This window comes from Wolffia australiana, chromosome 2, assembly GCF_029677425.1.
Source record: "Wolffia australiana isolate 7733 chromosome 2, ASM2967742v1".
NCBI lineage: Eukaryota > Viridiplantae > Streptophyta > Magnoliopsida > Alismatales > Araceae > Wolffia > Wolffia australiana.
In genome coordinates this window covers 24,933,476-25,004,576 of record NC_135836.1, presented here as the reverse complement: position 1 = coordinate 25,004,576, position 71,101 = coordinate 24,933,476, and the positions used below count along the sequence as shown (strand labels likewise).

Sequence of the window (71,101 nt, the reverse complement as noted above, 5' to 3'; positions counted from 1 at the left end):
GGATCGGATCGTTCTAATCTTGATCAACAGATTCGAACGAACAAAAGCCGATTCGAACGATTTGTTCGAATCTTTTGATCGAACAGACCCTTTGTTCGTGTTCGATCGAAAGTTTCAAACGAACAATTTGGCTCGTTTGTGTTCGATTGCCATTTGTTCGACCTTGTTCGAACAAGTTCGAACAAATGGCCAGTGGCGCCAGCGACTCTCTCTGGCGGCCTCTGGCCGGCGCTGGCGGCTGCTGGCTGGTGTAGGCGGTCACTGGCCGGCGTTGGCGGCCAGCGCTGGCGGCTGCTGGTTGGCGCTGGCGGCCTCTGGCCAGCGCTGGCGGCTGCTGGCTGGTGTAGGTGGCCACTGGCCGGCGCTGGCGGTCGCTTGCTGGCTCTGGTGGCCGCCGGCCGGCGCTAGCCGCCGCTGGTCGGCGCTGGCGGCCGCTGGCAGGCGCTGGCGGCCGCTGGCCGGTGCTAGCGGCCGCTGGCCAGCGCTGGCGGCCGCTGGATGGTCGTTGGCTGGTGCTGGGCGCCGCTGGGCGCCGCCGGATTCGAACATTTGATTCGATCCGATTCGAAGAATGTGTTCGAATCGGATCTTATTCGAACATTCAATCCGAACAGTCACCTTGTGCGAACAATCCGATCCGAACAGATGCTCAGTTCGGGTTTGGATCGGATTTTAACGGGGCAGATCGGGGTTCGGATTCAATTGTTCGAATGCCCGATCCGATCGAACATTCGAACGATCTGTCCGAATTCCCGAAGCCTAGGGACAGATAGATAGAGAGAGAGAGGGACAGATAGATAGATAGATAGATAGAGAGAGAGAGAGAGAGAGAGAGAGAGAGAGAGACACGGGAGAGGAAGAGAGAGAGAGATGCTAATGGATGATACTTCACTGCACTATCCAGTTAAGTTTTGCTTTCCCCTATTTATATTGGTAGATGCGCTAGCAGGGCCAGCGTTTGGCAAATACGGACACCAATATCATAGTAAAATCAAATCAAACGAACAAGATTCTTTAATCTTTTCATTGGATAATCAATGTGTAGTTTTACCCACTTACCCATCTCAGGACGAAAATGTCACTGGCAACATCAACAGTGTATGAATAAGAATCTCAAATTGAGAGTTGTTAATAAGACTATCACTGGGCAGAGACATTGGTGGCGCCGCCGCCGTAGCGCTGCATGACTCTCCGGGTGGCAAGCGCCGCCGCCTCACTGGCGCGGAGCGTGCCGCTGGCCATGATCGCCGCAAACTCTCTGGTGATCTCCTCCTGCACCTTGCTCCGCGCATCTCCCAGCGGATCCGCCATCCCTTCAGTCTCCTTCTTCTTCTCCTTCTCCAATTCTGCCGCCTTCTCCGTCTTCTCAGACGGGCCCTCTGTTGGGCCTGCCCTCGAGGCCGCGCTGGACCGGAATTGCGGTGCTTGGGGGACCGCCCCCACCCTCAGTGTCGTCTCCAGCTGCTGTATCATGGGCACTGAAGAGCACACCATGATTAATTAAGTATACCCACTGATAGAGAGATAGATGGCTAATATTAGATGTGGTCGTTCTGTTTGTTTTGTGCAAATTTGTGTGAATTGTTCGTTCTGTTCGGTTTTCCGAACAGAACAAGAAACAATTCAAACAGAACATCGCACAGACCCGTGCGCGGTTCTTTTGTTCGCTTTGTGCTAATTTTGTTCTAGTTTTGTGCGAATGTGTGAATTTTGTTTGTTTTTGAAAAAAAGAAAAGGACAGAACAAAAACAAGGCCCTGTGCGGTTCTTTTGTGCAAAATTTTTAGTTCATTTATAACGAACAGAACAGAACAACCATGTCTAATGGTTATCGACGGAGAGAAAGGTAGTGATGGAATGGACATAGACCACAGAAATAAAGATAGATAAATGGATGGAGTTCGCGAAATAATGATCGAAATAGAGATATGGATGGATGGTGAGATAGAGATCTGAATAGAAATAGACAAGTGGTAGAAATAGAGACATGGATGGAGATGGAGATAGTGTAATAGAGGAAGTCAGATAATAATCATGGTACGTTGGAGATGATTATAGAGATGGTAACAGAAAGGTAGTGATGAATATGGACGGAGATGAAGATAATTACAGTCACAGATAAAGAAACGGATAAAAACGGAGACAGAGAGACAGAAATGAAATTAAGACGGAAAAATGTAAATAGAAGAAAGTCCAAGAGACGTATAGAAATAAGAGGGAAATTCAAGGAGTTCGATCAAAATACCGAAACAGAGAGTGACAGATATTTTTTCAAAAAAAAAGATAGCTAAAAAGGTGGTAATAGAGAAAGATATTGACATAGAGACAAATAGAGATAGAGATATATGTAGGTAGTGTCAGAGGAAGAGGGAGAAAAATTGGACATGTCGATAGGTAAGTAGGTAGAGATAGATATATATGTAGGTAGAGGCGGAGTAAGAGATGAAGCTAATGATGAACAGAGTGATGGAGAAAAAAATGAAGATAAAGACAGAAAAAGACATAGTGATAGAGACATAGATAAAGAACGAAATAAACAAAAAATAGAGATAATCATAGAGATGGGGTCATAGAAAAGGATGTATGATAGAGGGCAAAAGCTTACATATCAGGGCGCCCATGGGGCTGGACTTGACCTCATGGGGAAGGCGGAGGATGTAGTCAGGGATGCCGACGCCGACGAGGAACTGGGCGACCTCGTTGCTGAAGTTGTTGCAATTGTGCTCAAGAAGACTGTAAGTCTCCATCGTGTAGCGGGGGCCGATCTCAGCCAGATATTCCTCGAAGAGCTCCTTCGGTACGTGTGTCACACCCAGGTCAAATACCTTCACTGGGGTCCCATATGGCGTCCGTCCCATCGGTGTGTGTTGAATTCCGCCCCCGAAGAAGTACTCATTGCCATATACCACAACACCCGTATGCCTACACAATGAATCGTAATCAAGGATTAGAAAATCTCATCTGTGAGAAGAGATCGTCATCATCATCATTATCAACAACGATTCCATGATCATCATCATCTTCATCATTCACTACCATACTCGTAAAGATCCAGGATCATCAACTATCCCGATTGACAATGCTGATCTTTTACTGGAATTGTCGTCAATTTCAAACGTAGCCTCATCAATCACTCTAAAGTTGGTCAACTATGACGAGTTTCAACGACATTGACAGGTGATGAACCTAATCTTTAGTTTGTGTAACATCAATTCCGTCTAATCCTTACTAAGATCGGTAAGGATTACTGTGTTATCGAAGGATTCGATGCGTTAAAGGTGGAACAGCAATTACACTACGAGTTGATAAAGAAGCTTAAACAAACATAGATTTGGGAATTGAAAGCATGTGAAAGGCAATTCTTAGGCTACAGAGACGACAGGAGTTGGGGTATTCTTATTGAGACGAATCTTTAAAAATAAATCTAGCCCTTGAACGAAATGAGATGAATTAGCTTTTCGCAATGTGCCCTTCTTGTAGTTCACCGAACGTTATATTACTAAAACCATAAAACAACGCTGAGAAAATGCCTCATTCTCAGATTCATTGCACGGAAGTCCAGAAGCAGTCAATTATTGGCTTAAACAAATGTTTTTTTCACGTCATCGACTCTAATGATCCTCCCCAATGTCAATCTTCCAATGAAGTATAAAGACAACAGAAAGATTAACAAGACTATAGAGCGGATTACCAGATGCCGTCAATAGCTTTGCCAAGAAATGATGTCGAAAGTTGACGCGCAAGCCCCTGGCTAAGATCATATACGTTCAGAGAGACCTTGTATCCGTCCTGAAAAGGATCGTTAAAACGAAATATGAGAAGACCGAAGCAGATTACAACATCGCTGGTAAGAGAACAATTCCTCACCTCGGCCATCTTCCAAGATTCCGCCGCTCCTAAACGACAGGCTTAATCTCCGATCAGATTTCTGTGAAATGATGGAATTAGCGCCAGTCGAAAAACTACAAAAAAAAAAATTACTGCAGCGCCCTGAAATAACTGCACATCAGACATCTACGAACTATTTCTGATGCAAATAATTCAAAAAACCACCGGCTTAAACCAATTTCTTCAATCAAGAGAGCAATCGATGGACCAAAAGAACAAAGAAACAAATCGACGGAAATGAAGCAAGATACAGACTTTACCGGCCAACAAGCGAGGAAGGAAATCGGAAGACGACGATTTCGCGAACGCAGATTCAGCCAGAAATTTTTTTTGCGACGAGCAAAATCCGTTCAATTCGGCCCCTTTAAATTGATACTACTTTGCTTCCCCAATTCAAGGAAGTTTCGTCAAGTTTCTAGAAACTTCCACCAAAACAACGCGTTTATACCGTATCTTCCAAACATGGCCATCATCCGTCCACGTGGGATAATATCACACCGGAGATTTCAAAAAGTAAAAAACGAACGGCTCAGATCTCTTTGCCAAAGATCACTAGTGGTCCCTGGAATCTCTTGACACCAATTGGTAATGGTTACTATGCATGCCTATTCTGTCATGAGAATTAACCCACAAAAATTAGAAGAAAGTCTTTTGGAGACACTAGTGGGGCCCGCTCGCAATGCTCGGCTTTGGGTATTGAGCGAAGAGAGAGGAAGCAGGTCTGTCCTCATCCTGGGAGAGAAGAAAATCAGTATCTTGAATTATTTAAATCATAAACGTTATCAATAAATCATCGCTAGATGTTGAGAAACTTCAAAAATCAACAAAAAGTATAAACCTGTATAGAGAGAGAAGAGAGAGAAAGCAGGGCCGTCCTCATTACGGGAGATGAGAAAAAATCCCATCTTTACCCACTCAAACGAACCACAAAGAACTGAAGCTCGTAGACGGTCAACAGAGAAGAAAACAAATGAAGGCTCTTTCGATTGGTTTTCATGCTGGGGGTAGCATAGGCGACAGGTTGATAGAGCAGACCTCACTTGTCTTTGCAACAATGTCGCACATTCCTTCGTTGCATTCTAGCTTCTCGCAAGGGCCCTGGCTGCGAAACTTAGTAATTCAGATACCCCAAGAGAATTATCTGGCTTCCATGGTAAAAAAATTAATTCGAAATAAATTAGACTATAAAATTAAGATCTATATCGGGTGTAGTTTGTGTCTTGATCTCGCGAATGTTTCTCATTCATGGTCGAGGGTTTTCCTTATCGCTGGCGAAGGAAGGCAGGGCGAGAGAGGATCTTGATAATTAAATATCAAGATGCATGCAACGTCTTGGCGGCGACGCGGTTGCACCGCGGCTCATCTCCGGCGGTCCTGCCGGACGACAGATGGCAGCGGATGAAGCAGAATCACTTTTTCTGAAGGAAGAAGCTAACGGAGATGGCGCCCTCATAGGGAAAGATGAGATTTTATGTAGAGAGAGGGAAAGGAGGAGGGGGAAAACATAAGGGAGGAGTTGCTTGCCTTGTTGCCCATGAAGCCGATGGTGCCGCATCGGGACGGTGGAGAAGCTTAGATGGCGGAGATCCTTCTGCAGGCTTACTCTCAGCCACACAAACAGAAGGATTCCACCATAAGTTGGCTCACGACGATGAAGAGCTCCTCAGCCTGGCCCTCTTTCACGGGGTGGATAGCTGGCCCCGACGACGACGATGATGACGATGCCGACGATGTCGATGATGATGACGATGCCGACGACGTCGACGATGATGACGATGCCGACGACGTCGACGATGATGACGATGCCGACGATGTCAACGATGATGACAATGATGATGATGTTGACGATGATCGGTTAAGTGTAGGGGGTATGAGAGAACGGCTTCCTAGTAGCTGAAATTAAAGGGATGTTAGTTTTGGAGGATTTTGGTGATGAGAAGAGAGTTAGAGGGATTAAGGGTATACCAGAGACTGTTGACGTAAATATCGAGATGCATGTAGCGTCTTGGAGTAGAAGCGGTTGCACTGTCGCTCATCTCCTGTGGCCCCGTCGGATGACAAATGACAACGGAAGAAGTAGAAGCTATCTTTCTGAAGGAAGAAGGTAACATAGATGACGCCTTGGTAGGGAAAGATGAGATTTTAAATATATATAGAGAGAGGAGGGGGAAAACATAAGGGAGGAGTTGCTTGCTTGTTGATCATGAAGCCCATGGTGCTGCATTAGGACGGCAGAGAAGTTCAGATGGCGAAAATCCTTTCGCAGGCTTCCTCTCAGCCACACGATCAGATGGATTCCAACCATATGCTGGCTTGCCTAGTGAAGAAATCCTTAGCATTACCCTCTTTCACGGGGTGGATCTTTTGCCATGAGGACAAAGATGATGACGATATTGACGACGGTGATGATGATGATGATGATGATGATCGGTTTAGTGTAGCACAGATGAGAGAACGGCTTCCTGGAAGCTCAAATTAAAGGGATGTTATTTTTGTAGGATTTTGGTGATGAGAAGCGAGTTAGAGAGATTGAGGGTGTACCAACGACTGTAGATGTAAACATTGAGATGCATCTATTGTCTTGGCGGCGACTCGGTTGAGCTGAGCTCGTCTCTGGCGACCCTGCTGAATGACAGATGGTAGAGTATGGAGCAAAAGCTCTTATTCTGAAGGAAGCAGCTAACGGAGATGGTGCCATGGGAGGGAAAGATGAGATTTTATAGATAGATAGATAGATAGATAGATAGAGAGAGAGAGGAGGGACGGCAAACGTAAGGGAGTAGTGGCTTTCCGTGTTTCCCATGAAGACCATGGTGCCGTATTGCGACGGCGGAGAAGCTCAGATGGCGAAGATCCTTCCGCATGCTTCCTCTCAGCCACACGATCAGAAGGATTCCATCCATATGCTGGCTCGCCACGCTGAAGAACTCCTTGGCATGTATTACTTTCACAGGGTGGATCATCTGCCCCGAAGACAACGATGATGATGATGTCGACGATGATGACAAAGATGATGATGATGATGATCGGTTTAGTGCAGCGCTGATGAGCAAACAACTTACTGGAAGCTGAAATTAAATGAATCTTAGTTTTGGAGGTTTTTGGTGATGATAAGGGAGTGAGAGAGATTGAGGGTGTACCTAAGAATGTAGAAGCTCTTCTTCTACTGCCTTCTATGTGACATCTCCTAACGGAAAACCTCTGTGTAAACAACGTTAGTCACAGTCAGCCAGTTCGCGCCGCCATCGCAGAACACGATTCTTGCTGGACCGATTTGGCCGTGAGTGAAAAGTGAGGTGGGTAGATATAACCCACTGTGTTGAGAGTCTGACCTTGGGATTTGCTAATCGTCATCGCGAAGGCGAGTCGAATTGGGAACTGAAGCGCTTGAATTGAAATGGAAGCCTCGATTGAGACGGGAATTGCGCAATCTGTGGTAGGAGATGGACTTCACCGTAGAAATTTCCTTGGCTGACGATTGTGGCTTGGAGCATTTTCAGGAAAAAGCCATCCACTCGAAGCTGGGTCCCATTGCATAGACCTTGCAGTATGTTCAAGTTTCGTAGAAGGATCACGATGCACCCGATCTTGAGTCGGAGCTTGTGGAGTGACATTGTCGCATCATCAATCATGTTCAGGAACTCGGTTGGGTAGAGGGATTCGTTTTCGACTTCGCCAAGAGGGGTTGCGTCGAAGCGGAAGTACTCCATCACTTCATCTAGAAAGAGGTCGAGCACCATGTTGTTTACCTTTACCACATATCATTCAAAGGTGTCAAAATCGTCTTCGCTATCAACTCAGTTGCGCCATCTTCGAAGGTGCCATAAACCTGGGCAATCAGCTCATGCAGAGAGGAGACGCGCTGAATCTCAGTTGAAAGATGGACATCAGGGCCAACACGTCCTTCTCCAATGGCAAGTAAGACCTCGCTCCACGCTTGTTGGTTGGGCGAAATGCGAACATTAGTTTGGAGGCGAGAAACATAGCAATGGCGCCATACATCGCTTCGGTTGAGGGATGAACTGACGATCATTGAGCGTGAGCCTTTCAGTATGACTGAAAGCATTTGTCTGAAGTCGCCTCCCATCACGACGACTTTGTCGCCGAAAAGAACACTTTCCAAAGTTGCATCGACGGTCTTCATCACATCTCGAATAGATCGATCGAGCGTCTCGTAAACGTGGCAGTGCATCATTGGAGCTTCGTCCACAATTATCATACTTGCTGATTGGATTTGGCGACCGATCTTGGAGTCCGGTGAGATTCCACATGTTGAGATATGAGTGACGAGAATCAAAATCTTGAATATCGAGTGCAACGTTCGCCCACCTTCCAAAAGAAGCGCTGCGATACCACTTGTCTCAGTTGATATGGCGTTGAGGTGAGAGGCCTTGATCTGCTTGAGAATAACTGAGTAGAGAAACGTCTTACCAGATCCCCTAGGCCCATCAATGAAGAAGACCTTGGCTTCCTTAGCACGTTCTGTGGGTTCAATGGCTTCAAATAATGCGTCATACAATTGTCATTGTTCTACATTCAGTAGGCCTTGTAGGTGTTCTACCGTGAGGATAGCTTGTAGGATGTTGTTTCCTTGGCTTGGTTTGCATTCTTATCTGTTAGTTGGAGTTCGACACCTTGGGGCGACCCAAGGAATGATGCGAGCGAAGATCCATTGTGGTAGAGGATTAACTCGAGCATGCTCAATACTTCTTGTCGTATTGGGTTAGTCACTTGTGAAGCGCCGTTCATGAAACGGATGTCCTTGGACATGGCGTCAATGTATTTTTCGAGAATCACGTCTGGTTGGGAGATTTCACAGTAGAGTAGCATCATCGCGAAGAGCTCGCGAACTTGACGGGGAGAAGCAACGCATGTTGCCAATGCGAGATCGTCGTTGAACTCCACGTCGGAGTGGAGTAGGCCAAGTGCTTGAGCAGCTCTTTGATACATGTCATAGACAACAACATGAACGGTGCGCAAATCTTCGTAACATGAACTGTAGTTGCTGACATTGTGACCAACGTCGAGTGGAATCGTTCCACCTGTAATAAGATGGGAAGTCACAGTACAACGTCCGCTTGGCTACTTCATCTTTCGGATGCTCCCTGTTGTACCGCATCCACTCTGTGAGGGGCGTGCGTGCCAACTTGTCCATGATTTCACTGACTTGTTTGCCTTCAGCATACACCACGAATTGCATATTCTTGTCGTGACCTTGGAGGGCGTACACAATTGGATACATCTTCTGCATGTTGAATTCACAAATCCGCCAAAAAGACTCCGATGCAGATACGTATCAGGCATCGAGATATTGTTGGGCTTCATCGCGTGACGAAGGGTCTTGAGCGACACCAGGAATGGCACCATCTCTTGGAGCATCCTTCGAAGATACGCTGGGTTGAATGCGATCGTGGCCCTTGTAGACATTACAGGTACTTCACCGACTGGATGGAAGAGCAGATTTCTACGTTGATGTGGCAGTTGAACACCTTGCATAAATACTTGTTGTACGGAACAACCCAGCAGTTGTCAATGAGATGCGAACCCTTCTAGACAATGCAGCCATTATTGTGGCACTGGTATTGAGGGTAACCATTGTTGTTTACTTGTGTTGAGCTGATGAACTCCTTGGGGAACTTCTTTGAACACTTTCTGTCCTTCATACACGGGCATCTTGGGTTTGCAAAACCGCAAGGGCCATGAATCATATGGGTTGCCACACTGTCAAACAACTCCTTGTCGCTGGGATCTGGTAACTCGGCACACACAATCTTGTCGATGTCTTTAGGAGTCTTTGGCTTGTACGAATTGTTTAGTATCCAGACCATGTGTGCGTGTGCGAGACCACGCTTCTGAAACTCGACAACGTACACACGACCTTTTACTTTGCCGAATATTTCCTTGTCGATGATCAAATGGAGGAGATCCTTCAATTTCAACTGGAAAACGCGACAATAGAGGTCGAATCGATCTTGTGACTTCTGGCCAGGTAATAGAGCTTCCGTGATGTCGGGCCATTTTGCGTTGCAAGTCATCGTGATGAATATATCCTGGTACAACCCTTGCATGTAGCGCGGGCCATCGGTGAAGGAAGGGGGGAGAATAATCATCCTCCCTACGGGCGTGACAACATCATCGGCAACAACTTGATTAATCAACCCTTGGTAGAGGCTTGCACGCAACGTCACCTGGTTGCACCGAACCTAGTGCAAGCGAGATTCTTCAACCTTGGCGTAAGCATCCACAACATATTCTTGAAATAGCCAGGCAGAAAGATGAAGGACTCTTGATGAGTCTCGAACCATAAAGTGATAGGCATAAAACTGGTTCATTGTCACCTTGCTTATTTTCTTTAGTTGCAGGCTCCACCCCAGACTATCATACGGAAAGAGCAGCACAAAGTGGAGTGGATCATAATTACCGTCGAGTTGATTCACGAACTGCATGCCCCCACCACGCTTCTGAAGAACAATGTTGTGCCTTCCATCTCCTTCGTTTCTATCTCCAGGCATAAGAACAACAACTTTTGAGCCTGTGGGTTGATCATAATGGAGGTTGGGGACAGAAGGCTCGCCGACTCGTAGCTCGAATTCTTGGATGGATGCGGTGAGTAGCACTTCTTCGTGTATGGATTTGAGCTCAAATTCTCGAATTCTTGGATTCTTGGAGGGATTGGCCACACTCAGACAATGGTGGATCTTTTCAAGGGTGTTGCAATGCAGATTGGGGAAGATTGAGCTTCATCGTTCGATCTGCTAGTCTGTGTCGTAGATGTAGATTTGAGCGAAGCAGGGAGCTTGACCAACGGGGGGTAGTAGAGCATTTGAGATCTGATGATAGACACCGCCTTGGATATGGCATGTGTACACGCCAACATGGTTATCGACGAGGGAACGGTCAAAATTTGCATCACTGGAAGTGAAAGCGAAAGCTGAATTGTAGGCTCGAAGAAAAATGGATGCGGTGAGAAGCACTTCTTGGATTCTTGGAGGGAACAGTAGTGCTTTGCCTCCTGCGTCATCCCCTCGAGCAGAGCAAAGCGGTGCCGGCGGGTTGGGAAACGCCGACACTGCGACCTTGCCATCCTTGCCGCATAAGTGGAACACTAGGTTTCGCTGACTGGAGCCATGTTTGCGTTCTTGCATCCACATCTTCGATTGGCACGCAACGCAAGTTGCAATCATGCCTCTGAGAGAATGTGGTTGAATGTTTGCCACATTGCGGGTAGCTGCAAGGAGTGTCCTCACGTTGGCTGATCCTGTCGAGCGACGGTATGCAATTCGCTCGGCCCTACGGTTGCCCTCTATTGCAGGCACAATCAGCGTCCGGAAGGGTACATGAGCTCGTATAATTATTAATCGAGATTAGTAGTAGAAGTAAATGTTTAAAATGAAATATACAAAATAATATGGGGAGATGTAATATTTATTACACACACAGTAGAAGTGTAGAGGGGCATATAAAAAAAATTTATTTATTTTTACTCCCATTATCTATATTTTATTCACAATCAGATGAAATCCAGATATAATTTGAGGAAAAGATAATCAGATCTAAATTTCACAGTAATCAATAGAAATCCAATTGATTTGAAAGAACAGATAAATTCATATCTTGAAAATGCATGTAGTCAGTAAAATGATGAATTATCGATGAATTGGAAGAACAGATAAATCTAAAAAATATAGATGAATTATCGATGCATATCGTCATTAATAATTTTAGATTTTACATTTTCGAAATGTATGGAAGTCATGAAAATCGAAATTCCATTACACAGAATAAATGAAAACGAATCCAGATTGACGAATAGATCTTAAATTCACAATCGAAGTGGATTGTGAATTTAATTTACAATCGTAGAATAATCGCAGCTTATATTACCATAGCTTTTCGTTTCATATTCGATTTTCGAATTCCAAATTTTCGATATATTTTAGAATTCATATTCGAATATGATTTCCGTTGATAGCGTGTTTAGATTTTGAATCCGATACATGAATGTCGATCTATTTTAGACTTCATAGTCCAATATGATTTCTGTAGATTTCGTTATTAGTGTTTGAATTCAATATTAATTTCCGTGTATTTCATATTCGATTATGATTATTGACGATACGAATATATTTGAATATGAATCTCTCATCAAGTACGATGTATCGACTGGAGTTGCAACATCGTGCTTAATTCCAACGAACCTAAATCTAGATTTGACCAAAATATATACACGCCGAAGATATCCTTTTCTTTTATGACCGATATCTAGATTCTCTTTCTCACACTATTCCTTTTCTTTTACTTCTTCTCTTCTCTCTTGAAGCGGAAAAATACCTCTTTCCCACAGGAAATCGTTCATCAAATAGGTTTCCACGGCCCTGATGCCTTGGAAACGAAGAAGAAAGGAACAGTTCCATAGATTTTGTTATTATATTTTGAACCTTGGAAACGGATGATCGCTGCAACAGCCTCATGCTACAGCAACTTATTGTTGCTGTTCTTTTCATCTTATTCTCATCACTACTATTCTTCTTCTTTTTCTCACACTATTCCTCTTCTTTTACTTTTTTTCTTCTCTCTTGCAGCAGTAATATACGCCCCGGTTTCAGCATTTGACTGCCACTTACCACTGTGCTAAAAGCCTAGGCAAAAGAAAATCATTTAAAAAAACGCAAGCGCAAAATTTTTTTTTTCCAAAGAAATGCTACAGATCGATCAGATCCGAGAAAACACAGATGTACGATGTGCCGCCTGCAGTTGCCACATGGCTCATCAAATCGGATGGGTAAATAAAACTAAAATTTGACCGAAAATCTATTTAATTCCATCGAAAAAATCTAAGTAGGAAGTAGAAGAATGATCTCGCTATGAAGAATTGCACTCACCATGGGGCGAATGATGCGCCATTGCTGATAAAAAGTTTTTACGAATCACAAAATCAGGTCGCTGGTGAAGGCGCGTAGTCGTACGTTGTCGACGTTCCGCCGGGGAACTCGCCGAAGGAGAGTTGTTTATTTGCGGACACTATCGTCCGTTGCAATTACCAGTCTTTGGCTCAGGTCGCCGAGAACCTTCTCCCTCCCCGGATTAGTCGACGCCGATAGAACAATGGGTTCCCCTATAACTTTTAGAGATCATGCGAGAGAGAAAGAGGGTGCAGAGAGAGAGAGAGAGATAGAGATCATGCGAGGGAGAAAGATAGTGCAGAGAGAGAGATAGATATCATGCGAGAGAGAAAGAGAGATAGAGAGATAGAGAGATCGAGCGGGCAAGGGGGCAGAGACGCGACCAAGAGAAAGGGAGAGTTAGAGAAAGTTCGAGAGATCGACCTGATCAAAGAGAGATAGAACGGTTTCTTTTACTGTTTCTTGGCCTTCTTGACTTCTATTATTCGGCCATCCTTTTGATATTTTAAATTGAAACTGGTACCTGATTCTCTTTGATTCGTCATAATGCATCTGGTTATGCTTGAAATATACATCGAAAGAATCTTAAAAATCCGGAGAAGAATGATCTCGCTGAGACGAATTTCATTCACCATGCGGCGAATGATGCGCCATTGCTGATAATTTTTTTTTTTTTCAAGTATCACAAAATCAGGTCGCTGGTGAAGGCGCGTAATCGTACGTCGTCGACGTTCCGCCGGGGAACTCGTACGATCATGCGATTGAGATCATTCGAGAGAGAAGGTAATGACATGCGAGAGAGAAAGAGAGTGCAGAGAGAGAGATCATGCGTGAGTGAGATATCATGCGAGAGAGAGAGAGAGAGAGAGAGAGAGAGAGAGAGAGAGAGAGAGCAGGGTTCAGGAAGGAACGGAACAGGACTAAACGGATGACAGATGCTGGTAATGATGGAACGGATGATGGATCATCATCCGTCCCGCAGCATTACAATAAAATAAACAAATGAATCGGAAACTGATGACGGAATGGGAACAGAACAGGTGTTTTGATCTGTTTACAGTTCTGAAGTCAGCACCGATAACGTACTGGGTTCCTTCCCGCTCCGTTTGTTCTCCTTCCATGAATCCTAGCCGCGAGCAAGCGTCAAACATCATCTACCCTAAAACCCATCATCTTTTTCCAATATTCTCCGCAGGGCATATGGTCTTTGATCAGCGACCCGTATATTAAACATGTAGAAGAAGGCCCAAAACTACGCTTCCCAAGATTAATCAGGGATATTCAATGTGATCTTGTCAATGTGAGCCTTGCACGTGGGTTCGTGGCCACATAACCGGATCGTGGGCACGTTGTGCGGTGATGCGGTAGTTTCTCCACGCTGCGCAACATCGGCCTGTCGTGGTGATAGTTAGTTATTTTTCCTTCCACTGTTGTTTTCCTATTTAAGAGATGTAATAGGTTCCTTTCAAAACAGTTTTTTTCTGAGTTTAAATGGAGGTCCTCCTTCTTGAGTCACTGATGTTCAGTGGTGATCTCTCCGGCGATGTCCAACCGCGTTGTTTCTCCAGCAAGTTTCTGACAAGTGGTATCAGAGCTTAGGTTGCGGGCCGGGAGTCGATACGCACTGATCGCACTGATGGCAGGAAGCAAGGACGGCATCATCCAGAGGGTGATTCGTGAGGTGAGCGCCGGGACCGGGTTCCCAATGCTCACCAAGACCAACTACTCCAGCTGGGCACTACTCATGAAGGTAAAGCTCAAGGCCCGGCTGCTATGGAGCGCCATTGAGGAAAGGGGTGCAAACCCCATGAAGAAATGCAGGTGCTCGATGCGCTCTGTAGTGCCGTGCCGCCGGAGATGTGGCCGGTGATTGCGGACAAGGATACGGCCAAAGAAGCGTGGGAAGCTATCGCCACCATGCGGATAGGCGATGACCGCGTAAGGAAGACGTCGGCTCAGAACTTGCGGCGGCAGTTCGACTCGGCGACGTTCAAGGAGGGAGAGTCTGTTGAGGACTACGCGCTGCGTCTCAATAGCATGGCGTCGACTCTCACCACTCTCGGTGACAAAATTGAAGAGACGCAGGTAGTGGAGAAAATAATTCGCAGTGTCCCCCAACGTTTCAGGCAGATCGTGGTCGCGATCACGACGTTGTTCGACGTATCAACACTCACTATAGCTGACCTGACGGGTCGGCTCAAGGCGGCAGAGGATGCCTTCGAAGAGACTCCGTCGACGATGCACCACGAGGGCAAGCTGTACCTGACTGAGGAGGAGTGGGACGCGCGGCGGAAGATGCGCGATGCTGAGAACAAACCTGGTGGCGGAGGCAGTGGCAACGCAGTGCGCCGTGGCAGACGTGGGCACAGACCCGGCCGTGGCAGCGAAAGGGAATCGTCGTCAGGCGGCTCGTCGGGCAACTCAGGCCGGTCCAACGATGAGTGCAGAAAATGCGGGAAGTTGGGCCATTGGGCTCGTGAGTGCCGCTCAAAGTCCAAGAAGGAGCAGGCCCACATCGTCCAAGAAGAAGAGGGGGCTTCGCTATTTTTTGTGGAGTCAACACCGGTCATATCGACGTCGCCAGCACCAACCTCCACTCCACGAAGCTCTACTGCGAGTCCGAAGGCAGAAGAGAAGAGGCCAGATGGCCCGACCCAGATCCAGTTGCGGGAAGAGAAGGTGTTTGCCCACCTTGGAGATGAGGAACAGTGTGATGAAGAAACGTGGGTCTTGGACACGGGTGCCACGAACCACATGTCAGGTTCCGGTATGGCCTTCACCGAGCTGGACGCGGCGGTGCTCGGGTCGGTACGGTTTGGCGATGACTCGGTTGCATAGATCGAAGGTCGAGGGACAGTCATGTTCCAGTGCAAGAATGGCGAGCACCGGTCTTTCCGAGGGGTGTATTTCATTCCTCGATTGACGATGAACATAATCAGCGTCCGCCAACTCGATAAGGCCGGGTACCGAGTCGACATCGAGAAGGGGGCAATGAAGATCCATGAATCAGGCGGACGGCTCCTAGCAAAGGTGATGCGCGGAGAGAACCGGCTGTACATCCTCCATGTCAAGCTGATTCGGCCGATGTGCATGGCAGCAAAGTTGGACGAGGAAGCCTGGAGATGGCACGCGCGCTTTGGCCATGTCAACATGGCCGCACTAAGAAAGATGGCTCGGGAGGAGCTGGTGCGTGGGTTGCCAGAAGTTGGTCGGGTGGACCAGTTGTGTGAGGCGTGTCTCACCGGCAAACAAAAGCGGTCGTCATTTCCTGAGCAGGGTGAGTACCAGGCGCGGCACATTCTGGAGCTGGTACACGGCGACCTGTGTGGTCCACTTGCCCCGGAGACGCCAAACGGCAGCAAGTATTTCCTGCTACTCGTAGATGACCGAAGCCGGTACATGTGGGTGGCCATGCTGCCTTCGAAGGACCGTGCTCCAACATCCATCAAGGAGATCAAGGCTCAAGCGGAAGGCGAGTAGATATCATAATTTGCTGGTCCTCACTACATCTAGGGCTATCCAAGAGGAAGATATTTGATCAGCATGTGTGTAAATAATTAAACATTTGAGTCACCACTTGAAAGTCATTATTTTATGTCTGCCGTGAGAGTTATGGAGTCTTCGTTGTGTTTTGAAAGCAATTATTTGAGCATGATGCTGCTTCCCCACTCCACGTGCCTGTAAGGACTGGGTTTTTGCATTTGGTGACCCAACTCATAACTGCGTCGACATAAAGAACCAAACTAAATCCATACGACTGGTGAACACTACTCGAAATAGAGATCTGACCTGATAAATCCTGTCAATTAAAACTTCAGCGCAAGCATCTTAGGTATAATGATTTCCGTGTCCTCGCTTCATCTATGGCTATCAACCAGGAAGATATTTGATCATCGTGTGTTTAAATAGTCAAAACACTTGGAAAGCTGTTATGTTATTTGTGCCGTGAGAGTCGTGGAGTCTTCGTTGTATTTTTTAAGGCATTATTGGCCCTTAATGTTGCGCCCTCCCTTTACGTGCCAGTAAGGGCTGGGTTTGTTGTTGCATTCCTATCAACAATTAAACATTTAGTGACCAAACTCATAACTGGGTGGACATTAGGAACCACGCCTATTCCATAAGGTTGATGAACCTGCTCGAAATTGAGATATGAATGGACAAATCCTGTCAATTAACACTTTACTGCAAATATCTTATGGCATAATGTTTGGTTTCTCCTTGCTTCATCCGGGGCTCTCCAAGAGGAAGATATTTGCTCATCATGTGTGTAAATAACTAAACATTCGAGTGACCACTTAAAAGTCATTATTTTATGTCTGCCGTGAGAGTCATGGAGTCTTGGTTGTGTTTTTTCAGCCATTATTTGCCCATGATGCTTTTCCAGCACTCCACGTGCTAGTAAGGACTGGGTTTGCTTTTACATTGCTATAATCAACTATTATTTGGTGACCCAACTCATAACTGCGTCGACATAAAGAACCAAACTAAATCCATACGACTTGTGAACACTGCTCGAAATAGAGATCTGACTGGATAAATCCTGTCAATTAAAACTTCAGCGCAAGCATCTTAGGTATAATGATTGCCGTGTCCTCGCTTCATCTAGGGCTATCAACCGGGAAGATATTTGATCATCGTGTGTTTAAATAGTTAAAACTCTCCGGTGACCACTTGAAAGGTGTTATGTTATGTGTGCCGTGAGAGTCATGGAGTGTTCGTGGTGTTTTTAAAGGGCTGGGTTTGTTGTTGCATTCCTGTCAACAACTATTATTTGGTGACCCAACTCATACCTAAGTAAACATTCCAGAAACGAGCGTGCGCTCAATTGGAACAACTCAATATAAAACTGTGGCAACAGCTACAATGACAAGTGGGGCTTGAATGGTCGCGATTGCGTGTTGAGTCATTTTCAGGAGATAAGAGAGAAGTTATCTAAGTCATATGCCATCTCTCATCTTCTCTCTTTTTTCTGCTATAAAAAGATATCCATCAGTTCTGAACAGAAACACAAAAGAACTTGTTTCAGACCCGGTTGCGGTTGAAACTTCCCTCAGGGTTTGATATCTTGGATTCCAAGTGTTTATCGCAGGAATCATGGCTCGTCATATTCTTCGAGCACTTGTGGCTTGTATTGTGCTAGTCTGGAATATAGGCAGGCTTCAGGCACAAGACTCTTCGCAGGTTACCTTGATGGACACAACGCTGCCCGTAGTGCTGTAGGGGTTGGCCCAATTTTGTGGAATTCAACGTTAGCTGAATATGCTCAGAACTATGCCAATCAGAATATAGAAAACTGTACCCTAGTGCATTCCATAGGCCCCTATGGTGAGAACCTATTCTGGGGAAGCGGAAAAGAGTGGACGGCTCAGGAGGCTGTCCAACTTTGGGTGGACGAACGCCAGGACTACAACTACGCCAACAATACATGTGCACCTGGCAAGGTCTGCGGCCACTACACGCAGGTGGTGTGGAAAACTTCGATAAACTTGGGATGTGCGCGCATCAAATGCAACAACGGGACCATATTCATCACCTGTAACTACAGTCCTCGCGGAAACTACAAAGGCCAGCGGCCTTATTAGGGGATTGCTCTTATGATTCAGAACGTTGTTTGATAAGCACCAGTCGAAAGGTCTTCACCGTATCAAGGTACTATAAAGTTTGGCTTATGATAGTAGTAAAGAATAAGACTGCCATGAAATGAGATGTTGTAGGCAGCTCCAATATTGATGTGCTTGCTCTTGTATGGATCAGGACGCCTATGTTTCTCGATATTTCAGTATAACTCATTTTGATCTTGGTAAAGTCATGTTAAAAAAGTTTGAGCAAACCAAACTAAGTCAGACAAGCATACCGGGTAAACACAAGAGACGTGATTTGGAAGAAAACAACTCAACGAACGCCCACACAAATTTTGCCTCAACTCATAAAAGTAATCTATGATTTGTATTAGAGCGAGAACAGCCTTATGCAGGTTGAAAATCCATAAAAGACTTCTGAAATAAATGTACTCCATAAAATTTCAAACTTTGAGAGGACTGACCGGGTTCTTAAATAAATTCGGAGTGTTATTAGCAGGTCAAGAATTCAAGAGGGGCAATATTTGGGGACAACAGCTAATCTTTCTCATCTTGCATATGAATTCACTTGCCATTGATCTCAGATCATTGGTTAAGCTACAGGTTTTGTTTATCCAAACAACATGGAATATGTAATGTGGGAACCTTTTTGACTGAGTGGAAACTAATTATTTTTGTGCCACGTCCGCTGAGCCGATACACAAGCACGTGTGGTTTGTCTTGCTTCTCCAACTGGACATTGACAAAGTAGGGAAAATATCATCAAGATATTTCCTAAGCGAGCCTTTATGTGTAGGACAAGAGGCGCCCATGAAAAACTTCAAGACGATTATTTTACAAACGTTGAAATTGTATATGCTATGACAAGACATGACATGATATGATTTGAGATGAATATGAGATCACATGCAATGATATTATGAGACACAATATTTTACGATACGATGCGATACGCTATGATATGAATGTGATATCCCATGATATGATATGACGTGATCTTATCATATCATGTCGTGTTGCATGGTAAATCAAATAATGATGAGTGATGCGTATACACGAGAGGGATATAAGCAGATGGGTAGTTTTGGATGGATATCCATATATATATATACACACACAATGATATAATGTATATTTATGTATATATATATATATATATATATGTGTGTGTATATAAATATGTATATATATGTAATTATATACACATATATATTTATGTGGATGGATAATCAAAGACGGGCATCGCGAAGAAGATGCTGACATAACGGCAAAAAACTCACCGTATATGCTTGTCTTCTGCAGATTTCTTTTGTCGTCTAACTTTGATCACCCACAAGCACCAAAAAAGCTTAATGGCTCTCAAACATACTTTCTTGCGCTCTCCCTAATATAGGATGAGGAATTCGGGAGTTATTTTCACATCTTTAGATGTCTATTCATGTATCAGAGGAGATATATTGAGGAGACAGAGTAAGTTACCCTCAAGTTTTTGCCGTGGAAGTCATTTGCGATGGTGATTTTAAGTTTACTAATTCTCAACCATCATTTTTAATAAATCTCACATGCCCACAAAATTCACAAATTTTAAGAAACCCATGAAATTCAAAACACACCTAAAATAAGTGTACTATATATATTAAGCCATCAAAATCCTAAAAATAAAATTATCAAATTAAAAAATAATTTATCCCAGGATACATTATCAAAAACTGTAAAATGTATCTTGGAAGTTTTCATTTAAAAAACATATGCAGAGAGCTTAAAATGTTATTCTACATAGACTTAATCATTTTAATCTTTATGTCAGGGATACATTATATGATTTTTCCAAAAGTTGTCTAAAATGTCAAGCCATGATCAATCAAAAAGGGAATGGTGACATGCCCTCAAGACCGATTAAAGAAATTAAAATTTGTGATTTCTTGGGCACAGATTTTATGGGACCCTTTCCAGCATATTTTGGACATGAGTATATAATCGTACTTGTGGATGATGTGTCCAAGTGGGTTGAGGCAATTCCCACTCGGACAAATGATCATAAAGTAGTACTGAAAATTTTGACTCAGTATGTATTCTCTAGATTTGTATGGCCAAGAGCAATAATTAGTGATGGTAGACCCCATTTTAACAATTATCATATTACATATTTACTTAAGAGGTATGGAGTACCACTCCGTACCATCCTCAAGCTAATGGCCAAACTGAAGTAAGTAGTAGACAGGTCAAAAAAGATTATAAATATGATTATACGACCGGATGGTAAAGATTGGAGCGAAAGATTATCGGATAATTTCTTGTCATATAGAACAGCTTATAAAGGACCCATCCGGATGTCCCCTTATAGGCTAACCTTTGGAAAGACACGTCATCTTCCTGTTGAGATTGAACAGCGAGCTTCTCAGGAAATTAAGAAGTTAAATCTCGCTATGGCAGATGAAGGGAAAAATCGTATGTTGCAGATTCAAGAGCTTATAGACTTAAGTAACAAGATGCACGAGAACCTGGTGATCAATAGGGCAAAAAATGAAGGCCGTTAATGATAACAAGTTGAACAGAAGAAATTTCTGCTAAAGTCGAAAAGTCGGGCTTTAGATTCAGGAGAAGACGGGATGGACCATTTGTTATCATTGAACTATTTGATTATCGAGCTGTTTTGATTTCAGATCCAAAGATAGGTTGATAGTTTCAAGTAAATCAACAAAGATTGAATCCGTACATGGAACTAGAACCTCAACTTATGGAAGCTGCAATATACCTTCACTTCATGATGAATCAGGTATTTAATCTTGCATCATCAAATTAAGTTCAATTCACAAGTTTGCTTCTCTACTTATTTTGTTCACCCTTAAAATTAATTTTTTTTCTAAATAATTGGCTATTAAACTAGCCATTTGATCTCATTACCTACCTCTATATACACATTTTTGGTTTAACAGGAGACTAATGAGGAGGGAAGCGTACTGAGCACAAGGATCCAAGAACAGTAACATCAACTGATTGGTCATACGAATCACGGTTTGACATTTCTTCCCCTAATATTCTATTTCTCGCACAGGGGAGAATGCACATTTTTAGTGGGAAGATGCAGATCCTTGATGCTTTCTGAGTGAGGAATCCGTTCAAGTTGGGGTAAATTGTTTTTATAAAAAAAGCCATCATCTTTTTTTCAATTATCTTCGTCGATTTAATTTAACCCCAACTTGGAAAGTCGATCCACCTTAAGTCCTAGAAGTATGGGCATAGAAGTTAGGCTCCAGTAGTGGATTGAGTACACCTCTTGATGTTCCTTTGAGCCATCAACCCATCTCTTATTTCTTTACCCTTAGTTAATTGGAAGCTTCACCAACCATGTTTCATTGGTACACAGTTGTATCTTATGGGGTGAAACAAGACGAGAAGAATGTTCATCTTTTACTTTTGAGCGGGGGGAAGGTTAGTAGGGAATTTCAAAGGTTAAGTAGCCACTACGAGTGAGAGATTGACCTAGATCGGAAGGTGAGAGGCCGCATCACCTTGATTGTAGTATCATACCCGGAGAGAAGTATGCTTCCCTCATCACGACCACCAGCCCTTTCCAAAAATATGAGGGAGTTCATCATTTGCATTCTAGCAGTGCATGGAGATATTCATACTCAGAGGTGTACCTGATATCATAAATACTTTGTGCCCAAGTTTCTAGAATCACAAGATGAGTGAACAATCCAAGGATAATTCAATGCCATTGATGAGGGACTGGCGATGAATTAAGTTGGGGAGCTGACAACATGTAAGTAATTGGGTTAGTTCTGGTAAATTTCCATTTTTTATGCATTAAAGTGGACAGGAATGTGTGTTATCAACCTTTGAATAATTAAACCCATTTTGAAGGCGATATTCTGAATTTTGTGGATTTACCCGTATTTTGTGAGGATTTCTTCGACATCGTATCCTTAAGGAACTTATTTAAACCTATTTTTATGAACTATGAACTTATATTCAGGGAGATATGAATTTACTATGTCAAAATATATATTTATTATATTTATGACTTAGTATTTGTTTTCTGATGATTGATTAATATATCTTGATTGATTGACATGTCTTCATTTATTAATATAGTTTTCGGCTTGAATATGCGCCGCCACGTGTTTCCATTCGATTTGTTAAGTGACGACCAACCACGAGAATTCAAAATGATTATGTGCACTAATAGTCACGAAAAGGTGCAGTTGTAGCATCACTAATCGCGATGCCACAATGCGCCAATCATTATTTGACATCGAATGCACTTTATTCGTTGAGACATTTTAAATCACGATAAATGTGATTCTCAGATCGAGAATATTTATAATAAAAAACTCATAGAAGAAAAGTCAAAAACTGTGGCGGTACACGTGGCGCATGTGTGCCTCCATGATTAATGAAAACATGATTTAGATCCTGATGCAGCGCAGGGAAATGCACGCCACGCCAGACAATCATCGGTGAATCTTCCCCTCCTTCTGATGTGAGTGATATGTGTCACCGTGTAATTCACTAATAAATAAAGAAATAGATAGAGAAAGTGATGTGGGCTCGGCAATGCGTCGTCACATCAGGATTAAGCATTAAGAGAAAAGGAGCTATTTTTTTCTTTTCTGTAACAGGTACACGTGGGATTATTGGAACACGTGATTGTGGAAGATGAGGCAATCACCCCGTGATTAATCTCTGGCGATTGGATGAAGGCGAAAGAAGAGGAAGTTTCATCCCCGATGATGAGGAGAGAGAAAAAACGGACAACCAAGATTGCTCCAACTTCAAAGCACAGTACCTGACAATCCATGGGGCCTATTGAGCTCAAAGTTTCAAGGATGCATCGTCTTCACCCCTCTTTCCATCCATACCCTCTGATCTATAAATAAATTTGTGGATGACTGTCAAAACCGTACTTAAACTTGCTTCCTACTCACGTGGGCTGATTGAAAGATAGCGAGTTGTTTAGATCCATCAAGTGTGTTCTTGGTGTCTTGGGCGTGGGAAGGCGCAACAGAGAAGTGGGGGAGCCTACATGCACTCGCAAATTGTGGTGATCCTGGCAGAACGTACGGATCTACGGTAAGCACCTTCGCCTTACACTGTTCTTTCTCGACATCGTCGGTAGCCTATGTCGCTTTAGCTGCCACATCTCGCCATCACATCACCTCCATACAGTCCCCAATTCACATCTTATCACCTTCGTATCATCGCCTCATTGTTAACTTACTCGTCAGTTATAGTATATGCCTCGTTCTCTACCCCGCTATCGTCACTCTTCGGATCATCGTTATTTCATTCTCGCATTCACTCAACCTTCACAAAGCCAAGTTATCACTGTCTACTGACTACTCTCCTCAACTTAATATCACTATCTCGCCTCGTGTTTTCTCCTCACGTGATTTGTATTTGGCACATATCGCTTCTCATCTCGATAATCACCATGTTAAGAATATTAAATCCTTAATCGTCGTTTCTTGTAGGGACGATCCGTAGTCATCACTAGCTTAGATTACCAAGTGAGTGTAGGTTTATATATTTTTTCTGAATATCCTAAAAAATACAAATGAAAAGTTCAAACCCTATATTTGAGATTATCAAGCGGCCTGGAGCGTCGCGACTCTTGAAGTGCTCTGTTGCTGGCACTCGTTAAAAACACAAGATAGTTTTGTTGTTTCCTTCTTGGATACCATTGTTTTGTTTCCTTTTTGTTTTCCTTAAATTTGACTTCAGCACTGCAGTATATGACAACATATTTTAATCATATATAAACTTATTTTCAATGAGAATTAATGGACTGGTAAATCTTATAAGGCGTTATTATAAAAAGTGTTGTTTTCAACTAATACCCCTCTTAATATATGAAATGAGAATCATATAGAAATGAACGTAAGATCAATAAAATGATGCCAAATTGGACTTTATAATATGTATAAGCTTCGCGTTTCATTTCGGGTTAATCAGCCATGAAGGGAGACAAGACTTGAAATTTCCATGTCTGTTTGTTGCTTAATCGCTTTCTTCTAAGTTTTGTGGGTTCTTCTCATGACATAGTTCGCATGCATACTACCCAGTACCAATTGGGGTGGAGTAATCTACGATGACCAATCCGTATGATTATAGATGCCTTTAGGCACCATGCGAAGGTCTTCAGTCTCTTGAAGGTCTTCGATCTCTGCCCGAGAGGCGACACTGGGTGGAAGTTCACAAAAAATAAATTACATATTATTCAAATTATTCCTAAGTCTTAAATAAGTTATATGAAATCTGATGTTAATATCATGTCGGCAATCCAAAAATATCCAACTCTGCTTTCTGTCTTCATCGGCCATCCCAGCAGATAGGGTAAGTTGCCTAAATCGAACATGTAAGAATACCAGATATTGATATTGTACTAACCAATATCAGATACATGGGGATCGGTTAAGACAGATAGTAGAAATCTATTTTCCAATATTCAGCTCACCATCCATTGATGTTGGGTGGAGGAAGGGCAAACACTGCTCGGGTCCCCAAAGTACATGATAAACTACAAAGTGGAAACGCTATGACAGATCTTTGTCACGAATAGTCACTAACCCATCAAATCAGCTTATAAAATATTATACCATATCATACCATATTATAACATATCATGTTTTATCATTTAATACCATACCATATCATATCATATCATATCATATCATACCATAGCATATCATATCATATTATATCAAATCATATTATATCGTACCATATCATAATAATTCCTAACATATCATATCATACCATTTCGTAATATATCATATCATATTATATCATATCATATCATATCATATCATAACATATTAGATCATATCATATCATATTAGATCATATCATAGCACATCATATCATATCATACCACATCTTATCATTTCATACCATATCATACCATATTATATCATACCGTCTCATATCATATCATACCATATCATATCATATCATGCTATATCATTTCATAGCATATCATATTTTGTGATATTATATTCTATCAGTTTATATGATATTATATTGTAACATATCATATCATATTATATTGATGTCATATTATGTTATATCATATCATATTATAATTTATCATATCATATCATCACATATTATACTATAATATAGCATATTTTATTCTTTCATATAATCATATATTTTTAGGGCATATAATCACATTTTGTTTCCTATTGTGTGATAACTTTCGCTATAATATAGAATTGTATGAAATACTAGGGTTTAAGATTCTATCATACGGTATCATATGTCATCCGATGCTCTTTGTCCCTGTCATTTGATTGTATTTTATGAAATTCTTTGATAACAAATTATAACATATGATGTGGAAGTAAAATTTTTATATTCTATTGTAGGATTATTTTGTACATTTTACTTTATTTTTCGTGCTATCCTTGTTTATTACTTAACATTATTTCATATTAGTTAGTTATAACATATTATATTCGATCATATCATATTAGGTCATGTATCTGCATTTCGTTCAGTTCATGAAATTGATTGAGTCTGATTTGATGGGTTAGTGATTACTTGTGAAAAAGATCTGTCATGATATTTCCTCATTTTAGTTTATCATGTACTTGGGGGACCCGAGTATTGTTTGCCCTTTTTCTACCCGACAATAATGGATGGTGGGCCGAATATTGGAAAATACAGGTGAAATCATATCCGCCTATTTAAAATTAGTTTGAAATGACACAGGTTTCGGGCCAGCTCGGCTCAAAGCGCGGGCATGCTTTTCCTTTTAAATGTGATCAGATCGCGGCCCGTTGGGCCACGATCGCTTGGTCACTGGGTGGCTATGAATCTAAAATAGATTATGGGATTTCAATCCCATATCGAAAATACTTGAAATCTGAAGGGCTTTATATTCTTGGAAATGTATTCTCAATTGAATTAAAATCATATACCTCTTGAGTGCGCAAAATGATAATCACTATGGGTCTGAGTGGGCCTTGTTGTGTTTTGTGCCTTGCTTTGTCCATAGAAGACATGATTCCACCGATGCGGAAGCGTGTCGACCAATTCACAATCAATCTTCTAAATAAAACATCGAATGTACCTTTTGGGGAACTCATTCCACCCTTAACCTTGTCGCTCCGAGATCATTCTGAAGCCGTTCACGCGTCTGGCCTCTAGAAGTATCCACGCGATCACTCGACGCTTGGATTTCCACGTCTCCTTCTTCAACTCTTCTTGAAAATCTAGAAGATCTTCTCACCATGAAGGCACTCTCCTTGGATGAGTGGAGAAGAGAGTGGAGAAAGGGAGAGATCTCAAATCAGGCTTGCATGGGTGCTTAAAATGGGAGCCCGTACCCTCTTTATATTTCACTAAAGGTTTTTCTTAAAAACTCTACAAAGTAAAATGTATCCACCAATGCCCTTATGACCTTGTGCATGTGACCCTCTAGGCCCATGTATCATTTTACTTAATAACTTTAATGGCCTAATAACAATTATTGACCAACCTCATTAATTAACCATATCAACATATAGATTAATTAAATAAGGATCGATTTAACCCAATCAATAGGTTAAGTTTCCAACCCATGGGGTGCCAAGCTACACCTTGTGCTCTAGAAGATACCGAGTAGTGTTGAACTCTCTCATGGAACCTTTACTGTCATCGGTTACCATTTCTGGACAATCCATAATGCGCGTGAGACTCTCAAAAGACTTAGGGTATGGTTTATTGTCAAACACTAATCTATCATTCGATTAGTACTGATGCATAATTGGGATCATTGGAGAACGCCTTCTCCAATATCCTCACTACCCTGGCCAGGGATTTTTCTATATCATCTTCCTTAAATCGATCTCCTCTTATACCGAGGGCAGATGATCCCGTCTTGACCACTCAATCATCTACGTGAGCTCCTTACAACATCTAAGCTATGACTTGTTTGAATCCCATGATTAGAGGGTTGTAAGTCGTAGTCAAAATGTAGTCGTCCATTCACGAGATGTCCTTGGTGTCTAAGGTCACTGGATCACTTATACAACCGTAACATGAATCAACATGATTGATGTTTAGTTATAATACCATTCAGGGATTCGTACGGATCAATTCAGTCAACTATTTCTCCAAAGAGCACCCACTATTTGTCCTTAGTGTTGCCACACTAATATCCACATGATCAGCTATAATTATTTTATAAGTATGATCAGGTAGTGTTATTCTATCCATATAATTCGATGTCTGTCTCGACTATCCATCGAATATGAATATTTAGAATACATGTTTAAAGACTAGTGATTGTTGTATTATGATCTCATCATAATTCACCAAGTCAGTTCACGTATTCATGGACTTCATTATAAACATCACACTGAATAATAATTAACGTAAATATTTTATTCAATGAACTTAAATAAACATGGTAGTGTGATTGGCTTGACGTCCACATAATATCCATCAGGCATGTCTGTTGGCCTCTTTGTGGGCTACTCTATGTGGTTGGTTGGGCTTGCCTGCCAGGCGCCGGCCCTCGCTGGCTGTGGGTGGGCTTGAGCATATGCTCGTCCTCCTACAGACGGCTTGGGCACTGATGCGCCTGGTCAGCTCCTTAGCCAGCCCAATAAACATTTGTATATGTGTATTTTTTCTTGTTCATTTTATTTCCCCTATTTCTTTCTTCAACTTTGACTTCTTCCTTGCAGAAATAAAAACTGAAATAATAAATAAAGCATCAAAAATTACAATGACTTAAACATATTTTTACTAAGAAATTATTGAGTACGTAAAACATGTATAAAAATGAACTTAAAATATATTTTTTATCACTTGCTCTATTTAGTGCATGAAATAAAACATTCTTATAAAAATTGAAGATAATACACATAAAATGATCCCAAAATGACTTTAAATTTTTACTAATTACATGACACATTTTGGGTCTATCAGCTGTTTCTAGGGAAGAATATAAAAATGTCTAAGATGTGCATTTTACTGCATATTTTAAATGCCTTTGACTCCAAACAGATAAAAACTTACATTTCTAGTTTTTGAGATCATGTTTATCCACATTAAGAAATTTTGTAAGACAAAGAAGATTCACTAAGGACACACAAAATTTGCATAAATAATTATATCAATAAAATGAGGCTCTGAAATATATAATTTTCAAAAACGTATAACATTGATATCATTACTATGACATGATCAGTTATTGTTATTATGATATATCTTTCTATATGTTTTTAGAAAAAGAGTACTGTTTTTATTAATCACTTAAATAAATATTTTTATTTAAAACTCAATACCATTTTCAGGTACCCATGCCTGCCAGATCTAGGATAACCTCTTTCTTCTTTTGCTCTCAAAATTTTGTCTTCTAGTGATACTAGATGGTACGTTGATCATCTAGGATCTTTAGAAGATCCAATGCTCTGAAGATCACACAGATATGTCCAAATGATGGTCATATGAATAGATCATAAAGACTAATCCATGGAACCCAGTGATAGAAGAATCCATTATATGCAAGGTGATTTGATCATCTATTGATTTGAATTTAATCTTATTTATCTTGGTTTCATTTACACTGCATGAATTGATTGTGGATCATCAATCCAACCTAAAATATACACATAATGGAATTAATGTTATAAGAGTATGTCTTAATTATTCAAAGAAGAATATAGAAAGATAAAGTTATTTTCTACTGAACAGTGATAAGTGCTGTTATTTTATCTCATTCATTAGATTTTGTGAGGTCATGGATGTAAGATTTCTGAAAGAAAAAAATGGAAAACAGTTCTCCATGACTCAGAATTTGGATATTTTCTTTTGTCGTTGAGACTTTTGAACTTCCCGTTTCCCATCTTCTATTTCAGTAAAAATCACTATTCCTCTCTCTCCTTTTGTATTCATCTCTGACTAGAAAGCTTTGTATGTTTTTTTTCTATTTTTTAAGGAACAAACTAGGGCTTTCATATCTTGAAATCATTAAGAAATTTGTCATTCTGAGATTTGGTTCCTCTCATTCGGTGCAGGTTTTTTTAGGTCATTAATGAAGCAAGATTATCTTGAAGAAATGACATTGTCATCGACTTGATAATACTATATTTGGAGATTTTTACATACTGATTCTAACTCTTCATTCAACACAACTATTGTTCCTAACAAAAATACAAATCCAAAGAACCTAGCACGGTTTGGTGCAAGCATGTTGGAGTTAAAGGTGAAACAAGATTGTCTTTGAGAAGTTGTGCAACCAGCAGCCAAGTAATATGGTAGCATGAGGCTTTTTACTAGTTCTTTTTGAGTTTCTGTTCAACAGAAACATTGTGTCTAAAAAAATCCAAATCGGTGCGATCTGGAATTGCACATTTTTGTGCAGGGGTAGTGGAGATACATCAAGAAGGATGACATTTACCAAGAACAACATCAACATGCCAACTCATTAGTCTTGCTTTCCAAGATGAACTGAGTTTTAGGAAAATATTTATAGTCAATCTAGAGTGAGAATATTGCAGGGGATCGAAGAAGAGAAGAAACCATAACAAGAAAAGGGAGAAGGTAAATTAGATGTACTTTAAAATTAAGTATTTCTATATTTGATAAGTATCTTAATTGTTCGTTTGCGCATTACTAAAGCACTGGATCACTTCTGAATTTCCTTTTAGAATAATCTGGTAAATATTTACTGCAATTGAGCCCAGTAAACCCCAGACAAAATAATCTCAGAAAATTATTTGGATATTTATTGAAGAGAATTGTCATCAATTTACAAGGATAATCCTAGGGAAAAATACTTAAGAGACAATTTTGACAGATAATGAAAAGTGCAAGATCAAAATTATGAAAAGTGCAACTTTTGTTAGTCATCAGGTATAATATCTCATTCTAGGGAGCATCGTTATTATCATCTATTCATAACGACAGTACTAAGTAAGATGACAAAATATTAAATGAGGCAAATTTGTCATTAAACAAGGAATAATCAATTCTTTGTTTATACCTGATTATCATAATCAGGTATAAACAATGAACTAGCAATGAAATGATCATATAATTGTTAAAATTGAATTTTTTTGTAAGTCATTATGCATAATAAATGAAGTAATTATTCCAGAAAGTGATTAAAATGTGCAACAGTTGTTCTTGTCCTCTTGAGTTCAAATGTTCAACAGTGGCCGTTCGGTTGATGGGCTGCCCCAAAATTCAATAATTTTCTCCATTAGTCAATCTTTTTTGATGCTCGATGCTCTGTTCAACCCTCGAAAGTCCGAAGATCGTCGAGCAAGAATCCGAGAATCGAAGGTGATTTCGTCGTGATTATCAAGGTTGGAAGGAAGGTAGGCTACGTTATCTTCTTCAGATTCATCAATTAACCCTCGCTCCTTGATTTAGGGCTCTAAACTTCGCTGCATTTCCTCGCGTTGGACGAAGTTCTGGTTATATTCCCGATTCAGCAACGCACTCGCTGAGTAACGATGAAATTTGCGTTTACTGGTTTGTTGATCATGTTCTGAGACTGAGTATGCAATCTTTCTTCGCAATGTATAAAAGAATCGAAGGCATTGGAATGGCAACTAGCGCAAGATGAAGTGCCTTTGCTCTGGAGAACATGGAAGAAGAGCGGCAATGGCGGATTTCTCCGCCGGAGACTGTTCCAGTCAACATATCGAAGAAGCGGAATCCTCCTTACGAGACGGCGATTGCCTGAATTTCGAGGTTTGAATCGTTCTTGTTCTTCTTCGGCTGGAACCCTAGATTTTATTATGAGGTGGGTTTAAATCTTGGATAAATCTTAGGAAGCCAGAGCACTTCTTGGAAGGATGGAGTACAATCAAGGGAATTTCGAGGCTGCGCTCCATGTTTTTGAAGGAATCGATGTTCCAGCTTTGATTCCGAAGATGATCCTCGCCATTTCTACTGCAGCCCAAGATCAGAAGCATCGTGCAGGGGATATGAACTCCGTTTTCCCTCTGTCAATGCGTGCTGTCAGCCTTCTCTTTGAAGCTATCTTTCTCAAAGCAAAATCCTTGGAGCTTCTAGGAAGATTCACAGGTTCAGCATATCATCAATGTCATCTTCCTTGCAAAAGAATGATGATGATGATGATGATGATTTCATCACGTTCACCTCCAGCAGATTTTTTTTTGAAGGAAAAAAAATGGAAGATGAAAAGAGACGATGCAATTATATCTCATCATCGCCATTGTCATCTTGTTGAGAAACTATACACAAAAACGATGATGATTTCGTCATTGTCATCCTGGTGACCCTCTTGACAGTTTTCTGAGTAGTTGATGATGATGATGATGATGATGATGATGATGATGACGGGTGGCCTGGACTATTGATATTGATGTCAACCATGAATGTCAACGAGTTTGACAGTTCAGGATAGCATCAGCATTGCATCCAAATAAATGAAAGCCGCCGTCAACCACCATCGCTGACGTTGACGTTGACGTTGACATTGACGGTTCGTCAACTAGTCGTCAACGTACCGTGTCAACGTCCTCAGGACAGACAATCCCTTATGTTTTTTTTTAACGATTAGAGTTTTTATCATGGTTTTGTATTACAGAAGCTGCTCAAGCTTGTGGCACTCTCCTGGGCATTCTGGAGTCTGTATATCCGAGAGGATTACCATCAAACTTCAGCCTGGAATGTAAATTACAGGATACATTAAGCAGAGCAGTTGAGTTGCTTCCAGAGCTGTGGAAAGTATCTGGGTTTGAGCAGGAGGGCATTTCATCATACCGCAGAGCCCTTCTATTTAACTGGGATCTCCATGCTGAGACAGTAACGAGGATGCAGAAGAATTTTGCAATTTTTCTTCTTCATGGGGGTGTTTCTGCAAACCCGCCGGCTCTCTATGTCCAAACCGACGTCTCTTACACTCCCAGAAACAACCTTGAGGAAGCCATTCTCCTATTGATGATCCTGCTGAGGAAAACTGAGTGGGACCCATCAATCTTCGACCATCTCGTGTTCGCCCTCAGTGTCTGCGGCGGGCTGAAGGCTCTGGCAGGGCTGCTGGAAGAGCTCCAACCCGGCGTCGTGCCGAGGGAAGTGAGAAATTACTTTCTTGCCCTTTGCTATTACGGTGAAGGAGAACATTTGGTGGCCTTGAATATCCTGAAGGGGACTCTCAGCCCTGGAGAAGACCCTGTTTGTCTTAAATCACTGCTTCTGGCCTCGAAGATCTGTGGCGACTTAAGCAGCAACGCCGAGGAAGGATCTTCCTTTGCGCGCAGAGCAATTGCCGAATTAGGCACTGGTTCTGAGTCAACAGCCGGACTGGCCAACTTACTTCTTGGAGTTTGTCTTTCTACCTGCTCCATGGCTTCGTCTTCGGATTCCTCAAGGCTGATGCTACAGCGTGAGTCTCTGGCAGCTGTGGAAAGAGCAGACCGAAAAGTAATGGATGACCCCACTATTGTTTACCAGCTCAGCCTGGAGAATGCTGTCCAGAGGAAGCTAGAAGCTGCCCTTTATAATGCCAAGCGTTTGGTTAAGATCGAGGCGGGATCGAGCTTGAAAAGCTGGGTTCTTTTGGGTAGAATTCTTTCTGCAAAGAAACAGTTCTTTGATGCTGTGGAAGTCGTCGACGCAGCGTTGAACGAGACTGCTATTCGGGAGCAGGCGGAGTTACTAAAACTCAAAGCCAGAATACTCGCTGCACATGGGAAGCCGAAGAGCGCAGTTGACACATACAGATTGCTTCTAGCTATTGTTCAAGTGGGTAACAACTGAATCTTTTTTAAATTTGAAGAATTTTCGGGGTTATGTATGTAAGATTTTATGGCATGGCAGGGTAAACAAGGGGAGAGTGAGAGGAGGATAGAGGCTGAAGTTTGGTATGATCTGGCAAATGTTTATGCGCGCTTCTCGCAGTGGAATGACGCTGAAACTTGTCTTTCAAAGTTGGAGAATTTGAAATCGATCTCTGCTTTGATATGGCACGCCAGAGGTAAGTACTTCTTTTCTGAATTTTACTCTTTTGTTGAACTTTTTAATCTCGAGTGGAATTTTACAGGTCAGGTTCTGGAAGCCAAGGGGCTCAAGGAAGAGGCGCTTGTAGCCTACAGGAATGGGCTGGAAACTGATCAAAGTCACGTTCCCAGCTTGATTTCCACTTGCGTGATGCTTAGAAAACTTGGGAATCGGTCAATATTTCTTGCTAAAGGCTTGTTAGGTGATGCTCTCAGGCTTGATAGTACCAATCATGCTGCTTGGTTCAACCTTGGTTTTCTTCAATCGTCCACTGAAGCAGCCGCCGAGTGCTTTCAGGCCGCAGTTCTTCTTGAAGAATCAGCCCCCGTTGAACCCTTTAGATAGTGTGAAACCTAACCTAGTAAACTTTCTTTTCTCTTTTCTTTCCTGCTCTTGCGCACTTTCCCTGCTTTACTTATTTTTCATCAGCTAGATCAATACAATGCTAGGACAATCTCAGATTAATGTACTTGCAGATCAATTTTCAAGGTTTTTCCGCCTAAATGTCGATTCATGGCTAATAATCTTCAAATTTCAGGAGCAAACCCCGTCTGGGAATGGATATGGCAGGGGCCTCTTTTGGTCTCAAGACATGAAGTCTCTGGGGGCCTGGTATATTTGCCATTGACCACCTTTGACTGGATTTTTTGGAAAATTTTTGACTTGGTCAATACCCAATGTGGCATTCAATAACTAGAACTGATTGTGCAGATTTTTTCTACGAATTGTAAATGTCCCCGTTTTCAGTGAAGGAAATTTCTAAATACAAGTTGTTTTCTAAGAGTAACTGGTGTGGACTGACTGCGCTGTTTCAATTTGGTTGAGTTTTGAGAGGAGTTTGACTAGAGAACAGAATCAATAATGATACCATGATCACATATACAGTGAAATCAGAGCAGCACTGACCTTCAAATTTCCAACTTGAAATTTAATGTTTAGAAAACTAAAATGACTGTCCTTGGCATGAAGTCTGAACATAATCCAGCTTATTATCATGAAGAACTAATATCCAGGTAGTGTTGAATTAACAAAAAAATAAAACTGAGTCCACTTGCCCTGCTCGTTTAGCAATAACTATTCTATTATATTACCATTACCTGAGTTTTTTCTTAAAAGATGAAAGCGATTCAGCAGAGAAATCGATATGCAATAAGAATGTCTCAAGTTAACAAAGAGTAAGATAAACAAATTTATATGTTACTCCAAAAAGAAACGGAATTGAGAGAAGTAGATAACATTCAAAAGGATATTCATCTAGAGGAGAAAAGAAAACTCAGAGCTCACTCTTTGCTGAGATCGATGCCAGCCTTCTTGGCGACGGCGTCAAGCCCATTCTTCTCAATGGTCTTGAGGGCCTTGGTGGAGAGGCGGAGCTTGAGGAAGCGCTTCCCGGCCTCCCACCACACCTTCTTGTACTGAAGATTCACGAACTGAAGCTTCTTCGTCTTGTGATTGGAGAAGGAAACCTTATTGGCCTTGTTCGCCTTCTTCCCGGTAAAAGGGCAAATCCGGCCTGCAACCATATCCAAAATTCATCCATCAAATCATCAAATCATCAAATTAAATCCTAATTCAAGCGGGGAATCGAAGAAGCTCACGAGCGACGGGTTGGATTGGAGAGGCGGCCTTCCGGGAGATGGCGGCAGCGGCGACGGCGGGGGCGGAGAAGGCGACACCGCTAAACTCCGATCGGCTTGAAGATAGCAAAGAACTAAGATTCTTTGATGGAACTGGCATGGAAATCTTCCTTGTAAGAGCGCCTGGGTGGCTCAGCTGCACCAACCCTCTCGCCGCCATTGTTCTTCCTCTGCTCTCTTTCTCTTTCTAAATCTCTCTCTATCGCTCTCCTCTGAAACTCGGGACTCGGGAGTAGAGAGAAGAAGCTCGGCGATGAGATAATGTAGGGAGGAGATAACGGTAGAGGAACGTTAGGGGTCTGCTGTCCCTCTGGATTTAGTTAGCTTAACCTGCTTCGGCTCTGAGTTTTTAAAATACAAGTTTTAAAATTAGTTGGTTTGGAGAAAATTTGGTCTTTAAAGTGTTGGTATTGAGGTCTAGACAGATGTTTAAGATCCTGAATGTTTTTTTTATGTTGGACTTGAGAAGGAGAAAAATGGTTGTCATAGTTGTCTGATGATTGGGCTAGATAAGAATCCCCCTTAAATGTTAGAAAACATTATTTTGTGTTGGACATGATGTTTAGAAATGTGCTTTCAAATATGTTGTCCTTGTATACATGATACATGAAAAGGTTTATTTTAGTCCATATTTGGTTGTATTTTTTTATGGGCGATTTAGTTTGAATCAAGTTAAAAAGTGAAGAAATGGTCATATTAGTTTCAAATATTAACATGCTGATTAGCTTGACTTAGACTTTTGTATGGGTATTTTAGATTGAAGGAGTTATCAGAGGCAAGAATAATTGAATTATAAGTTAGTGTCAAACAATAATATGCATTTAGTGTCATTATTTGATGAAAATATAGTATACCTTTTAAAAACTATTCCTCGAGCCTTGGAGCTGAAATCCTCACAAAATTTCAACCTTGTGGATTAGTTAGCTTAATTATTTGGATATAAACCTAGGGAGAAAGGGCTAGGCACTCCTCTCTTTATATCATTTCATTTCACCAATAGATATGTGTCTATAAAAGTATATATCAAACTTGGGGCAAAGAAAGCATACAAATATGGTTAATAACACTTAAAAAATTATTAAAATTTTGGTAGATAAATGAGAATTCTTTGAGGAGAATTTAAGGAAATCCAAAATTTTGGAAAAACTTGCACCAAAAAAATTTGAAACCCTTCGCCTTAACACCAACTTTGGAATTCATGTAAAGAGATTAATCCACATGCCATTTGACCAACAAAAATTAGTGACTAAGTTTCTCCGGCACACAATTACCGATCAAATATTTTACATGAAATAGTATTTTCAATATTATTTTCATTTTGGTGAAATATTATATTTCATGTATTGATTGGCTCATTGTATTATTTCTACATTTTCCGTCATAAATTTTACATGATTTACAAACTGACAATATTATAGAGATAATATTACGAAATCATGTTTGCTCGGACAATATGACCTCAACAGGTATTGAACCATCAGAAGAAATAAAAAGAAGAATAAGACATAAAAAGAGGGGGTGCGCACCACTCAAAGCAGCTGCAGCTAGCCAGTGTGAGCACTGCACAAAGGTAGTCCGAATAATGGTCTAATAGGTCCATCCAGGTAGAAAGTTAGTTTTGTACCCTGTGTGCACTGGAAAGGTTTTGATTTCAACTCAATAGCTTTGGCATTTAGATAGCTGCCATGGATGTTTTAATCTGACAATATGAGATTAACTGAAATATTGGCTTAAAGGTTTACAGTGGGCCGTGCCAATCAAGATGAGAAGATGGGATTGCAGCCCAATGGACCGTGACCTTTAAGAATTGAGAGGTGATGGATGATCTGGCTTTGAGCTGAACTGGCTCGAAGTCCAATTTGTAAGAGGTTGACTTTAAGTGACAATATAATCTTAAGCATCTGATATTCTGCAAGAAAATCCTACTGCCCTATTTAAACCCCTAACCTCTTTTTGTTTCTCACATTGTGATTGGATAGATGTGATTGATGTGGATGGCACGCCTGAATGAAGTGATTCACCAGTTGGTAAAATGGGGTATATGGTTGTGATTTCATTGCGGCCGTTTAATCCTATCTCGCCAACAATGGACGGTCAAGGGGTAGAGAAATAAATCTCTACCGTGGTTGTCATTCCCATTGATACGATGGTGGATTCCAGAAACAGGACATGTAGATTTAGCTGCACCACTCTTGGTAGAGCATTGCAAAGAGAGACCCACCATCGATAACACAAAGAGGTCCCTCATGGAATACTTTTTACTCTTGTTTTAGGCTCTTCTGACAGATAATCTCCAGGAAGCTTGATGAGCTCAGGGTGCATCTAGAAAAGTTTCAAGTAAGTCAATACGCCGAAGTCAATGACACCAATATCCCCTCCCCCCCACTCTTTGCTTGTCTAAATCAAGGAGAATCCAGTCCATTTCTGAACTCTTCATCTGGTTGATATTTAATTGTCATTTCTAGTCAAGTACATATATTTTGATTAAATCAGACCTGGGATCATATTTTGAATTGAATTTCATAGAATAGCGCTCCTGAGGCATTTTATCAAAAACCTTGCTCCCTTCTGAAATCTTGTCAATATTTGCTTCTTTTAATTAGATTTAATATCATAAGAAATGACTATTTAACTATACAAATCTTTCTGTATCTCATTCTACTAAGATAGTCTACTATCCTTGCATTCTAATAATGTATAGTTAAATATTAATCATTTATTATTACTCTTCTCTTCATCAAACCTCGTCCCCTCTATCAAATTCTTCTTATATTTATTCCAAATAAATACGCAGTTTCACTATCCCACTATGTCTTTATCTTCACTTAAATGATATCATTAGTTCTTCCGACACACATATAAACTATCTATCTATTGAAATAAACAAGAATAAAAATTCTTGTTTAATCCTTCCCTACTTTAAAAGTCATAAAAATTCTCTCCTAAAAATATTAGTTCTAATATTTCTCTTTTATCTTTAGTCTACTTGTTATCCATAATTACTATATCATATTAATTTGTCACTTTCCAATTATTATTTTAAAATATCATTATTATAACACTATCACCCTCAGTATCTCTGTCTTGATTATCTTATTTTATGGTACAACTAAGATCTCTTAGTATCTTACTCCTCTTCTTCAACTCAGACATTAGATGTATCTTTAAGTCCCAGTCCCTCTGGATACGGCCTTTCATACCGCTACATATTCAGGGCGAGTTAAATATATATTTCATTAGATTAAAGCAAATTAAAAGTACGACGACATCAAAATTATACACCTAGTTTGCTTTCATCACTAATGGTCGCAAAAGTTTCCAAACATACGGGTATCATTGTAACAAGATCTTCTACTGCACAGATAATCATACTAAATATATAGAACACTATACCTAAGAAAATCAACATGTCGATCGAAGCATATCAGGGGACCATTATAACATCGCCCCATGATAATGAGAGCAAATTTCTTAGTTGGATAACATTCACTCTGTCAGCCAACTTCTATTTTTAGGGTCATATAGATATCAAACAAACAAATTTGACGTTAATACGACATAAAAAAGGAAATAAATTTGATTTCTCAAAAAGTCTAATTCATCCATTGCTCTCCATGGCCTACAATGAATAGAACACAAAGCTAACCTGGGCATTCATGTCTATGTATTGGCATTCATCCTCTGGCAGACCCATCTGAGTGGGCTTCAAGTTGCATCTACATTCAAAGCCATGAATGAACATACAGAAACATTTTTACCTTGTGGATTGACAATTAAGATCAATTCCATCATCTAGGAAAGCGGGCCAAGTAGCGTCCAAATGGAGCATATTCTGCTGCCACCATCCTTCCGTCAAAGAGCCGTCCATTTAGGCAATGGGCCGCTGCACAGGCGGCCTCCTCCCTCAAAAACTCCACTAACACCGACCCCGGCTCAAGATCTTGATCATCATGATCACCACCGATCACATCGTCTATTTGATCAGATTCCTCGACTGCGGATTTCACTAAAGTAATTTTTTCATTGGCTGCTTCTGCTCCAGCTGTACTGCCATCTCTTTCACCTGTGATGTGTTCGGCCGAAGGCGAATCACCCATATCCTGTGGGGACTCATCTGAAAGCTCATTCATGGGTTCCGATTTTCCCCTTACACCATCTTCTTCAGGATTCAAGTTCTGCAGGCCAGCAGCTTGTTCTTCCTGGGAGTCGACGGCAGGAGCCTTGGAAGATGGAAAATACACTATATTTGTTGACTTTACGGTGCCAAACCTGGGTACAGAAGTTTGAGGGGCAAGTCAGTAAGACGAATAGATAAAGTAATATTTTAGAGTGGGTCAGCAAACGATAAGGAATTATTATTTAGTCTCATTTATTTGTGGCTTGGACGAATGGAGATGAATATAATGATGAGGAACCTCAACAGATGAATCCAAATGATGATAAAGATGAAGAACTCAACGGATGAACCCTGGTGATAATAACGATGAAGAACTCAACTGATGAACGACAATGACAATGATTGCCAGCCGTGGAAGCTTATTTAAAGTGCCCTTGTAAGGCCATGCGATGTGATAGGTTTCCCGGGCCGCATCGAGGGCATTATAGTCATGTTTTCCTTTTATGTTCATTTAAAGAGCGCAGCCCTCCCTCTGGGGACAGACTTGGATATTGGTTCTTAAGTGACTATTGGTTTCTCCTCCCCTCTCGTCTCTCCTACATCTACGCTCTGCCTCCCTCTACAATCCCCGTGCTTGTGATCGTCTCTGCTTCACCGCATCTTCAGGCGGCTCGTCCCCCCCACGATCCCTACCTCCCCTGCTCGGCCTCCTCCCCTACCCTTCCCATTCCACCTCTCCACCCCGGGAATTCCTACCTCGCCTCGTCCTCTACTCCTTCCGATACGAACCTAGAACAAGGTTCGTATCACGATGTTCGTCCTATTATGGGCCCGCTTAGGGTCAGGGCCCATCCTGTGAACCAACATATCGTGGGGACTTGGCTTTGCATAAGTAAGTTCTTTTCTCCAACTCCCATTTGTTTGCTAGGGTTTCCAGGTGGTGCAGCCAGAAAGTTGCAGAGGTGCAACATCCAACAATGATAATGATGACTTCAGCAACTGGATCACGATGATGATGAAGACAGAGATGATGAATTCAACAGATGGATCACAATGACAATGAAGATGACAATGATGAATTCAACAAATGGACTTCAACGACAATATATATGACAATGACCATTTCAACACATGTAAAAAAGCTCCAATTTTTTTGAAACATAAAGCTCCCATAAAGATGAGAATGATAATTTCAACCGAGGGACAGTAAAGACGATAAAGATGACAATGACCATTTCAACAGATGGATTGCAATGACAATGAAGATGACATGATCATTTCAACAAACAGATTGCAACAACGATAATGATGACAATGAGCATTTCAACAGACGGATCACAAAAATGTTAACAGATTGGTAGCAATGACGATGAAGATAACAATAAATTTAAACAGATGAATCAAAATGACGATGAAGATGAGGATGACAAAGTCAACACGTGGATCATAGTGAAGATGGCAGATTCCAAACGATGGATGACAGCATGATTAAATGCTCTTAATCTGGTCACATGGAAAATGAGGATAAAGACACCTCTTGAAAACTGTATGACGACAATGATGATTATACCCGTTGATTATATCTAATCAACCGACGGATGGTGATGAGATATTGATTAACATAGTTGATACCAAACCGAGTATAAGAGAGAGAGAGAGATGAACCTTGAGCACTCAAGCCGAACATCTTCCAAGATCTCTTCCAATTCTGATGCAGACAGCTGTGAAAAGCTCTCTTCATCCAGCTGGTCACCAGTCATGGCAACGGTAAAACACTAATCGTAAGATGAGCATTATGACTTTATGGCAGAAAGTTCGTTTCCTACCAGATTCTTGAGCTTCAAGACCCGTGTCGGTTTCTCAAGCAATGGCATCACATGCTTAGGAACTCTATAGGAGGGTGTCTTGGAATTTTCCTGTGGAAAATTTAGAAATTTTCAAGGAGCAAAAGATTGGCAGAAAGATTTAAGAATGATAAAATTATACCTCAGTTACATCACCATCTAGAAGCATTCTGACGACTGTGATGACGTTGCCTCCGAGTTTCAACCCATTAAGCCCCGCACATGCTTTCTGGGTGACCGAATGATCAACGTACTGAATCACATAAAAATGTTAGGACTAATCTCATCAGTCGCAATATGTAAAACGCCAGAAAAAGCAATCTTAAAAGGAGAGTGAAGTTACCTCTAAGAAAGCACAAGGCTGGTTGAGCTCTGTACTCAAACAGAAGTGGAATGCTTTCACATGCCCAAATGCGCTCACTATATCCAGGAGCTGAGGAGGATTTGTCAATGATCGTGAGAGTAGATACTGTAAAACTCTATATAAAGATAGGAAAATTGCATGAAAGACCACATTGAGAACAAAACAAAGCTGTATGGGACTCTCTTATTGAGAAGAAAGTAAAGCTCGGCGGGACTCTTCACCAAGTCGTCTTACCTTAGAAGATGACAGAAATTCCGAAACTCCACCGATGAAAATCTGCAGTATAAGACGGCCAACTTAATTTTCAACAAAAAACATTTCAAGCTGATTCTCATTCCTAAGACAAATCAGAATATAATGCTGCAACTGTACATCCACAACAACTACAATTTGATTGAGTAGTATTCAGGGTTGAAGAAAAAAGGAAAGTACCTTGTGTGGTGAATCACCGACAATATTGGAAATCGGACTAGTTAAAGCAGGTTTCTCCAGAACACCAGTCTGCATGAAAATATCAATGATCTGAAAACCTGGTACATACATAATAACCGCATTGTACCTTAGAAACAGAAAGACTTCAATCAGAAATAAAAAGCAAACTCTAATGTGAAGAAAGCAGAGCAACTGCAGGAATTAGATATGGCCGAACAGAAAATAAAATCCTCAGTACCTAGCTGAGAAAAGTCGAATTGAAAGATAAACCGCCATAGAAATGATTATCATCCACTTTTCAAGGATGAATTAAAACATGAAAAAGAGAAAAGAAAGGCGACACATGGCCCAAGGCATGAATCAAGACGCCCAACCCATGAGCCAAGGTTATTCCATGGTCAGAGCCCTCAGGAGATGGAGGTTCTTTAGCTGAATGGAAATAAGATCTAAATACCTTTTCTCCCCGCAATTATCTCTCTCATCTGTTAACTGATATGATCCTTAAGTGTTGAGACAAAGGAAACCAGGGGAGAAAAGAGCAAAAGTAGTCAAGAGGACGAAACTACTTGATGTAACTAAAGTGGACTAGTATATAACTGATCATAATCCTCAAGTGTTAAGCTTTCCCCCTCCACTCTTTACAATTGATGCCTTTAGATTTGACGTTGTACCAAAATGACTAAACTATCCTAGTTAAGTATTTTCCCTCTTTGAGTGTCGCACTATTCTCCTCCCTTTCACAGGTAGTCCTCTGGAATTTCATTTCCATATATATTAGAAAATATAAGTTTTAAGTTTTCACCAAGGGGATTCGGATAACGATCAACCAGAGGAGCTTCCAAAAAAATCCCTTGCAGCTAGCTCAAGCCTTTCCAAAAAACATTTAGACCAAAAGAAAAAATTTCAGCTTCAGATAGTAAGAGTGTGAATTAATAGAACGGCTGTATCACTCAGTCAATGGGTGGTCAACGCAAGATCTGGTGAGAGAGGGAAACCGGAGAGAGAAGGGAGAACGCAGTGGCAGTGGGTATAGAAGAGACGAGAGCAGGGTGATTATGCAGAAGGGTGGTGGGGTCCCTCCGGCTGCCCTGGGAGCAGGGCTAAAGGAAAGATGAGAAATGCGAAAACTTGAATACAATATGGGTTCTTAAACCTTATGCAGACCAAAAGAGCCCTTAGTACAAAATTATTCACGAAACCTTATCATTGGAAAGAAAATTTAATCTAAAAAGGGACCTTGATTTAGGTCTCTATTGAAGAAAAGGAGGAAGAACTACGTATAGATTGATTGAGAATGAGATGAATAATACAGTTGATAAAGTGGCCGTACAGAGCGGATCGACACTTTTATGCTTCCTATATATCTCTTCTGCCTCGACCCCATTTCCTCCACATGGCAATTGGCCCTGGGGGCTACATGTATTTATTGAGTACTAAACTTAGGACATAAGGTGGAAATGTCACTGGGAAAGGTCAGGGATCGTATCATATTCACAAGCAAACAATGAGCCTTTCATCAAAGGAGAGAACATGTTCCATTTTCTAGCTTTGTCTCACAGACCTAACCTTTTTGTCATATCAATAACCTGAAGCTACACAACTTTCAAGATCAAAATGATTGAGATTTATTTTATGAAATCACAGGAAGATGTATGGTGATGGCGCTTGTATCCACACTGTACTTTTGATGAATAGTCCACTCACGTGAAGTCCTATAAAAAATGCCAAAGTCTATATTCCAAACTCTCAGTCTTAGAAAAACCCATAAGACATGCATGCAATAAAACATTTCCACTTCATCCACGAGTAACCTTGATTTCTCTGACATAAAAGCATTATGATAATGAGTTGAGTTGTCTATGCTTCAAGGAGCAATTCATCAAAATACAGTCTTACCCACTGAAACTTTGAAGTAGTTCCAAATCAGTGATTCACTATGCCAAACAACAGTAGAATCGCGAAAATAAATCTTACTGTTGTTGTTGTCGGTGTCATTGTTGTTGTTGTTGTTGTTGTTGTGGTTGTTGTTGTTGTTGTCGTGTCTGTAAAGTCCTTTGGGCGCCTAAATTTTAGAATTGTACCAGACATGGACTTTCCATCAAATGAAAGAGCTGAAGTCGCATCTTCTGGAGTGAGAAACTCCACAACAGCCTGACACTTTTCTTTATTGATCTGCATACAAGCATTACAAGGCAGAAATAATTCTTGAAAAAGTCATGTTTCATGGAGAATAAATAAATTACAGAAGTATTTTTTATATATCATCTACTCACTATACAGGCTATGCACGGTTGCGAGCCCGGGATGTGATTGGAACCAGCAGCGAGCAAAAAATCATTGAGCGATGTCAGTATGGACTTATCAGTAGCCGAAGTTGGCAAATTTTCCATGTAGAGTCTCCTCATAGAACGGGTTGCCTGAGTCAGATGAACAGAATCAATTGATGCCGGCAAAACTGACGGCACAGTAATCAATGACGACCCCTGAGTTTTTAAGAGAACACTATTATCCGAAGTGGAGGAAGGTTGAATATAAGAGTTCTGATTAGATGACGATGATAGATTTCCGGGCACAGATGACGAACTCGGAAGATCAGCTCCTGAAGTAGGTAAGTCCCACTTTGCTTCTTTCTTAGTCGACAGTGATGGAGGGGTTGGTGTAGAGTTCTCGGCAGCAGCTCCCACTGGCTTTCTTTTTCTGGGGGAATAACCTCCGAGGCCACTCTCATGGCGAGAACTACCTGAAATTCTGTATTTTTTGGGGTTTGTGAGCTGTCTTTCCGCACTATCTTTCAGAGAACGGTTTGATGGCTCATCATAATCTCTACCATGAACGGGCCTTTTTTGTCCCTTTGATGATGACGAAGCAGTTCCAACATGACCTCTATCAAATTCCCTGCTTCTTGATCTCCTTCTTCTTGAGCTTTGTTCGTCATATCTGTAAGTTTTTCTTCTATCATGTGTTTCCCTTCTCTCTGAAAGCTCTTCCATTGGCTTTCTGTCCCTTTCTTTCCTTGTATTTGATTTCTTATCCTTATCTTCTCGTGGGTATTCTCCATACCCCACCTTGTGTTTGCTCTTCACCAGAGCATCTTCAATCGCTCTCTTTCCAGACTCTTTCACGTTTCTGGTGTTTGAACGTTCATCACTTTTGACTTGATGGCGACCTTGACTTTGACCAGTCACATCTTTACTGGACTTAACGGTCAACTTCTCCTTCCTTTGTGCTTTCAAATCTTCGCGAACTTCATCTTTACGTTTTCCAGGACCCGACTTTTTTTCTAATAAAACTTCACCAATTCTTCTAACTGCTTTCGTGGAGTTCATCAATTCCACATCATTTCTCCCTTCAGCTTCAGTAACTGACCTACATTTGATAGCATTAGCATCTTCGGCCAGCTTCCTGTTCCTTCTTCTTAACATAATATCTTCATAGCTGAAAGCTCTTGTCCGAGCTGATGTGTATTCATTCTTGCTGGCTTTAAGGCAGTCACCGTCATTTGTTGATATCTTTATCTGCTGAGCGATGCTCATATTTAATGAATCGTCAGGTCCACAGCTACGTACATTTCGAAATTTTCTGAAGTTCTACTCTCACTCTATCCTTAATCCGTCGAAAATTTCTAAACCCCCTGGACAGAGTGAAAGTGCACCAACATGATAAAGAGGAATACTCTCCCAATGCAAGATGCTGATTTTTCTGCATAATTTAAAAGAAAGAAAAAGCTCAATGTAAAAGTATACGGTAGTTTTGTGAACTGATAAGAAATAATAAAACCAAAGAAAAGAAATTGACCCAAAAGTAAAAATGAAAGAAGAATGATAAGGAGGAGTAAACTTTGCTATTCTGAAGGACTTATAAAGAAAAGGCAAACTCAAAATCATCATGATTTTCCAAAATCGATTAATGATCTTGCTATGTATTTGTCAAAGAAACGACCTCAGTTCTTCGCATGACACTGAAACACCAAAAAGTATGTATTTGTCTAAGAAGATAAATGGACGAAAAATTAGCCACTTCTCGTGGAAATTACCGTATTTAACATTAATACAGGCCTAGAAAGGTCTCCAAGCATAATTTATAACATGTTTTCCCCAAAACACTGGTTTCACAGCGACAAAAACTCTCACTACACAGATTCCACTTTCTTCAAACGAATATTCAACAACCGTAGAAGACGCTCATTAACTTCGCAGAGTTTACCCCTGCAAGCAACCCTGAAAATAACCAGTTCGACATCTCATTTGTCTTAACCCCTTTCCCGTTCCCACTCCGCCTCCAAAAGAAAAATGCGGTAACCAACAAAAGAAGCATCTATATCATCGTCTCTTTATCTTCTCATGAATTCATATTTTTTGGTGTTTTAGAGTCATGCAAGGAACTGATTCTTCGTTTCTTGTACCAATACCTAATAATACCATCAAACAAAATTTCCAAAATCCGGCAAACAAATAACGAAAGAAGAGATCCAGGAGAAGAAATTACCGAGCGAGGCCGAGATTACGTGTTCGACTTCGGCTTCAGCCAGAAGAACAGCAGGATACGGACGAAGAGTCTGTAGATACAAATATGAACAAGAATGAACTTAAAGCGAACCCTATGTTTAATTGCTGCGTTCAAACTTCAAATAGACAAGGGTGCAAATTCTCTTCACATAGCCAGTTAATCTCATTGGCTATCTTTTTTTTAATGGCAAAAACAACAGTGTGCTCGTAGGCAGACGTCGTAAGTAGGGAACGGCACGTCTGACGCCCCGGACGTGATGGGATGGATGACGACACGTGACAAACGGTGACTTGACGAACTGTTTGTCACGTCGCCGTCTCGTCACACGTCGGGGGATTTTAATAATTTCTGTCACGTTCCCATCACGTCACCGTTGATCATCTTTTTGTCATGTCACCGTCACCGTGACGCTCACGGGTGACAAAAATAATGTAGTTTATTTTACCATGTTAATGAACATAGTAAAAAAATAAAACTATTTGACGGTCGATTGGTCGAATAGTCGAATGGTCGAACAGTCGAAGACTCCTACTCCAATCTCCCCTTAGGTCGAGTCGAACTATCGAAGCAGAACTCGCCAGCTGCCCGCCACTCGCCAAGTCGAAGTCAGAAGTTGGAGTCTTCTGTTGGAAACCTGTCTGCTGTCGAAGACAAACTCGAAGTCGGAACTTTGATCGCCGAAGATCACGTTAGTCTTCTCTGGCAAGTTGCAATATTTCGCTCTCTCACGGTGAGTTGTGCTATATTATTGTTTTTCATGAAATTTGAGATAGGTGGAAAGAGATGTAGGGATGTCTGATATCAATTTTCAGTGGTTGTAAGAGTTTTGAAATTTACTTGCCAGTTTGATTACATGTTTCACGGTTGCGAATTTTTCAATCTTGAATTTTAGGTATTTTTAGATTACTCGGTTTATCAATTTTAGGTATTTTTCTCTGTATCTCTAATACTCTAACGTTCAATCTCCATATCTCAAAATCTTTGTTATCCCTGTATTTTTAAGGCAAAATGGTATTTGACTGGATTTCTCATGTTTTTTTTGTCGCAAACATAAAGTATCTAAATTATCGCGTGAATCCAATTAGTGGCTCGGCTTATTCGTACTTGTGCATAATTAATTTACATAATAGTTGAATTTTATTTTTAAGATGATTATTATTGTGCCACTATAAGTATAACGTTGAAGGACTGAAAGTAAAAATATCAGACAATACATTCTAGATAGTAGAATGTTACATAAATGTTTCAACTTAGATTTTCGCGATAGGCTTATCCTAATATTTCCTCAGTGCAATACTCCAAATATCTAAGCAACTCACACTATATACTGTAGATTTTATTCAATTCGTTAGTTGCAATTTTTAATTCATAGATGAACCATCCACATCTTTGAACGATATGATTATTTGAAATGATGATGATTATAATATCAATAAAGAGATAAGATTAAGATCCTTTATATCATCCATCGAATGGATCTAGTTCCTCAATTCCATAATCCAAATTATGTCCTTGAAGCTTAGCTTTTTCATTTGATATAAGTTATTCTTATTGTGCACAGTAAGATTCCTAATGCAGTGCTGAATTTTCATCCTTTAGTTATTTTGGCTTCATATATTAAATTTGGCAATTGATAAGTGAAAACGGATCATTGATTTTAATCTCAAATTTAGGTGCTTATATAGCCATATTATAATATTTTATAGAATGAGTTTTGATTTTTAAACACGTACTTGTTTGATTTGTGAGCTCTAGTGGCAAATTCGACCTAAAGCTTAGCACATATGTCGCGACTGTAGATATATCCGGTCTACACTGATGGAATCAGTGATGTCCCAACTTATGCATCACAAGTTTCATTATTTTCAAAACAAAGTCCAGCACAAAAAACATGAAAATTTAATGACTATGTAATACATGGAGATTGGATGTTGAATCTTCTTTGAAATGGTATGTTTTTTCAGATAAACTAAAAAAGGGCAGGGCATATTTAGAACTTTGAGATAGATGAATCTCTCAATGATGTCGTTATCCTCAGTTCATAGAAGGGAAAGTGTGAATCCGGGGAGCTAAAAAACAGAAAGCCCAATAGATAAGAGAGAAAATCCTTGTACGACGGAAATCCAGCACAGAAAACATGAGATTTTAATAATATAGATAGACAGCCAATATTAAGGATAGAGATGAGAAGTATGAGCACCAATGAAGAAGAAAACCTGCCCATAAGCTGAGAGCACAAGTAGGAGATAGAACAGAAGATCCATATCAGTCATGTTTGATTGCTTTATTAAATGGTTGTGAAATTTTCACTCTTGGATTGCAATTGTTTCAAAATTACTTTGTGGTTTGAATAAACGGTTGTAAAATTTTCAGTCTTGGCTTTTAGGTGTTTTGAAATTTTACTTGCCAGTTTGATTACATGTTTGCGAATTTTTCAGTCCTTAATTTTTTGTTTTAAATTAATTGGTTTATCGATTTTCAGTGTTTGTGAAATTTTTCAGCTTTGGAATTTCAGTGTATTGAAATTACTCTATAGTTTGATTAGATGTTTGTGAAATGTGAATTTATCACTTTTGAATTTTTAGTGTTATGTAAATATTTGGTTGCTTGATTAAATGGTTGTGAGATTTTCAGTATTGGACTTTAGGTGTTTTGAAATTTTAGTTGATAGTTTGATTACATGTTTGGGACTTTTTCAGACCTTAATTTTTGGTGGTTTTAAATTAATAGGTTTATCGATTTTCAGTGTTTGTGAAATTTTCTACCTTGAATTTAACGTGGTATCTCGTTTCTTCTTTTTCAAATAGAGTGGAACTGTCAATGTATTTTTTCAGATCATCATCATCATCACCCCAAAATTCCACGAACTAGTTTTATTTGTGCTGCCAAAAAAAACCTTGATCATGATTTATCATTTCACCGATTCTGTCTTTAGGTGTCCCCAGATTGACCTGGTTGGTTAACCGTCAGCTTATTGTCATTATCCCCAACATCTCATTACTTATCTTGATAATTTTTATGGAAGCTTTTAATAGAATTGGCAATGTCAACGTCATTGACCTACGCTGACATTGATAACAGTCGATAATGGAAACTCCACTTGGCGACAAGTGCGTTGACTTGGTAGTAGAGTCCTCAGATGAGGACATTCGAGAGGCACATCTACCGGTGGTAGGCTGTCACGTCCCAAACATAAAGGGAAGGCTGAAATATTACGGTACTTCATGGAGGTAGGGTCATGCGTATGGGCGTGCCTACTGTGCCACGACCAAAAAGTTGACCCGTTGAGCAATAGGTTGGAGCGGCGAAAAGTCAGATCTACAAACATCTTCTAGAGGCACTCGGAGTTCAGTCATAGCAGAATATACCACGAGATGAAGGGGACTAATCTTCATCAACATACAATAATTGAGGCATACGGGCAGGGTGGTGCCGTCAAGAAGACACCGAAGAAGACTTAGGAGATTATAGCACAGTTTGTCTGCCTCACGGACTCCCCATGGGTTATAGTAGACAATGTGGGTTCAAGATTATGTGGAAGTACGCCGCGAAAACGACAGTTGACCGGCCAGGTTCGAAGGCAATAAAGGATGCGACGCGTAAGCTATATGGGACCATGAAGGGGAAACTCGTAGATTTATAGGCAGATCTCCCCAGGGTCTCCTTGACGGTAGATGCGTGGTCCATCGAGGATTTTTGTGGTCTTCTCAGCATCACAGTTCATTGGGTGAACAACCAGTGGGAACTATGCAAACGTGTACTTGCTATACGCGAGCTAGTCGGCAAACACAATGGTGAGAATATGAGTGCAGTAGTGATCCAAGCATTGGAACACTTCGGGTTGAAGACGAAGGTTGGCAGCTTCCAGTCTGGCTTCCTTTTACGTTCATACTACCTTATTAAAAAAGTAATGTTTTTATCATGCAGGTTGGATCGATCACTACTGACAATGCATCAAGCAACAAGCGGATGATAGCACTGCTCGTAAAGGAACTCAAGTCGATTAACGACCATTTCACTGCGGACCGACATGTCCCTTGTGCTGCCCACGTGTTGAACATCATCGTCCAGGCTACATGGCAATCGTTACGTATATCGATGACCACACATCCTCCTAAGACTGCTGACACCAGCGCATCAGACATATCGTACGAACCTGCCTACGATGCTGATACAAAGGACTTGGATGCCATGCGGGAGACTATGGCAAGTCATGCATAAATGGTCAGTCATGATAGTGGCCTCGTTCTGGGAGATGCGATTGCCCGTGTTTGCCAATTAGTCACGAGCATCCGAGCATCGACACAACGTAGACAACAGTACGTAAAGACGTGCAAAGACATGGGGAAGAATCACAACCAACTTTCGTTAGATTTCCCAATGCGGTGGAACAATACGCATGACACGTTGCATGTTGCGTTGGAGAAGCGAGAATTCGTGGATTTTATGGCATTACAAATCATGTCGGTGACCGATAAGGACATTAGAATCTCACGTGAAGAGTGGGAAATGTTGGCAAACTTCTGTGATATTTTAGGGCCTTCTATCGGACGACCAAATATGTTAGTGGCTCGAAGATAGTGAGAGTCATGGAAGTGATCTGCATCATGAAGGCGCTGATGCGACATATCGACACGATCTTGCTGAAGTTTGATATGTCTACAATATTCACATCAGGAAGAAGGATGACCGCTGCACAAATTGCGTCCATCCGCCAAGCTTGTGAGAGCATGAAGTCGAAGATGTTCAAGTATGAGAAGATGATTTCAAAAAATCGAGCAACAACAACAGCTGCAATTCTTGACCCTTTCAATTAGGGAGCATCACTTGATTCTAGTGGCATTCAGGATGCACTAGCATTTGTTTGCCGACTTATGCCCCAACGTGGTGAGCACTGGCTCGCAGAACTTATTGATGGCGTAGCGCTAGCCAGAGAGAAGGAACGATGAGTACCAACTCCAACCAAGGAATTGGAGGCGTATCTACAATCAACGGAGAGGAAGGATAACGAGACAACATTGGAATGGTGGGCACGTATAGGTGCACGAACCTACCCGCTGCTTTCTAGACTTGCGTAAGAAATTTGTCTCGGTATGTGCAACTAGTGCCCCGGTAGAACGTTTATTCTTGGCAGGACGTGCAGTTGTCACTTTCAAGCAGGCACATCTTAGTTTTGAAAGCATCAAGCTTCTGGTCACAATCAAGTGTTGGTTGCATGCTGAGAACGCTCAGCTGTGCGACGGAGACAGGGCGAATGACTTTTCTGACAACGAAGACTAGTGTAAGTCTTTACTCTTAATTTACTTCTATCGATCCAATCTTCTAATGTAATTTCAATGGACATTTTTTTTTTGCAGCAGCAATCTTGGTGGGGAAAATTGACATGTCCATTCTTATTCCCCAACCAGTCTTGAATGGCCAGCTGAAATTTGTGCACCTATTTGTTTCCAATTTTTTCACAAAATTGAAAACTCCGGAGGAATCAAGTCTGTATCTCCATTTCTCTCTATTTTTTCTAACTTCTGATTCTACCATGATTTTCTATCTTTTTTTCCTCAAGATCAAATCACACCAAGCATGAAGAAATACTAATCCTTAAAGTTGTGTTCCTCCATTTTTCAAGTTCCTAATCTTACAACGATTTATTTCCTCCTGTTTAAATCATATCATCCAATAAACAATCAAACCCTTTCATTTTCTCCAACTCACTAAATTTCCCTCTCAATAAAATCACACCAAGCATAAAGAGATTCACAACCTTTGATTTTCTAGCTCAAATTTCTTCTTTTCCTCCTGTGAAAAAAAAACACAAATTATTAACAAATCACATAAATTCATTTCTCCAACTTTATTACCTTCTGATTCTACTCTAATATTTTTTTCCTCCATATCAAATCATGCCAAGCATATAGAAATTCATATCCTTGGATTTTCTAGCTCAATTTTCCTCCGTTTTTCTAGCCTTTTGATTCAACAATGATTCTTTTCCTCTTGTGAAAACACACCAACACTAACAATCACATCCACTCATTTCTTCCATTTTTTTGACTTCTGATTCTAATATAATTCTTTTATCCTCTGGATCAAATCACACAAGCATAAAGAAATTCACTTGCTTCGATTTTCTTGCTCCATTTTTCTAGCTTTCTGATTCTAGTTTTTATCCTCCATATCAAATCACATCAAGCATAAAGAAATTCACTTCCTTTGATTTTCTTGCTCCATTTTTCTAGCTTATTGATTCTATGTTTATCCTCCAATCAAATCACACCAAGCATAAATAAATTAACGTACTTTGATCTTCTGGCTCCATTTTTTCATGATATAGTTTCTCCGTTTACTCTATTCTTTTGTTTTTATAGCTTTTGATTGTTCTATGATTCTTCTTTTCTCCTCATGATCGAATCGCACCACGCATAAAGAAATTCAAATCCTTTGATTTTCTAGCTTCCATTTATCTTTTTTTTCTTCAGGATCCAAATCATACCAAAAAATAGAAAATTCACATTTTCTTATTTTTGGACTCCATTTTTTTCCATTTATGGCACTTGTTTTTTTTCTCCTAATCGAATCTAACCAACCATTAAGAAATTTACATTAATTTTCACCATTTTTTCTGCTCTCTAATTTAACTCTTGATCGAATCATATCAAACATGAATAAATTTACATCTATTTCTAGATCCAAATTTTCTCAATTTTCCTCTATTTTTCTACGTTCTAATTCTATTTCTAGATCCAAGAAAATTTCGTAATTTCGGGGAAGACCTTTCTGGAATCGAGTCACTTGAATTTAAGCAAAGGAAGTTAATTTAGAATAATTATATAACCGTGCTTTCTCAAGAATAAAGTCCATGATTTTATACTTGTACGTTCTCTAATTATATTGAGCCAATGGATTTCTTCTTCATTTTTTAATGTCCTGGTGGTTTATTGGTACGACATCTAGGTGTATGAAATCATCATTGAAAACCGTTTTGATATCAATCTTTGTTCCAATTTTTTTTACCTTGAGGTGTTCCTTTGAAATTTGGGTATCCACAGAATCTGTCACCACAAATATTGAAACTTTACATCACTCAAGAAGGGATCAGGTCTCCGTTTTCTTCAAAGGTACGATCTCTGTTTAAAATGGATACATCATAGACTTTTTGAACTTTCATTCAATTAATCTCTTTCATTCTTTCAATTATGCCTTTGATTGCATAGCCTGTGGAGAAGCCGGTGCCAAACGCTACTCTTCAAGTAACAGGAGCAGTTGGTTGGAGCCTGGAGGAGAGAGGGCCTTGTTTACAAGAAAAATGAGGTGATTAGATATTTTTACGGTTTCAAATTCCTTTTATCATTACGTTATCTTGAGCAAACTTCAAAATAGATACCTTTTTTATAATCAGTTTCTAAATTTTGGCATTTTCTCTATCATTATATTAATTTTTTATATCTTCTCTCTATCACTAGTGAGTCACTAAATCGTTCAATAAATTATCAAATTACTATATTAATATGACTTTTTGAAGACTGCGTCAACAGGTTCATTATTACATTCATAATTTCACATTCTTAAAAAAAATCTAATTTTTTCAAAATATTTTAGCTAATTATTTGAATTCCCAACCAAGACCTTAAATCTTACATTACTTATATTCCCAATTTTACGTCAACAATTTTGTTATCGTAACATATTGAACCATAAAACAGTAAATACTACATTTTTCCAACATGATATTAATTTATTAAATTCTTATACTCAGAATTTTCATTATTTAAATGTAATTAAAATTTTTAAATCCATAAAAAAATTATTCAATTCTGCTGTACTTTGCGTTAATAAATCCTTAATTTCTCGGTCAATAAATTAATTAGTACAACAAATTTCTTACATCCCCGGGTAAGTGGCAACAAATTAGTTTTTTAACTGTGTATAAAAAATATATGAATGTCTTCACTCTTTTGTCAACAAATTAATTATTATATTCTTCAATTTTTCAATCAAGAACTTAATTAATAAATTATCTACATTCCAAATTTTAGGTCAATAATTTGATTATCATAACATATTAAACCATACATCTCATATTAAACAAATTAATTATTAACATCTATTTAATAAAAAAATATAATTGTATTAAAATTCCATCACAGACGTCATCCGTGACGGACCTTTCATCACGTCACGCGTCCGGACTACACCGTCACCGTCACGTCACCGTCATCGTCATGCCCCATCTAATTCGTCACCGTCATTGTCACGTCATCCGTCATGTGGCCATCACGGTGATGTGACGGATGATGTTTGACGATCCCTAGTCATAGAGAATGTCTGTCCGATATCCATCCGATATCCATCAGATACCCAGTATCAGAAAACAGGTATCCAATATCCCAAAAAAAATTGGGACGGTTTCTGATACTAGATGTCGGATATTGAATGGATACCGACAGTCATGTGTAGAACAGATATCGAGACGGATCAAGAACCATTAAGTATGAGGTGGATCTAGGAATTGGATACTGGAATCGATATAGGGAATGGCACATTCGGGATGTGACGCCCCAGACGTGATGGGACAGATGACGACCCATGTCGGACGGTGGCGTGACAAAAGTTTCGTCATGTCACCATCTCGTCACACGTCTGAGGATTTTGGGAAAACCCATCACGTTCGCATCACCGTCATGGTTTGTGGCGTCCCCGTCACATCCCCGTCGCGTCCCCATCACCGGACGATGCCATCGTCACATGTGAGGGAAAAACAACCATGTGAGGGGCATATCTCCAATTATCTTTGGATGACATCCTTTTGCGAACGTGAATTAATGCAGGGACTTTTCTGCAAAATGCCAAGAAATCGAGTTACGACGTGGCAAAATCTTGGCCGTCAAAAAGCTTAAATCTAACGATTTTAAAGCTTTTTGGGTCATTTTTAAAAATCTATCACGGCTGTCATCCGTGACGGCCGTCCTATCACGTCACTCGTTCGAGACCCTCCATCACCATCACATCACCATCACGCTCAGTTCGTCATCCGTCACATCATTCGTCACCATCACATCATCGTCTCGTCATCCGTCATGTGTGACATGGCGGATGTCAGCTATCGTTCCCTATCTGGAAATCGATATTTGGTATCAAGAGAAAAAAACACTATTGAATATGATTTTAGATCATTTGTGTTATCAACGCCCAAATGTTTTTAATATTTTATTGCCTCGTATAATATATACAGCTCAAAGTTGTTGTTTTCTTCCATACGAGGTACTAAAATACTTGAAAAGCTCTCTGCTTACCTGTTGGCTGACATGTTTCTCTCAAGGCCATTTCATGATGACTGCCACAATGAATAAAATGTATTTTTACAACCATTCTATGTTGGATATTGAATAAAATGTATATTCAATAATGAATAAAATGTATGAATCCGATATCCAACTCCGATATCCAATATGTCATCCTTCCCGAGAGATGGAGGCGAATGACAACATTAAGACAGATAATGATATCGGATGTTGGTATTGTAACAACTGATATCCGATATCGTTATCCAATATCCAAAAATAGATAAAAACAGATATCGGAAATGTGATTTCCGATATCCAATTCAGCATCCAATATATATTGGGATGGGCGAACACTATGACCCCGCCTAGGGGGTTTTATATATGTTAAACGTCTAATATTTGCAAGAGTTTATTGGCATAGAGTGAGTGGAAATACCTCAATTTATATAGACCTAACTCATCCATGTCTACGACAGAAAGAGAATGCATACATCAGTCATCCTCCATAGGTTGCTCAGTAGGCCTTGAATGGCAGAAGCAGGGTCACGTCAACCAGAGATGCTGGTACATGTAGGAGAGGAGTCACCGTCATTGCCTTCATCAAAGGTTGTCACAAAAGCTCCACTATATCTATCTATGTTTGGTATCAAGTTGTCCTGTGATTTTTTGTGGGTGAATTTCTTGAGAGGTTATCTCAATGTTTATGTATATATGCATGTTTAACTACTGCAGTCATATCTTTTAATTGTATTTATAGGTACAAACATCTGAATAATTACAGCCCAATTATTTTTAAATGTTCCTCTTGCAAGGAATCATTTTCTCTCTAAGTTGGACCCTTTTATCATTTTTAAAATTAAAAATAATTGTTTTCATTAATTGATAAAAAAATTAATGTAATATTCAAATAAACCCCCAAGCAGTAACACTTTTTCAAGTCAAACAAAAGGATTAACTTATTTTTTTAAAAAAATTCAAACTTTTAAGACTATATGAGTTTTATGATTTATAAGTTCTTAAATATCTAAATAAATCCTAGAATACTTAAGGCTAAAATGACATTAGTATTTTAAGTAACAATAAATGGAGAATAATTAACTTAACCTTAAAGGTGAACAAGACTCTAATACCTTTTTACTTGATTTACAACTCCGTGGATTCATGATTGATAATGGAACATATAAAATTAACTTTCCCCCAAACACATGTAATACAGAACTAATTACAAATCATAAATTCAATAATGAGTTATCCCACAAAAGGAATAAAAGTTAAATAAATTTTACATCTTTGTGATAAATCCAAAATGATAGTAATATATATGTGCAATTTCAGCTAATTTATGTACTTCTTTATCTTTATCTGGATATATTATCAACATTTATGTTAAGTTGTGAAACATCATGAAACAAAATCACCTTTTTCTAATTTGGAGTTAATTATTATCATTTGTGGGACTAACCCCACTTAACTCAATGAGTTAAGTGGAATGAATCTCACTCTCTTCTTAGTTTATGTGGAAGATGCAGGAATTAGGTGAAACTTTCATGAATAAAGGGGATAATTAAATGAAGAGGAAGCTATTTGGACCAGAGGAGCAGGCTCAGCCACAACCCTGGGCCAAGAAAGAAGGCCCAAAGCAAGACAGTTGGCTCTAGTCTAAAGGCCCACTAAGGAAGCTCCACTAAGCCCACTATGAGAGGCATGTTGGGCCAAAGAAAGGAGGGCAAGGGGAAGGTCCAGTCATGATTATTTATGAATATTTCAGGGGCTTAAATGATGATTGGAGGACAACCTTGGACGTGGATCCAAGCCAGAGAAGAAGATCCAGCCATTCAATCCACAAAACATCCAAGGGTGGAGACTTAAAGATAGCACCTTTAATGCTAATTAAGGAAAGAAGCCTTGAACGTCCAGGGGGTATTTCAAAGGTCTCAATGCTGATTGGAGGACCATAATGGACGTGGATCATGACCTTGAAAAGAAGATCTGGCCATCCATTGTATTAAAAATCCAATGGCTCTCCTTTGCTCTCTCTCCCTATATAAACCCCTTCACCCTATTGTAAAATTCATCTTGTGATTCAATCCAAAGTAATGTTTGGTGGCCTAAGCGCAATTGAGTCATAGATCCATTCACCTCAGTGAGTGCCAAGCTGAGCAGGAAGCATCTAGGGCTGAAGAAGCTGGTGGAAAGGAGAAGAAGAAGTCCCTTGGACCTTAGCGGGTGTGACAAAGAGGTTACCTTCTTATTTCTCCTTTTTCATTATTTTCTGTTTGTCTTTTGTCTTTTGGTTAGTATTGGATCAGCTAGCCAATATCCAGACGGTTCCAGTGCATCCAACCACGCTCTAAAATTTGTTCTAGAACTCATTCTAGAGTGATTTTAGTACAGTCCATTTTTTTCTCTCTCCTCCACCAAGGCACCTTCCCCATTTGGCATCCGGACTTAGCCAAATTTTGACTAAGTCCAGAGCGTCAAACTGTTTCATTTCCTATTTTTTTTTAGCTTTCAAATACTCCTAAAAAGTACAAAAAAATTATTTTCTGCCTATTTATATTTTTATTTCATTAGTTATTTATCTTCATATGTAGTAAACCTACCTCTAAAATTATTAAAAAATACATAACTAAAGCACAAATTCCTAAGAAAAAAGCCCTTGCTACCTGTGGATCGACCCTTACTCTCCCTACGCTAGTAAGGTTATTATAAATTTTTGTTGTTTTAATTCGGATAAACCAACGACACTAATTAGTGAAGTTAACTCATCACTAATTACCCCAAAATCTGAATTATCAAGTGCATAATGGTCTCAATGCTTAACAAATTTTACATCTTTGATCAAAGTTTTTACCTTATGCCGAGTAAAACAAATTACAAAGATCATCTATAGATTTCTTGAAAAGAAAGATCACCTATAAATAATTGACATCATTTCCAAGTGGTTTTCTACTGCTGTTTGAAACTCTTGTTCAATGATGAGATGGGAGTCATACGCCGAATTTTAAATAATCAACTCTAATATTTTATTATGTAAATATCAGAATGTTACCATAAATTATAGTAGTTTCTAAAAGGTGTATCAAAATGGAAATTGGATATTTTGGATGTCAGCCAGATAAAAAGGTCAGAAGCATGTCGAAAATAAAATGTAGAGAAGGAGGTCAAAAGCCTAATTAATATTTTAGATTTTTTTTCCATCCTTTTCGAATTCTCTCCACATCCTAAAAATATAAACTTTAGAGCAATAGGATTACCACAGGGTGCAAAAACTACGTTAAGATAGATAGTAGGATGGATGGTATATACATTATCTTCTTATTTTATGAAGATTTTTTTGTTAAAGTTAATTTAATTAAGATTTTAGATATCTACTGAATTTGTGTGCCAATAAATTAATCATGAATAAAACCATGAGTAAATAAAGTACGAATGATATTACATAGTACTATTATCTCGATGAACGCATAACTCATTTAATAAGAATTAGATCGTGGAGTTATATAAAGCCAATTATAGAAAACAAGATAAATAAATATACATATAATACAACACCCCATAATCCAAAAGTTTTGCTCACTTATCGAGATAATGAAATTTAGACAGAAAATTTTAAAACTATCTTCTCTGATGAAAAATAATCAAGTATGACATTAACCTATTAAGAGTCAACTAATGAAATTTAAAATAATGGTAAATAAGTAAAATGAATTAGATTGTAGAAAAGCATAGTGATGGAGACTATAAAACCCACATCCTATATTGGGAGTTGAAGTCATAGATAAGCAAGGAATTTTCAATAAAGGTATTTCCTATTTTTTTGTGGAATAGTAAGAATAGATAGCGAAAGTGATTATAGTCTCAAATATTTATTACAGTTTTTCCTAAAATAAGCTTATTTTTTATGGTCCCCCGAATGGGAGATTCCAGATAAACTAAAATTTCAGGTTGATTTATGCATATGGTGCTTTTTGTTTTTAACCAATAAATTTATATAAAAATCATACTCATGCAAATAATTTAGTTAGTGATGAGTATGGTTCATCTCCACAACGAACAAATTTGAGAACAAGCCCTATTTCAATGGTGATTGAAGAAGGGTGAAAGGAGATATTAGAAAACAAAAGATAGTGAAATGCGGAAAAAAATATGATGTGTTAGTTAGGGTTTAAATTTTAGTTGAAGTGAGATGGAAATCTGAGATGTAGATGAAAGGATGGGAGGTGGTGATGATGGTAAAACTTCAATGGTAGGGCGAAATGATGTAGATGAATCAATCTAAGGCTAGAGAACTTAAAATAGGTCATTAAGTTACACCAGGACCACATCAAATTTTTTATGCATGCAAGCCTCTCCTGTTCTCTGTTGACCTTCTCCAAGAATTCAAAATGCCAAGAAATATATTATGGATCTTCAAAATGTCTCTCTCTTTCAATCAGCCTGCCATGGTGGGAGGCAATTTCAAAGATATTTTTAGAAATATAGGGGTCTCGTAATATAGATCCGAATGTATAGATGCATAGCAGACAGAAAGTCAAAGCTTTCCTTAAGTTTTAAGCTCATTCAACATTTTGGATTGCCATTTATCAAGCCCTAAAGTTTGATGAATATTCGTAGTTGATCTAATTTAGACGTTCCTCTTTCTTAGAATTCCTTAAATTCCTCATACTTTGATGTGATAATTGGCCCATATTGTTAATATAATGTGTCATTCCTGATCAATGGCTCACTGTGAGCCATGTATCCATGCGTTTAAGAGACAAATACAACAAATGAGCTTTAATGATTAAAGGCATTTGTCATGGTGACATGTCTGTGTGTCACATTATAGCTTTTAATTCTTTGTCTTCTCTCGTTTGGAGATGCACACCATATATCAATATGTGTGCCATGTGTACAGGTGGATACACTCTATAATTTCCAGGTGTCAGGCGTCACTATTTGCACGTTTTAAGGAGCAAACTAATGAATATTTGACTATTCATTCTTTGCCTTCCGGACTGCATTTTATTGTGAGTAAAGTTATATATTTTTCTATTCATTCCCATCATCCCTTTCGATTAAAAAATAATAAAGCATTAGTCAATGATTAACCATTATAGCATCATGATTTGTGATGCCAGAATGACATATTTTTAATTATTGGTGATGTTAATCCTCATGAAACTATGTGCTTGGATGTCATTCCATCCAATTGAATGGTGACATGTGACATTGAGGTAAACAAAATCACATTATTTTATGGTTATATTTATATTCATAAGTGGGGAAATATTGTATAAATTCTTAAAGACCTTACTCTAGCAACATATTTCTTAGAGATGAAAACATTAATCGCAACCTTATTCAACACCTATCTAGAGTGTTTTGCTGGAGATCCTTAATTCCTTTAATCTGATTAGTTTATGTTGATTATTATTTCATAAATTTACTTAAATTTATAGGTTCATGATGTTTAAAAATGTATTTATTATCAATATAGTTTTAAAAGTAATCCACCAACTACATTTAAGATTTTATTTTGAAGGAAAAAAATCAACTATTTTTCTGAGATTATTTTAGATCATTTTCAAATGCGCTTAAAAACTTTTGGAAGAGGATGACGCAAGAAAACAGAAGAAAATTAACTTCAAGGTCTCAAATTCCCAAATCTCTGTTAACTCGAAATAACAAAACTGGAATAGAATGGAATCGTCGACAAATATGAGGTAGTCTACAACCAACCACATTCCTTTATTGCTTATTTTCATTGAAATAGATTCTTAATCATTATTTTTTGTGTGTGATATTAACAATGAAATCATTCAATATATGGCAGGATTAAATTAATTATAATGAATAATAAATACAGGTATCACAAATCCTTAAACACTAGTGCAACATACTCCTATTCAATGCATACTCAAGAAGGACATCATAATTCTCAGACAAAACAACACTATTTAGTCCCAATCATATGATGACCAATTGGGTGATACCATTCAGATAACAACCAAAATTGGACATTGGATTACGATGTCCATGATAGCTTGCAAATTATAATGTTAAATTGATGAATATTACATACATATATGTGTTTTACTAGTAATATTTGCATGTTATCATAATGAAATAGACATAAATGACTTGCACAATAGTTTTATGATTGTTTTTAACTTTTTTAGTATGTTTTACATGATATTTAACCTAAGTGCATTGAAGAATTATTTTTTGCAGGGCATAAATTACTTGGTTAGAGGCTGGTAAGGGTTTTACTAATTTTTCTGGAATTTTTCCATATTCTTTTATATTTTTTTTAACCGTTATATAGCCAGGAAATTATTATTGGAATTTAAAGAATATTTTTTATTTATTTGGCATTTTAAAAAGTATTTTTTTTATATACCATGTGGCATCCACATCATTCGCCCGAAATTCGGGCGAATGATTGTCTCTTTCACAATGCAAGATGCAATAATGAGAAAATCATTATCCCAAAAAGGACATGGCGTGGACAGCGAGGAAAAAGGTATGCTTTGTTTTTTCTTTTTTGTCTCTTTCATGCAATAAATGCACGCGGAGAATCAATCTCCGCGTGCATTTATGAATATTTTTCGTACGAAATACACATGTAATCGATTTGACGCATGCATTGATTGCATGCGTCAATCGACAACCGTGTGCAATGATTAAACAATAAAGGCTTGTCATTTTTTATTTTTTTTAACACAGAACTGACACAGGCGATGTGGCACGTCCCTAGCTGCACAAAAGGGCATCTTTTGTCTCTCTCTTTTAATGGGGACGATTGCTCCTTTTCAGCGCATAAAAATCATGGCAGCACGTGATCTGAGGGCGGAGAAAACAAGGAAAAGGCGTCAGCCATTCAGAAAATGACATTTTTTAGCTGTGTGGAAGAGAAATAAATGATCCAATGACCAGGATTAATTTTCAATAAAATGGCGATATCTTGAGATCTAATCGTCCGATCACGCTCAAATTTTGAGGGTAGGTTTGTCTACTCACCCTCTACAATCCATATGGTTGGATCTTGAAATAGAGGTCAGGAAGATGTGGAAATTCTCCAAGGAAGCTCTCCCCAATAAGTTGGCCAGGAAGGACACAAGTGTTGCTTTTGAAGTCAACAGATCTTGGTTCAATCTTCAAAGTTGTAAGTTTCTTCTTCATTTTTTCAACTTCTTCTTGAATGACTTTAAAACGTTAAGGGATGGAAAAAATGTACATGCCCTTGAAGTTGATTTGAATGGTGATTAGCATTAGAATTTGATTATGATTAAAGATCTAAATCTTAATTCTTAGTTCTACATTGATTTTCATCCCATTTTTCATCTTAGATCTCTATATTAGGGTGGAATTTCATATTTTCCCCAAATTCTTCTACTTTCTCTCTCAAGGTTAATTCATCTGCTCTCTCTCTCTAGATTTAGAAATTGATTACTTGAAAATTCAATTCAATATATAAAAAACCTAAATCCAAAATTTCATCCAAAAATTCGCCCATCTTCAAGTCCAAGTTTTAAAATTCCTTTCTTGATTAATAATTCCCAATTTTAATACATAAAAAAATATATTCATAAATCATCTTGATTGGAATATTGGTAATCCGAATATATTTGATATATGAATCAAATATATCCTATCTAGAGTGTCATGACCAAAAATATTAAGATCAAAATTAAGCTTTTCTTAATTTTGATTAATTACAAACAAAATTTAACACAATCAAGGCCTATTAAATGCAAAATTAAATCATTCTTGAATTAATTCATTTGAATTAGGATAAAATTTATTCCAGAATGCCTCCATGTGGTTTGACCCCTTGCTTGCTCTATACATAGTATTTAGTGATTAAGGGTTATTATAAATTTTATTGCATAAGTCTAAAAGCGAAAATAACGACATATTTTACATACAAATTTTAGGTTTATCAGTCTGTAAGGGTATCATCAACTATTTTTTTTAATCAGGGAAATGAGTGGAAATGAGCTCAGCAATGGGTGGTTATCCCTTATGATGTATATCTAAGTTGGAATCATTTATTTCAAAGTTTCTCATGATTGAATTAAACTTGATATTTTTTTAGAAATATTGGTGTTCCTATTTTTTGTGTTAGATATACATCAAAAGGGATGTGAGAAAAATTACAGTATTTGATAATTGACGTTTGAACTCTTCGGTCTCTTGATTTTTTGAAAATTTTCTGATGTCTTATGGTGGTTTGTACATGTAGATTAGGTCATATTAATGGTGTTTAATCAAATACTAATTCCAAATTATACATATTTTTTATTGACTAATGTTGAATCAGTAAATATGATTATTATTAAATAAGTAAATATCCAAATTAATTCAAAATTTTAGCTCACGGGTGAAGAACCTGGTGAAGACTAGAGCTAAAAGGATTATACACTCACATGGTTCTTTAGATTATTGTTCATCACCTCACTATGTAAAGTTAATCAAGTATAGAATTGATCATTAACCCCAATAGTGGATGAATTAACATATGAGGAATTAGCGACGGATGAAACCTTTGACCTGTTGAAGTTGTGCTTATGAATGAAATGGTCCCCAAAACTAAAATATTTTACACTTATCAGGGATCACATATTTGAGTCTAAAATTTTTTGTACCAAGAATGTCATCCAAGTGAAGCGACCTTTATAAAATCCCCATCATCGTGGGCAGGGATTTGATGCATCTTCTTCTTTGAGTCAATCTCTTCCTATACTAAGGGCACACCATCCCATCTTGACCACTCACTCATCTTCGTGTATTTCATCCTATGTCCATGCTAAGACATGTTCGAATCCCATAATAAGAGACTCTTACATTTTTGTCAACACATTGTCATCTTTGCACAATATGTCACTATTGTCTCATGTCAATGGGCCGCTGATAAGATCATGATATGAATTAATTTGATTGATATTTTGGTACATTACCTTTCAAAAATTCATACATATTACTTCCATGAATTCTTTTTCTAAAGATCGCCCATCGTCTATTCTTGTGTCACCACAATAATCGCCATAAGATCAGTTATATCATTAAAGTAGTATCAGGGAGTGCTACTCTAACTAGATGGTTCAATGGCCATCTAGAGTATCCATATAATACTAAATATTTATAATACACACTTAAAGACTAGTGATGATCCTATTAAAGTCCAAGTCATTATACTCATTTGGAGACTTCATCATAATCATAATATGATAATTATAATAAAAAAATATGTTTTTCAATGAAAAAAATTAAACATGGAAATGGGATTGGCTTAACAACCACATATATATCAGTATCCAACTTGTACAAAAGCCAGTTACTCTTGTTGAATAAATCCCTTTCCATAATAATATCTCGATCAATATTTCCCTAATCAAGTGAAAGCGCCTTAGAATGTGCTTCAACTAATGAGATTGTGACTCTTGCAATTGAGATATCACACTACTAATTTCACATGACAAAGCAATAAGTTATGAGATTGAAGGAAGAATGCCAAGTTAGGTGACGAATTTATTTAACCACCCTGCTTCCTTGGTAGTATTGGCTGCTAGAATGTATTCAACTTCTAGTTTTGAGTCTGTAATAGTGTTGTTCTTGGAGTTTTCCAAGGTACTACACATTTGTTCAATGTTATTAATTATCCAGATATAGATTAATAATCATCTTGGCCAATTGAAAAAAAATGGATCTTCACCTCCTCTCCTTCACAAATTAGAAAAAAAAATCATTAGTCCTTAAATAATTAAGGATGCATTTCATCGCAACTAATTTTTCTTCTCTTGATTATGCATCTTATCTGCTAGTAACACTAAGACCAAATGCAACATCAGGTGTCGTATAGAACATCGTGTGAATAATGGATCTGATAGCCAAAGTAATGGGGGTTTTACATTCTCTCTCTATCTTAGAGAGTTTGAAGTGATGACTTCTTAGATACTTGAACTCCATATCTCATTAGAGTGATATTTCTGTTAGATTTTCACATCCAAACCCTTTGACACTAATGTCTATGCACATGGATTGATATAACCCCAACTTCTTAATCTATCTCAATAGATTCATATTCCCAATATGTAGATTGCTTCTCCCAAATTCTTCATGGAGAAGTTCTCGGATAGCCACCCCTTCAGTAAGGATTGCATTCCTACATCATTCCTATTGAGTATAATGTCATCCGCATAAAAAATCACAAAAAATTGATTGGACTCCCAACGGTCTTTTTCTAGACACATGGTTCACCTTCATCCTTAATGAAATTGCAAGATATGATAAACTCATCAAATCTAAGACTCAAACTTCTCGAAGCTTGCTTTAATATTAAAAGAGCTTCCCAACTTCAAACCTTATCAGGAAACTCCCCCGATGCAAAACCCTCAAGTTGTACCATATACACCTCTTCCTCAAGGCACCTATGAAGGAAATCAGTCTTGATATCCATTTGCCTGATCTTATAGTTGTAGTATGCAGTTATGAGGAGAAGAGTTGTAATTTACTTAATCATGGAAATATGCAAGAACTTTTGACACAGTCATCTCTTTGCCTTTTACAATAACTTTTCATAAATAAACTAGCCTTATATATGTCAAATGATCTTTTCCTTAAAGATCTGTTTATGCTTGATGGGTACTATACCTTGGAAGGCCAACCAAGTACCCTACTCAGTGCAGGGAATCTCTCATAATCCATTAGCTCTCATCATTTTTAAGAGTTGTAAATCTCAAATCACTCTTAAGATGTAGGATCTTGACTTCACTTGAAGTGATATGTCCTACATACTGATCATGTTGTTTCATTGTTCTTCCTCCATTAAGTGGCTCCTAAGCACATATTTCAACATGTCCTGGAATTGAGCCGTCCTCTAATGGGAAAGTATTTGTATAATGGCTTGGGATTTATTCTAAGACTACTTTAATCTGACTAAGAAGGCCACCATTTTTTCAACAAAGACTTTTTTCCTCAAAGATTTTAAAGTAATATGCATGTGTTTCTTTTGGATATCCCAAATATCACACATCTCCTTCTTTCGAACTTGCCTAGGTCTTGCTACGTCACATGAACATGCACCCCCATGCTTTGGCATATGTAAGTTGGTTTTTCTTCATTTCCATATCTCTAATAGTCTGGGAGTCACCAACTTTCATGTGATGGCATTTTCATCTAACCTATACTAGTGAAGACCGCAGGTGAATATTTTTAACTTTTCACAACAAGTGCTCTATCAAAACACTTGCTTTGGGAATCCATTGTTTCCTATGAATGATCCAAAATAGAGGTCTGAATCATTGAGACAAAATCATTGTGTGGTGTGTTGGTCTTGAGGGGATATTGCAAAATGGTTTGATGGTTTTCTTGACTATGGCACTGATGTCCAACCAAAATCATTAGGTATTAATCATATTTCAATATCATTTGTGTTGGCCATATGGATACTACAATAATTCAAATATCAATATATTTGTATTCAATCTATTGTTAAATCACTTGATTACTTTGTAGGAAAATGACATCCAAGAAATGATGAATATATACTGATCTGTCCATGAAGGCTCCTACGACACCTTAAAACATTATCTCTCGCTTGTTCATTGTTTCAGAAAAAAATTGTATTGGCAAAAATATGGTGCCAGATACAACTAACCTAAGGCTTGTGCTCATAAACCAATCCATCCACACCCTGATCACCACATATGGGGGTCTTATATACGTAAAGGTTTAGTGTTTGCAATAATTATTAGGAGTGGATGAGCATAATTTCCCAATTACACACATACCCCACTTTGTCATGCCTGTGACACAAAATAAAAGAGATAAAATAGGGATATTATTTCAAAACATTTGTTATGCTTGAACCTAGGAATTTTTCTTTTGAAAAAATGATATTTTCAATTATATGGTTTGACTTTTTGTGCAAATCTAGCTATTTCAAACATGGGAAATGAATTCTTGTAGGCAACATGTAGTATGTTGTGACTATTTATGATGACCCACTGAGGGCATCAATGGCATCATGTCGCCGCCTGAGGAAGCAGAACTCCACCCTAAATACATATCACACCAAAGTGTGTGACTCTTCCTACTTTGTTCTATCAAGCAGCCTATGAGTCTCGTATTCTTATGATCAGCTTAGATTCTAAACCTGATGATGACAACGATGACATCACATAAGCAATTAATGTTTCCACGACATGAGATTTTACTCTGCTTTCCTCAAAGAAAGCCATACTGATTCATGATAGTACCAAGAACATCCTTGCAAGCCTTCACCTAGCTCCAACCAACCCCATGATTGAGCCTCACATCCAGGTTAGCCACAAAAGAAACAAAATCCATCATGTGGAGTGATCACATATATTGGAAACTGTTGCAACTTCTCCTTAAAAGTCATAGCCTCAGTCCATCATCAGGTTAACAATGCCCTCTTCCAAAGGCGACACCCATTATGCGAAGGAACAAAATTGGCAACATATCACTCTTCAAATGAACCACTTTGTGGGCTATGCCACACTCAATCCTACCCATCATTGTTACATTGTACACACCTTTCAAGGATTCAAATTTTACTTAAGTTCCCGAGCAACACTATTGAATTTGTGGGTTAAACAACTATCATTCTTATTCTAGTACCTCTTTTATTTCATCTTCATCTCGTCGTATTTCAATTCTTCCTAATCTCCTTCACATATGACTAGAGTATCAATTATTAAGTTATCAAATATCTGTATTTCACATATGCACTATAAATCAATCATTATTTTATCAAATATCTATAAAAATTGATTACATCATTATAATATAAAAAATTAAAACAAAATCTTTCTAACATAAGTAAAATAATTTATGTCACCACGCTAAGTTCTAGAATTACATAACCTCCACATAACCCTATAGAAAGCAAATCATTTTAAATTAATTTTATCATGTATTGTATCCATATTTTAGGTTCTCTGGACAATATCTGAGAGCGGTTATCCGACCATAACCATATTACTATTGTTATCTACTTAATGACATATGTATCTGATATCATTATCTGCTCAATAATGTCCACTGTTGGTATTGGTTCTCGACATGAAAATCCTTAGATGGTTTATATATGTTATTGTTATCATCCGTGTTTCTGATTTTTTGGGATACCAGCTATGGTTACTGTTAGTAGTGCCTAATGAGTAGGATGTATATTTTAGCCAATATTATGGATATACAAAGGATTGATAGTGGATTTTGTCTAGGAAAAGAGTTAACAGAATTCATCCATATGAATCGTTAAATGGTATTATGCGTAACTATGAATTAATTTGATTCATGCAAATGGTTATTTACGTAGCCCTTGGACTTGTGACATCAAAGAAATCATGTGGATGGATGGTTGGATTTTGACTGTGTACATATAAATTCCAAAGGAAGTAGAAAATGTTTCCTGTTATAAAAACGAAGTCCACGAAGATGATGGTATGGTCCAAATAAGATAGAATTAAGGAAGAAAATGTCATAAAATCCCTAGTTAAGGAAATTAATACCAATTAACAAGTAACATGACCAATTAGTGGTTTGCCTAGCGACCATATCCTAATATATTTGGGTAGTTTTGCGCATATGAATAATTATATGTTCATGATGACTAACAATAGTAGGTATCACTAAGAGAGTTAACAAACTCCTTTGTATCATCTTGATGTTTATCTTAGCACTAAATATAATAGAAACTCAAGCTTCTAATTATGTTAAATTCCTCCACTATGAACGAATATCTATGCTTGCTATAATAAATCAATAAAATTGAGTTAAGAAAATGTTATTTGACTTGAGGTTCATCTTGTCACCCAATAGGGTGGAAATTCTACAATTTGATTATGTTAAATTCATCCACTATTAATCTAATTATATGATAGATATAATAAACCAATAAATTGAGCTAATAAATAGTTATTTGACTTGAGGTTTATCATGGCACCTAATTGGTGTGGCAACTCAAGTTCTAATTATGTAAAATTCATTCACTATTAATGAATATACATATGCTATATGTTTTAAATTTATAAAATTGAGTTCATAAAATTAGTTTTGCTTTGAGGCTTTTTCTGGGCACCCAGTTGGGGTGGCAACCCTACCTTTTGATTATGTTAAATTCATCCACTATCAACAAATATCTATGCTTGATATATCTTTAAAATTAAGGTTAAAAAATTTTATTTGACTTGAGGCTTATTTGGGCCGCCAATAGGGTGGCAACTCTACCTTTTGATTATGTTAAATTCATCCAGTGTGAATGAATATCTATGCTTGATGTAATAAATCAATAAAATTGAGTTCATCCACTATGAACAAATATCTATGATTGATATAATAAGTAATTAAAATTAAGCTCATAAAAGTTTATTTGACTTGAGGTTTATCGTGGCCCCCAATAAGGTGGCAACTCTACCTTTTGATTATGTTAAATTCATCCAGTGTGAATGAATATCTATGCTTGATGTAATAAATCAATAAAATTGAGTTCATAAAAGGATATTTGACTTGAGGTTTATCTTGACAGCCGATAGGGTGGCAACACTACCTTTTGATTATGATAAATTCATCCACTATTAATGAATATATATTAGATATAGTAAATTAATGAAACTGAGTTAATAAAAGGTTGTTTTACTTGAGGTTTTTTGTGGCACCCAATAGGGTGGCAAATCTACCTTTTGATTATGTCAAATTCATCCAGTATGAATGAATATCTATGCTTGATTTAATAAATCAATAAAATTGAGTTCATAAAAGGACATTTGACTTGAGGTTTATCTTGACGACCAATAGGGTGGAAAATCTACCTTTGGATTACGTCAAATTCATTCGTTATTAATGAATATATATGTGAGACATAGTAATTCAGTATAATTGACTTGAGGTTTTGACTTGAGGTTTTTTGTGGCACCGAATAGGGTGGCAAATTTGCCTTTTGATTATGTCAAATTCATCAACTACTAATGAATATATATGCTAGACATTGTAATTCAATAGAATTGAGTTAAGAAAATGTTATTTGACTTGACGTTTATCTAGGTACCAATAGGGTGGAACCTCTACATTTTGATTATGTCAAATTCATCCACTATTAATAATTATGTCTGCTAGATATTGTATATTAATAAAAGTGAGTAAATAAAAGGTTATTTACCTTTTGAAGTTATCTGATTGGTTCATGGTCCAAGAGGGTTCCAAGAAAAAGGTTTATTAGATGTACAAATATATACTTCAGGTTTAGGGGGTTTTCTATATAAAAATACCTATTAAGCACGTCAGTAGAAATTCCCAAACAAATTTAACCTATGTATGAATTTTCAGGCTTCCGTTCTTTGTCACTCTCTTCAACATACTAAGGACCATTTGGATACCTCCAGAGGCTGGAAATTTGAACAGACGGAAAGATACTCAATCAATATATCATTTGGGCATGGATTTGACTCCACTAAAGTTGGTAAGATCATCCACTAGTTTTTACCTTGATTATCTAGTGATCATCAATCACATTTGTAGAACCTAACTGTGGCATTAGAACTTGGTTAGGGTACAAAAGCCACAAAAGCTAT

The 71,101-nt window shown here is 38.9% G+C and overlaps 6 protein-coding genes and 1 long non-coding RNA gene across 14 annotated transcripts; 3 read left to right on the top strand and 4 right to left on the bottom strand.

Annotated features, from left to right (window-relative positions):
* Positions 1-983: 983 nt before the first annotated feature.
* On the bottom strand, positions 984-4,288 carry LOC144700228 (PPPDE putative thiol peptidase family protein). Of its 3 annotated transcripts, none has more exons than XM_078571685.1 (5): positions 4,148-4,288; positions 3,867-3,927; positions 3,691-3,788; positions 2,605-2,921; positions 984-1,478 (listed from the first exon to the last, which is right to left on the bottom strand). In XM_078571685.1, the coding sequence occupies exons 2-5, from the start codon at positions 3,873-3,875 to the stop codon at positions 1,141-1,143; spliced, it is 762 nt and encodes a 253-aa protein (XP_078427811.1). In that variant the 5' UTR covers positions 3,876-3,927; positions 4,148-4,288; the 3' UTR covers positions 984-1,140. The 3 variants fall into 3 exon arrangements, with proteins under 3 accessions (XP_078427811.1, XP_078427812.1, XP_078427814.1); XM_078571686.1 differs by having other exon boundaries at positions 4,143-4,222; XM_078571688.1 differs by having other exon boundaries at positions 3,867-3,961; positions 4,148-4,202.
* A 2,824-nt stretch (positions 4,289-7,112) lies between these two features.
* Positions 7,113-11,038, bottom strand: LOC144716429 (uncharacterized). Its single transcript, XM_078591535.1, has 8 exons — positions 10,763-11,038; positions 10,190-10,585; positions 9,494-10,090; positions 9,063-9,132; positions 8,619-8,929; positions 7,717-8,283; positions 7,429-7,636; positions 7,113-7,318 (listed from the first exon to the last, which is right to left on the bottom strand). Exons 1-8 carry the CDS (start codon positions 11,036-11,038, stop codon positions 7,113-7,115), a joined length of 2,631 nt encoding a protein of 876 aa, XP_078447661.1.
* Positions 11,039-14,426: 3,388 nt separating this feature from the next.
* LOC144716428 (uncharacterized) lies at positions 14,427-15,628 on the top strand. The gene is made up of 2 exons (XM_078591534.1): positions 14,427-14,540; positions 14,612-15,628. The coding sequence occupies exons 1-2, from the start codon at positions 14,427-14,429 to the stop codon at positions 15,626-15,628; spliced, it is 1,131 nt and encodes a 376-aa protein (XP_078447660.1).
* A 14,891-nt stretch (positions 15,629-30,519) lies between these two features.
* On the top strand, positions 30,520-34,111 carry NPGR2 (no pollen germination related 2). Of its 4 annotated transcripts, none has more exons than XM_078571683.1 (8): positions 30,520-30,677; positions 30,745-31,068; positions 31,149-31,404; positions 31,931-33,087; positions 33,163-33,319; positions 33,386-33,544; positions 33,640-33,686; positions 33,881-34,111. In XM_078571683.1, the coding sequence occupies exons 2-7, from the start codon at positions 30,937-30,939 to the stop codon at positions 33,654-33,656; spliced, it is 1,878 nt and encodes a 625-aa protein (XP_078427809.1). In that variant the 5' UTR covers positions 30,520-30,677; positions 30,745-30,936; the 3' UTR covers positions 33,657-33,686; positions 33,881-34,111. The 4 variants fall into 4 exon arrangements, with proteins under 4 accessions (XP_078427809.1, XP_078427808.1, XP_078427807.1 ...); XM_078571682.1 differs by having other exon boundaries at positions 33,640-33,703; XM_078571681.1 differs by having other exon boundaries at positions 30,521-30,677; positions 33,386-33,686.
* A 357-nt stretch (positions 34,112-34,468) lies between these two features.
* On the bottom strand, positions 34,469-35,228 carry PRPL28 (Ribosomal L28 family). Its single transcript, XM_078571684.1, has 2 exons — positions 34,941-35,228; positions 34,469-34,855 (listed from the first exon to the last, which is right to left on the bottom strand). The coding sequence occupies exons 1-2, from the start codon at positions 35,137-35,139 to the stop codon at positions 34,623-34,625; spliced, it is 432 nt and encodes a 143-aa protein (XP_078427810.1). The 5' UTR covers positions 35,140-35,228; the 3' UTR covers positions 34,469-34,622.
* A 3,310-nt stretch (positions 35,229-38,538) lies between these two features.
* LOC144700224 (RNA-binding (RRM/RBD/RNP motifs) family protein) lies at positions 38,539-46,349 on the bottom strand. Of its 3 annotated transcripts, XM_078571679.1 has the most exons (12): positions 46,222-46,349; positions 44,564-45,435; positions 44,321-44,484; positions 44,010-44,153; positions 43,711-43,908; positions 41,737-41,805; positions 41,539-41,580; positions 41,284-41,373; positions 41,083-41,193; positions 40,923-41,012; positions 40,762-40,871; positions 38,539-39,248 (listed from the first exon to the last, which is right to left on the bottom strand). In XM_078571679.1, the coding sequence occupies exons 2-12, from the start codon at positions 45,267-45,269 to the stop codon at positions 38,768-38,770; spliced, it is 2,205 nt and encodes a 734-aa protein (XP_078427805.1). In that variant the 5' UTR covers positions 45,270-45,435; positions 46,222-46,349; the 3' UTR covers positions 38,539-38,767. The 3 variants fall into 3 exon arrangements, with proteins under 3 accessions (XP_078427805.1, XP_078427803.1, XP_078427804.1); XM_078571677.1 differs by having other exon boundaries at positions 44,010-45,435; XM_078571678.1 differs by having other exon boundaries at positions 40,762-40,841; positions 44,010-45,435.
* A 422-nt stretch (positions 46,350-46,771) lies between these two features.
* Positions 46,772-53,628, top strand: LOC144715692 (uncharacterized). The gene is made up of 3 exons (XR_013584694.1): positions 46,772-46,972; positions 53,286-53,354; positions 53,451-53,628. It is a non-coding gene; the product is annotated as an uncharacterized LOC144715692 (long non-coding RNA).
* Positions 53,629-71,101: the final 17,473 nt, after the last annotated feature.

Excerpts from the sequence above, each read along its gene's own strand:
- LOC144700228 (XM_078571685.1), bottom strand. Across the intron at positions 2,922-3,690 it reads AAAGCTATTGACGGCATCTG|GCATACGGGTGTTGTGGTAT; the intron begins GTAATCCGCTCT and ends TTCATTGTGTAG. Across the intron at positions 1,479-2,604 it reads CCCCATGGGCGCCCTGATAT|TGCCCATGATACAGCAGCTG; the intron begins GTAAGCTTTTGC and ends TGTGCTCTTCAG.
- LOC144716429 (XM_078591535.1), bottom strand. The coding sequence starts at position 11,038 with ATGTGGATGCAAGAACGCAAACATGGCTCCAGTCAGCGAAACCTAGTG. Across the intron at positions 8,930-9,062 it reads ATTCGTGGTGTATGCTGAAG|GTGGAACGATTCCACTCGAC; the intron begins GCAAACAAGTCA and ends ATCTTATTACAG. Across the intron at positions 7,319-7,428 it reads AAACTTGAACATACTGCAAG|ATTGCGCAATTCCCGTCTCA; the intron begins GTCTATGCAATG and ends CTCCTACCACAG.
- LOC144716428 (XM_078591534.1), top strand. The coding sequence starts at position 14,427 with ATGGCAGGAAGCAAGGACGGCATCATCCAGAGGGTGATTCGTGAGGTG. Across the intron at positions 14,541-14,611 it reads GCTGGGCACTACTCATGAAG|GTGCTCGATGCGCTCTGTAG; the intron begins GTAAAGCTCAAG and ends GAAGAAATGCAG.
- NPGR2 (XM_078571681.1), top strand. The coding sequence starts at position 30,937 with ATGAAGTGCCTTTGCTCTGGAGAACATGGAAGAAGAGCGGCAATGGCG. Across the intron at positions 31,069-31,148 it reads GCGATTGCCTGAATTTCGAG|GAAGCCAGAGCACTTCTTGG; the intron begins GTTTGAATCGTT and ends GATAAATCTTAG. Across the intron at positions 33,088-33,162 it reads TGCTTCTAGCTATTGTTCAA|GGTAAACAAGGGGAGAGTGA; the intron begins GTGGGTAACAAC and ends ATGGCATGGCAG.
- PRPL28 (XM_078571684.1), bottom strand. The coding sequence starts at position 35,139 with ATGGCGGCGAGAGGGTTGGTGCAGCTGAGCCACCCAGGCGCTCTTACA. Across the intron at positions 34,856-34,940 it reads TCCAATCCAACCCGTCGCTC|GCCGGATTTGCCCTTTTACC; the intron begins GTGAGCTTCTTC and ends ATATGGTTGCAG.
- LOC144700224 (XM_078571677.1), bottom strand. The coding sequence starts at position 45,269 with ATGAGCATCGCTCAGCAGATAAAGATATCAACAAATGACGGTGACTGC. Across the intron at positions 41,581-41,736 it reads TCGGTGATTCACCACACAAG|ATTTTCATCGGTGGAGTTTC; the intron begins GTACTTTCCTTT and ends CTTATACTGCAG. Across the intron at positions 40,872-40,922 it reads TCTTGAAGCTCAAGAATCTG|TGTTTTACCGTTGCCATGAC; the intron begins GTAGGAAACGAA and ends TCTTACGATTAG.